The sequence below is a fragment of the Saccostrea echinata genome, unplaced genomic scaffold (genome assembly GCF_033153115.1).
Source record: "Saccostrea echinata isolate AGI-Se365-2 ecotype Australia unplaced genomic scaffold, CSIRO_AGI_Sech_v1 ptg000072l, whole genome shotgun sequence".
Lineage (NCBI taxonomy): Eukaryota > Metazoa > Mollusca > Bivalvia > Ostreida > Ostreidae > Saccostrea > Saccostrea echinata.
Genome location: NW_026889821.1, coordinates 2,733,782 through 2,805,870, shown reverse-complemented (window position 1 = coordinate 2,805,870; position 72,089 = coordinate 2,733,782). Strand labels below are relative to the sequence as shown.

The 72,089-nt window shown below is 32.2% G+C and overlaps 2 protein-coding genes across 2 annotated transcripts; both read left to right on the top strand.

The window, feature by feature from the left end:
* Positions 1–39,998: 39,998 nt before the first annotated feature.
* On the top strand, positions 39,999–57,127 carry LOC133176265 (E3 ubiquitin-protein ligase rnf213-beta-like). Its single transcript, XM_061311414.1, has 5 exons — positions 39,999–40,069; positions 48,020–48,196; positions 51,194–53,984; positions 55,713–55,797; positions 57,084–57,127. The coding sequence occupies exons 1-5, from the start codon at positions 39,999–40,001 to the stop codon at positions 57,125–57,127; spliced, it is 3,168 nt and encodes a 1,055-aa protein (XP_061167398.1).
* A 341-nt stretch (positions 57,128–57,468) lies between these two features.
* Positions 57,469–59,840, top strand: LOC133176264 (uncharacterized). Its single transcript, XM_061311413.1, has 2 exons — positions 57,469–59,315; positions 59,724–59,840. Exons 1-2 carry the CDS (start codon positions 57,555–57,557, stop codon positions 59,838–59,840), a joined length of 1,878 nt encoding a protein of 625 aa, XP_061167397.1. The 5' UTR covers positions 57,469–57,554.
* Positions 59,841–72,089: the final 12,249 nt, after the last annotated feature.

Below are 72,089 nucleotides of genomic sequence, written 5' to 3'. Positions count from 1 at the left end.
CCCCCGGTAGCTTAAAATGTTTCAGATATGACCTTGACAAAAAGTCAAGGATGCATGAGGACGTATCTTTTTTTTATGTTTTACAAGCATTTTGTGGAATTCGGCAGAAAAAAATCAAGGCTTATGACGTAGATTTTTTTCTTTTATTTCACAAACTTGATTTTGGAGGGTCTTGGTAATTAAGAAAAGACATAAACATTTGACATGACGCCATTCTTAAAAGTTTTTTTTTTAATGAAATAATGAACGCATATACTCAAATAAGTAATTGTTCATTGTAGAGAAAGGAATTTCATTTTTTAAATATTTTTTTTATATTACACTGGACATTTGGACATTTATAAATTATAGTTATAATCATAGTTATAAATCAAAGTTATTTTGAATGGGAAGCAGAAACAGCTTATTCTTTTTTATTACTTCCATCTTATTTCCAAAATCGCTAAGTATTGTAAAGCCAGTGTGCTACTATCCTAATATACTATGTTATGTTGGCATATTTCTGCCCCCTACATTCAAGATAAATTTTGTTAACATGCAACATAATTATGTAGAAATGCGACTTATGTCAAAATGCAAAATTATGTAGACATGCGACGTATTTATGTTAACATGTGAGATAATGATGCAGACATGCAACTTATTCATGCCAAGATGCAAGATAATCATGTAGACATGCAACTTATTTATGTCAACATGCAGGATAATAATGTTAACATGCGAGTTAATAATCTCAACATGCGAGATATGTATCTTGACATGAAACTTTTTATCTTGAATGTTGGCGTAAATATCTTGCATGTTAAAATATAACTCGCATGTTGACATAAATAAGACGCATGTTGACATAAATAAGTTGCATGTTGTCATAAATAAGTCGCATGTTGACATAAATTAGTTGCATGTTAACACAATCATCTTGCATGTTAAAATATAACTTGCATGTTGATATAAATAAGTCGCATGTTGACTTAAATAAGTTGCATGTTAACATAATTATCTTGAATTTTGACACAAATAGGTTGCATGTCCATATAATTATGTTGCATGTTAAAATAAATAAGTCGCATGTTCACATAAATATCTTGCATGTTAACATAATTATCTTGGATGTTGTCATAAATAATTCGCAGGTTGCATATTGCTTGTATGGTGTCGTATACTGGTGTTAGTAAGTACGTTTGCCAACATTAAAATTAGATTAAAAAAGATTGGTAACTTGCATGTCAACATAATTATTCTGCATGTTGACATAATTATCTTGCATGTTAACATACTTTTTCGTATGTTAACATAATTTATCTTGCATATAGAGGGCAGAAATATACGGAAGCCTAAAGGTCTCTACACTTGTTGTGTTATATTTTTGTAAATTGTCTTACTTTTTATTGTCTTATCAACATATAATCTGTTATGGTTTCTTATTTTCATTTATATGTTGCATTGTATCTGGGATGTTGCATTGTATCATGGTCCTTTCACATAATTAAAAGCGTCTTTTCTGTATAATAGATTTTATTGCTAAAAGATATATCGACTTAAAAATATTGATTTAAGCATGAAAATTAAAGATGTAGTTAGCTCGACACACAACAATAAAAATACATGTATATGCATAATAGTTAAATTAATATAAATATGCTAGTATTTCTATGGGAAATGTTTGAAATTATTGTTCTCCAACTTATTTCGTGGGCCCGGGAATTCTAATGAACGTCAAATCACTCAGATTTATTGACGGTACATGCACAATGTGTCATGTGTAAAGTGTCAAATATTTGTTGTATAATTATTGAGAAAACGTATTGAAGAAGAACGGGGTGAGGGGGAGGGATATGATCACTTAGATTGTCCCCAGTGAAGCAATAATCAATTTACACATCGTTCTTATTAAGAGGCAGTCCACCAAAAAACCAGGCAGTATTCTATTAATAGGCGGCACATCGAATGTGAGGAAAAATTAATATTTTATTAAAAACAATATCAATGTAGCCCAAAAGGAATAATGTAATTGAAGATTTGTTTGATAATTGCTTATTTAGTAAAATATCCATGTGTTTTGTGTTTTTGAATGCCTCTATATAAACCATTGAATGTAGGTCAGAAACAAAGAACTGTAATTTCTAATACATTTTGAACAGGACTATAATTCACACTTAACTGAATCTAGAAATATTTCAACTTTTTGTTTAAAAAATAAAATCGGTGGGAAAAACACTTTTGATAGTAGTTTTCTGGCAAAATATAAGGACGTTTTTATGAAATTTTGCGATGCAAGAGTTATCTCCCGTGGCATCGGTAAATCTGCTCAACACCTTTTTATCGGAATCCTAGTGAAATATTTAGAATCGATACACTAAAGAAAATAATTAAACAAAAAACTAAATAATTTATTTTCAAAATATAATTCATTTTCGCCTCCAGACGTAATATTTAGATTAAAATTGCTCTATTATTCAGGTTGAATCCACGTTTCCATTGATGTATCAGTGACGTCATATACCTGACTAATATTGCGTCACAATGTAATAGTTACAAGTTTCCAGAGAAGTTTGTAAATTCTTTGCGTAAAAGTGTAAAGAAAAAGATTTTTAAAAAAATGATTTCTCTTTTTCTGTTTAATTACTCTTCAGAGTGCATTATTCTAAATGTTAAATAATATTTTAATATCAAAATGTATTTTATACACGGGCGGCGTCTCAGCTAGATGACGTTTTGATAAGTAATTTTATACATGTCTGAGAACTATTTTTTTTAACTGATTTACTAGGATATGCGTAAAAATAATTAATGAAGTGTTTATCATGAACATTTCTTATAAAATTGGGAATCAATGATGAATGTTTTAGATTTATGCAACACTTAATTCAACGAAGTTGAGATGTTTACTTCATGATATATGTAAAAACTTAAATATATTTATCTATGCAGTCAAATCAAAATAAACAATCCAAAGTACGATTAAAAATGAAAAAAAACCCTGAAAAATAAGTTATAAAAATATATTTATTGAGTTAAACTACTGCTGAACTCCCCACTATAATTTGGCACTAAAACAGAAGATGGTTTAGTGAAACATTTCGTTTTTTTTAATTTTACTTATTTATTTTTTTAATTTGGCGATTGAAACAATCACACACTCACATTTAATATGGAGTTTAAACATGTGACTATGTTGGCCAATTCTAAAATATTTTCACGTTCATGAAACCAATTTTTAAAAATAATGATGTCATGACCCCCCCCCCCGCGCTTTTTGCTTGCGATTTATCGACTCTTGAATAATGATACTATATATGAAAGAACTTATTTTCTTATTTATATAAAATCAAATTTTGTAAAAGAGGCAGGTAAGAAAAAACTTGGATAAAGTCGAGACTGTACACATAAAAATATTTCCTGTATTTAGGCAAGTTTAATTTCGCCACTGATAGAATTTACTCTTTAATTCCTGGGGAAATAAAAAAGAAATTTTACTTGGAATTAAGATAAATAATTAAGATAGAAAGCGGTCTACTCTCATTTGTTGCATAATGCATGTACAAATACTTTTTTAAATACCGAGTATCTATCAAGAATTCAGTCAGATGTTTTACATGTAATCTTCATGTACGTAAAAGACATTAGTAATTTAAATAATATATAAATTTGAATCTATGGTTACACTTATTTAAAACAGTTAACTGACTGAAAAGAAATAAAAGACAAGCATATTTTTCTGATAAATTAAAATGAAGAGCCAAATTTAGGAAATGTTTCTAAATTTACAGTAAAAACCGATCCCGATCCGATCGAAAATAATGCAAAATTAACAAATTTATCAAACTAAAGGCACCTGCCACCTATAAAACATGTTAAAAAAATAAATCAAGTAAGTTTTTACTCATATTACAACAAAAGAGCCAAATTTAACATTACAATTATAGTATTTTTTTCTTTATATAATTCCGGTCGGGATCGGTTTCATTTGGGAGAATTATAAAAAAAAAAAAAAAAAAAGAAGGTAAATTTGACTCCTTTTATTTCTTTCAATATACCTGTTCCCACTGATTTTGTTGAGTGATTCAAAAGTTTGTACTTTGTATTCATATTAACATAAGAAAAAAAATCTGTCCTTGTAATGTATTGGGTTTTATAACGTAATGAAAATTGGATACTGAATTCAAAAAGTTACTTGCTTAACTCAAATTTGGACCATATAATTTTTTCTAAAGAAGTATAAATTGGAGTCTTATTCATTCATAAAATAAAAGATAAGAGTCTATGCTATAAATAATATTCATCGACACATCCAGCTTTTGAGTATCTGTTACATATAAAACAAAATAAAAACGTAGTATTTTTTTTTACCCTTATGTTGACCTTTTTGCACTTAAAATTAAGCATTTACCAAAAATAGGATTAGAGGAGCACTAAATTTTTTTTAATGTTGTCATGTGTAAACACTTGCTTTAATAAGTCTACATACAAAAAATAATTAAAATCCATGACATGCGATGTTCCACCCATTGCCTGGTTTTTCGGTGGACTGCCTCTTACAAAGAAATTAAATATCTATGTATGCAAGTCCAGTAATAATTAAAAAAAATTTCTTATGAATAAAATTCATCAATCTTTCTTTGAAATGAAAATTATGTGCTTACAAAGTATGCAGAATTACAGAATTAAATGTGACTAAAATAAGTTATAATAAGTAGTGCCCCTTTCCAATTGTTTTAATGTTCCATTCATAAATATATATTTCGTACTAGTCCTATTCGGGGATGAAGCGAATGTAACAATATTATAAAAGGAACACTGGCTATGTAGACTATAAATATTTGATTTCTTTTTCATGTTGTGGTAAACATAATATCTGTCATATAGACGTGAACCTCCATAGTCTTGAACACCCCCCTCACCCCCCTCGAACTCAAAAAAATTAAGTAAATCATGATAAATTTTTCAATCTTTAAAAAATTGACAAAACAACCAGTTGAAAATGGCCCTAAATAAATCTGAATAACACTTTAATTTTATAGCAATTACTAAAAGGCGCTTCTATATTTTCATTGTAAACAAAAATGGTCTTTATTAAGGTCTTTCGTCTTCAACGAAAGACCTTCTTATTATTCTGTTGTTTCTTTTCCACTTTTATTATTATTCTTCTTACCGATTTTGTGCAGAAGATTTCTCGAAAACGCCTCGATATATGTTTTTAGGAAACTTTCAGCATTAATGGGAAATTAAATGAACTGGTGTCATTTTTAATCGTTTTGAAAACCTCACTTCCGGTCGCGAGTTACGACAGAATTTCAATTTTTCAAATGAAGTTTTGTCTGGGCGTTTTCTCAGAAATGATTAAATATACATGTAAAGTCATGAAACTTCCAGGGATGGTAGGTCTTGATTTGTAGATGTGCCTGGCGTGTTTCATTTTTTCCGTCGACACTTCCGTTGCCAACCGGAAGTAGTTTGAAATAACGATTTTTTAAAGTTTTTCATTTTCTAATGAATGTAAGTGTTCATAATAACGTTTAAAAAAAGTGCTTCACATCTGACTATTTCCACCGGTAGTATGTTTCGTCCAAACCGGAAGTAATCGAAAATTGAGTATTTTTTCAACGAAACTTTCAGGGATGATTCCTACTCAATGTAGAAATTTAAGTTGTTTTGAGTACTTCCGCATGTTGACATAATTATCTTGCATGTTAACATACTTTTTTGTATGTTAACATAATTTATCTTGCATATAGAGGACAGAAATACACGGAAGCGTATGATACAAAGTCTCTGTTACGGGGTGAATTGGTCCATCAAATACTCATTCTATGCCAACCCTTAGTTTTCCTCTTATTGTTGAACCCAGATTCTTTAAAACCCCTGAAGACACAAACACGAATGACAATTTTTGTAGTTTTAAATTGGAATCAGCATGGAATATACTTTTACATAAGTTTGAAATGTATCAGCACCGAAGGTCTGATTCCAAATGACTATAATTTTTAACAACAAAGCATACATACTGAACAAAGAAAGAGTAAAATAAAAGGATCAACAAAAAGTATAAAGAAATCAAGTATCAAACAATTATTGAGCGAATTATGACATTTTGGCGGCATGTTTATAAAATAGAATTAAAGTAGATCAAAGATTACTTAGTAATTGTCAATAAATATAAACAGAAGTCAGTTAAGGGATTAAGTGTCCATCTCTGACTGTGCCTCTGATGGGATTACGGCTGTGAGGAATTTATAGAATTTGACACATTTGCGGAAATATATGAAAAGTTTTAATAAAAATTTACACAAAGTCCGAAAAGTTAAATCACAGTAATTTATGATAATTCCAAAAAGGTCATATTTTATACCGACACATTTCTATCATTAAAATATCGTCTGTGTTATGTACACGCACATGGTTGGCTCGCTTGTGACATATCCCCTGCTTCCTACAGCATTTTCAAACTTTTCCCTAAGGTTTTCCAGGGTACAACACAAAATGTATCGTTAACTGCTGCTCCGTGACGCTCTACGACGTTGTCTTTTTTTTTCCTTTGTCAAGGATGACTGCCCGTCTTCTGAAATAGATTTCTTTTCAACGAAGCAAGATATTAATTAAGTCATAATTTGGAGTACGAAACGATGTAACAATTCTTAATTTGAACGTCTAGGATTTTTCCTTTTTTGTGCCATTTTACAGAGAATATGATAACAGACATTATTTAGTGTATTGACTGTAAATTATTAAATGTTAACCTACTCTGCGATCCGATTTTCGCATTTTTAAACTCTAAATAAGTTTGAAATAAATCACGATATTTTAAAAATTTTCATACACGTCATTTGAATTTATTGTTGAAACATTTCTGCCAAATTTTGGATATATTATGATGTTAAGGAGGCTCATAACACCCACAGTTTATTTTAGATTTCATTACAGCACCACTTATTTTGAAGATTTCAAATATCCAAAAGGAGGTTATGATAGGATAAATATTTTTTAAAGATTTTTTAATCTTTTTTCTGATTTTGGTTAAATGTTCTATTTCAAGTTTCTGATTGATGGTATTGCAGGAATCTCAGTGTCAAGTGATGGATATCATCTTCAGTTATGTAGGCAATATAATAACACTTCATAATAATCAACATTATTTTAATAAGAAAAAATAATTTTCTCCCAAAAAAGAATTAACGTGATTTTCTTCTTAATTTTTGCATGAATAATTTGGAAAATCAGTTATAAATAGACAAGGAATGTATATTTATGAATAACAAGTGACAAATTGAATGAAAAATGTTTTAAGGAAATGAAAATTCAAATTTAAAAAAATAATTGGAATAAAAAGTCCACTTGCAAGAGTTATCTTTCCTAAATCCCCCTGACTCAAAACACTCAGGAACAGTTGAAGATATCGGACTCAGAATGAACTAAAATTTCTAGAATAAATATACATTTTTTGAAGAAAAAAAGACAAGCACACAAACCAACAAGAGTACAGTACTCTAAAAGCGCAAGTCAATTATAATTAATTTCAATGGGTTTGTAGATTTCAACTCGAATTTCCTCAATACGTACATGTTGTCAGTGGTAGAACTTGCTGCTTTCGCTATGACATTGTACACTACTTGGGTAGCAAAGATTTGACTGTCATTCTCTTTGGTCTCTACTTAAAAATAACCCTTCTTCGTTTGTGATTTATAATGAATCCGTTATCTTGTTCTCATTGTTTACAACACCGCATGTAGTCTATTTTTAGAGCGTTTTAAAGATTTAGATCATCAGCAAAGCGAACCTGTACAATTCGTCCCCAGGAGAAAACGGACGAAACAATGGAGGTTTATTTTTCTGTGTAGTACGTCATCAAAAAGTGGTGTAATGAGCCTCCTTAAGTAAAAAAAAGTTACGATGGTATCCGCGAACTTTCCGAACAACCCTCGTATGTCTTCAATCAACAGTCTAATAAATTCTCGTTCTCTCCCCCCCCCCCCGCCCGTTTTTATTCTAATAGAAGTGAAACAATTGTAAATTCCATCCAAAAATATTATATCTGATATACAAAAACCTGAGTTTTTGAATTGAGTATTTGAATTGTATGCAGTTAAAAAAAACTTTGATAAAATGCCATTTTCTTATTTAAAAGCCAATGTAACTTTAGAATTTTAGTGAATTGTGCTGTCTGTCTTATCTAAGGTTCTTTTCAACAGGGGGTATTAAATTATAACTATAAATTTCAGGCTTTTTATTTAAAATTATTCACCCTTGTACATTGCTTTACGTCAATTAAGAGGTTAAAGAACTGTTTCCTTTGTTTCAATTATGTCCGAAGTAAAGATATCCTTAACTGATTTTTAAGTATAGATCATGGAAACAGATAAACGTTCAGATCTTTGGAAAAATTTAAAGACTTTGTGATCTAAATTCTTTATCAAATTAATTTAACAAAGAAAAAAAAAAACAAAAGAATGTCGTAAACAATTTCTTAACAATATCTTGTAATTGTATAATTCCTTTTGTCATCGATATTGAGTTACAAATAGGTTTAAGAAATGGAACATGTGCTTTTAAAACGTTTTTTCCTATTAAGTTCTATCCTTTCGGCCATTTTAGATGTTCCACCTATCTACTGTTACAAGATGGAAAACTATATATGAGGGTCATTCAAATAAATTGTAAACTATTGTCATAACTTTATCTATTTACTTTCAGTATATAACCAAATTTGAAAGACATATTTTAACAATAAATCGAAGTAATTTGGATCCAAAAAATCAAATAAACCATATGATACATGTATATGCCAAAATTATCTAAAATCAAGACAGAGCACGGTGAAAGGGGGAGTAATTTTTAGTAACTTTCACGACGTTGTTTTTTGCGTTACAAATTTTAAAATGTCCCCCCTCCCCCGGTAGCTTAAAATGTTTCAGATATGACCTTGACAAAAAGTCAAGGATGCATGAGGACGTATCTTTTTTTTTATGTTCTACAAGCATTTTGTGGCATTGGGCAGAAAAAAATCAAGGCTTATGACGTAGATTTTTTTCTTTTATTTCACAAACTGTTATATATACTTAACTTGATTTTGGAGGGTCTTGGTAATTAAGAAAAGACATAAACATTTGACATGACGCCATTCTTAAAAGTTTTTTATTAATGAAATAATGAACGCATATACTCAAATAAGTAATTGTTCATTGTAGAGAAAGGAATTTCATTTTTTAAATATTTTTTTATATTACACTGGACATTTGGACATTTATAAATTATAGTTATAATCATAGTTATAAATCAAAGTTATTTTGAATGGGAAGCAGAAACAGCTTATTCTTTTTTATTACTTCCATCTTATTTCCAAAATCGCTAAGTATTGTAAAGCCAGTGTGCTACTATCCTAATATACTATGTTATGTTGGCATATTTCTGCCCCCTACATTCAAGATAAATTTTGTTAACATGCAACATAATTATGTAGAAATGCGACTTATGTCAAAATGCAACATTTTGTAGACATGCGACGTATTTATGTTAACATGTGAGATAATGATGCAGACATGCAACTTATTCATGCCAAGATGCAAGATAATCATGTAGACATGCAACTTATTTATGTCAACATGCAGGATAATAATGTTAACATGCGAGTTAATAATCTCAACATGCGAGATATGTATCTTGACATGAAACTTTTTATCTTGAATGTTGGCGTAAATATCTTGCATGTTAAAATATAACTCGCATGTTGACATAAATAAGACGCATGTTGACATAAATAAGTTGCATGTTGTCATAAATAAGTCGCATGTTGACATAAATTAGTTGCATGTTAACACAATCATCTTGCATGTTAAAATATAACTTGCATGTTGATATAAATAAGTCGCATGTTGACTTAAATAAGTTGCATGTTAACATAATTATCTTGAATTTTGACACAAATAGGTTGCATGTCCATATAATTATGTTGCATGTTAAAATAAATAAGTCGCATGTTCACATAAATATCTTGCATGTTAACATAATTATCTTGGATGTTGTCATAAATAATTCGCAGGTTGCATATTGCTTGTATGGTGTCGTATACTGGTGTTAGTAAGTACGTTTGCCAACATTAAAATTAGATTAAAAAAGATTGGTAACTTGCATGTCAACATAATTATTCTGCATGTTGACATAATTATCTTGCATGTTAACATACTTTTTCGTATGTTAACATAATTTATCTTGCATATAGAGGGCAGAAATATACGGAAGCCTAAAGGTCTCTACACTTGTTGTGTTATATTTTTGTAAATTGTCTTACTTTTTATTGTCTTATCAACATATAATCTGTTATGGTTTCTTATTTTCATTTATATGTTGCATTGTATCTGGGATGTTGCATTGTATCATGGTCCTTTCACATAATTAAAAGCGTCTTTTCTGTATAATAGATTTTATTGCTAAAAGATATATCGACTTAAAAATATTGATTTAAGCATGAAAATTAAAGATGTAGTTAGCTCGACACACAACAATAAAAATACATGTATATGCATAATAGTTAAATTAATATAAATATGCTAGTATTTCTATGGGAAATGTTTGAAATTATTGTTCTCCAACTTATTTCGTGGGCCCGGGAATTCTAATGAACGTCAAATCACTCAGATTTATTGACGGTACATGCACAATGTGTCATGTGTAAAGTGTCAAATATTTGTTGTATAATTATTGAGAAAACGTATTGAAGAAGAACGGGGTGAGGGGGAGGGATATGATCACTTAGATTGTCCCCAGTGAAGCAATAATCAATTTACACATCGTTCTTATTAAGAGGCAGTCCACCAAAAAACCAGGCAGTATTCTATTAATAGGCGGCACATCGAATGTGAGGAAAAATTAATATTTTATTAAAAACAATATCAATGTAGCCCAAAAGGAATAATGTAATTGAAGATTTGTTTGATAATTGCTTATTTAGTAAAATATCCATGTGTTTTGTGTTTTTGAATGCCTCTATATAAACCATTGAATGTAGGTCAGAAACAAAGAACTGTAATTTCTAATACATTTTTAACAGGACTATAATTCACACTTAACTAAATCTAGAAATATTTCAACTTTTTGTTTAAAAAATAAAATCGGTGGGAAAAACACTTTTGATAGTAGTTTTCTGGCAAAATATAAGGACGTTTTTATGAAATTTTACGATGCAAGAGTTATCTCCCGTGGCATCGGTAAATCTGCTCAACACCTTTTTATCGGAATCCTAGTGAAATATTTAGAATCGATACACTAAAGAAAATAATTAAACAAAAAACTAAATAATTTATTTTCAAAATATAATTCATTTTCGCCTCCAGACGTAATATTTAGATTAAAATTGCTCTATTATTCAGGTTGAATCCACGTTTCCATTGATGTATCAGTGACGTCATATACCTGACTAATATTGCGTCACAATGTAATAGTTACAAGTTTCCAGAGAAGTTTGTAAATTCTTTGCGTAAAAGTGTAAAGAAAAAGATTTTTAAAAAAATGATTTCTCTTTTTCTGTTTAATTACTCTTCAGAGTGCATTATTCTAAATGTTAAATAATATTTTAATATCAAAATGTATTTTATACACGGGCGGCGTCTCAGCTAGATGACGTTTTGATAAGTAATTTTATACATGTCTGAGAACTATTTTTTTTAACTGATTTACTAGGATATGCGTAAAAATAATTAATGAAGTGTTTATCATGAACATTTCTTATAAAATTGGGAATCAATGATGAATGTTTTAGATTTATGCAACACTTAATTCAACGAAGTTGAGATGTTTACTTCATGATATTTGTAAAAACTTAAATATATTTATCTATGCAGTCAAATCAAAATAAACAATCCAAAGTACGATTAAAAATGAAAAAAAACCCTGAAAAATAAGTTATAAAAATATATTTATTGAGTTAAACTACTGCTGAACTCCCCACTATAATTTGGCACTAAAACAGAAGATGGTTTAGTGAAACATTTCGTTTTTTTTAATTTTACTTATTTATTTTTTTAATTTGGCGATTGAAACAATCACACACTCACATTTAATATGGAGTTTAAACATGTGACTATGTTGGCCAATTCTAAAATATTTTCACGTTCATGAAACCAATTTTTAAAAATAATGATGTCATGACCCCCCCCCCCCCCCCCGCGCTTTTTGCTTGCGATTTATCGACTCTTGAATAATGATACTATATATGAAAGAACTTATTTTCTTATTTATATAAAATCAAATTTTGTAAAAGAGGCAGGTAAGAAAAAACTTGGATAAAGTCGAGACTGTACACATAAAAATATTTCCTGTATTTAGGCAAGTTTAATTTCGCCACTGATAGAATTTACTCTTTAATTCCTGGGGAAATAAAAAAGAAATTTTACTTGGAATTAAGATAAATAATTAAGATAGAAAGCGGTCTACTCTCATTTGTTGCATAATGCATGTACAAATACTTTTTTAAATACCGAGTATCTATCAAGAATTCAGTCAGATGTTTTACATGTAATCTTCATGTACGTAAAAGACATTAGTAATTTAAATAATATATAAATTTGAATCTATGGTTACACTTATTTAAAACAGTTAACTGACTGAAAAGAAATAAAAGACAAGCATATTTTTCTGATAAATTAAAATGAAGAGCCAAATTTAGGAAATGTTTCTAAATTTACAGTAAAAACCGATCCCGATCCGATCGAAAATAATGCAAAATTAACAAATTTATCAAACTAAAGGCACCTGCCACCTATAAAACATGTTAAAAAAATAAATCAAGTAAGTTTTTACTCATATTACAACAAAAGAGCCAAATTTAACATTACAATTATAGTATTTTTTTCTTTATATAATTCCGGTCGGGATCGGTTTCATTTGGGAGAATTATAAAAAAAAAAAAAAAAAAAAGAAGGTAAATTTGACTCCTTTTATTTCTTTCAATATACCTGTTCCCACTGATTTTGTTGAGTGATTCAAAAGTTTGTACTTTGTATTCATATTAACATAAGAAAAAAATCTGTCCTTGTAATGTATTGGGTTTTATAACGTAATGAAAATTGGATACTGAATTCAAAAGTTACTTGCTTAACTCAAATTTGGACCATATAATTTTTTCTAAAGAAGTATAAATTGGAGTCTTATTCATTTATAAAATAAAAGATAAGAGTCTATGCTATAAATAATATTCATCGACACATCCAGCTTTTGAGTATCTGTTACATATAAAACAAAATAAAAACGTAGTATTTTTTTTTACCCTTATGTTGACCTTTTTGCACTTAAAATTAAGCATTTACCAAAAATAGGATTAGAGGAGCACTAAATTTTTTTTAATGTTGTCATGTGTAAACACTTGCTTTAATAAGTCTACATACAAAAAATAATTAAAATCCATGACATGCGATGTTCCACCCATTGCCTGGTTTTTCGGTGGACTGCCTCTTACAAAGAAATTAAATATCTATGTATGCAAGTCCAGTAATAATTAAAAAAAATTTCTTATGAATAAAATTCATCAATCTTTCTTTGAAATGAAAATTATGTGCTTACAAAGTATGCAGAATTACAGAATTAAATGTGACTAAAATAAGTTATAATAAGTAGTGCCCCTTTCCAATTGTTTTAATGTTCCATTCATAAATATATATTTCGTACTAGTCCTATTCGGGGATGAAGCGAATGTAACAATATTATAAAAGGAACACTGGCTATGTAGACTATAAATATTTGATTTCTTTTTCATGTTGTGGTAAACATAATATCTGTCATATAGACGTGAACCTCCATAGTCTTGAACACCCCCCTCACCCCCCTCGAACTCAAAAAAATTAAGTAAATCATGATAAATTTTTCAATCTTTAAAAAATTGACAAAACAACCAGTTGAAAATGGCCCTAAATAAATCTGAATAACACTTTAATTTTATAGCAATTACTAAAAGGCGCTTCTATATTTTCATTGTAAACAAAAATGGTCTTTATTAAGGTCTTTCGTCTTCAACGAAAGACCTTCTTATTATTCTGTTGTTTCTTTTCCACTTTTATTATTATTATTCTTACCGATTTTGTGCAGAAGATTTCTCGAAAACGCTTCGATATATGTTTTTAGGAAACTTTCAGCATTAATGGGAAATTAAATGAACTGGTGTCATTTTTAATCGTTTTGAAAACCTCACTTCCGGTCGCGAGTTACGACAGAATTTCAATTTTTCAAATGAAGTTTTGTCTGGGCGTTTTCTCAGAAATGATTAAATATACATGTAAAGTCATGAAACTTCCAGGGATGGTAGGTCTTGATTTGTAGATGTGCCTGGCGTGTTTCATTTTTTCCGTCGACACTTCCGTTGCCAACCGGAAGTAGTTTGAAATAACGATTTTTTAAAGTTTTTCATTTTCTAATGAATGTAAGTGTTCATAATAACGTTTAAAAAAAGTGCTTCACATCTGACTATTTCCACCGGTAGTATGTTTCGTCCAAACCGGAAGTAATCGAAAATTGAGTATTTTTTCAACGAAACTTTCAGGGATGATTCCTACTCAATGTAGAAATTTAAGTTGTTTTGAGTACTTCCGCATGTTGACATAATTATCTTGCATGTTAACATACTTTTTTGTATGTTAACATAATTTATCTTGCATATAGAGGACAGAAATACACGGAAGCGTATGATACAAAGTCTCTGTTACGGGGTGAATTGGTCCATCAAATACTCATTCTATGCCAACCCTTAGTTTTCCTCTTATTGTTGAACCCAGATTCTTTAAAACCCCTGAAGACACAAACACGAATGACAATTTTTGTAGTTTTAAATTGGAATCAGCATGGAATATACTTTTACATAAGTTTGAAATGTATCAGCACCGAAGGTCTGATTCCAAATGACTATAATTTTTAACAACAAAGCATACATACTGAACAAAGAAAGAGTAAAATAAAAGGATCAACAAAAAGTATAAAGAAATCAAGTATCAAACAATTATTGAGCGAATTATGACATTTTGGCGGCATGTTTATAAAATAGAATTAAAGTAGATCAAAGATTACTTAGTAATTGTCAATAAATATAAACAGAAGTCAGTTAAGGGATTAAGTGTCCATCTCTGACTGTGCCTCTGATGGGATTACGGCTGTGAGGAATTTATAGAATTTGACACATTTGCGGAAATATATGAAAAGTTTTAATAAAAATTTACACAAAGTCCGAAAAGTTAAATCACAGTAATTTATGATAATTCCAAAAAGGTCATATTTTATACCGACACATTTCTATCATTAAAATATCGTCTGTGTTATGTACACGCACATGGTTGGCTCGCTTGTGACATATCCCCTGCTTCCTACAGCATTTTCAAACTTTTCCCTAAGGTTTTCCAGGGTACAACACAAAATGTATCGTTAACTGCTGCTCCTTGACGCTCTACGACGTTGTCTTTTTTTTTCCTTTGTCAAGGATGACTGCCCGTCTTCTGAAATAGATTTCTTTTCAACGAAGCAAGATATTAATTAAGTCATAATTTGGAGTACGAAACGATGTAACAATTCTTAATTTGAACGTCTAGGATTTTTCCTTTTTTGTGCCATTTTACAGAGAATATGATAACAGACATTATTTAGTGTATTGACTGTAAATTATTAAATGTTAACCTACTCTGCGATCCGATTTTCGCATTTTTAAACTCTAAATAAGTTTGAAATAAATCACGATATTTTAAAAATTTTCATACACGTCATTTGAATTTATTGTTGAAACATTTCTGCCAAATTTTGGATATATTATGATGTTAAGGAGGCTCATAACACCCACAGTTTATTTTAGATTTCATTACAGCACCACTTATTTTGAAGATTTCAAATATCCAAAAGGAGGTTATGATAGGATAAATATTTTTTAAAGATTTTTTAATCTTTTTTCTGATTTTGGTTAAATGTTCTATTTCAAGTTTCTGATTGATGGTATTGCAGGAATCTCAGTGTCAAGTGATGGATATCATCTTCAGTTATGTAGGCAATATAATAACACTTCATAATAATCAACATTATTTTAATAAGAAAAAATAATTTTCTCCCAAAAAAGAATTAACGTGATTTTCTTCTTAATTTTTGCATGAATAATTTGGAAAATCAGTTATAAATAGACAAGGAATGTATATTTATGAATAACAAGTGACAAATTGAATGAAAAATGTTTTAAGGAAATGAAAATTCAAATTTAAAAAAATAATTGGAATAAAAAGTCCACTTGCAAGAGTTATCTTTCCTAAATCCCCCTGACTCAAAACACTCAGGAACAGTTGAAGATATCGGACTCAGAATGAACTAAAATTTCTAGAATAAATATACATTTTTTGAAGAAAAAAAGACAAGCACACAAACCAACAAGAGTACAGTACTCTAAAAGCGCAAGTCAATTATAATTAATTTCAATGGGTTTGTAGATTTCAACTCGAATTTCCTCAATACGTACATGTTGTCAGTGGTAGAACTTGCTGCTTTCGCTATGACATTGTACACTACTTGGGTAGCAAAGATTTGACTGTCATTCTCTTTGGTCTCTACTTAAAAATAACCCTTCTTCGTTTGTGATTTATAATGAATCCGTTATCTTGTTCTCATTGTTTACAACACCGCATGTAGTCTATTTTTAGAGCGTTTTAAAGATTTAGATCATCAGCAAAGCGAACCTGTACAATTCGTCCCCAGGAGAAAACGGACGAAACAATGGAGGTTTATTTTTCTGTGTAGTACGTCATCAAAAAGTGGTGTAATGAGCCTCCTTAAGTAAAAAAAAGTTACGATGGTATCCGCGAACTTTCCGAACAACCCTCGTATGTCTTCAATCAACAGTCTAATAAATTCTCGTTCTCTCCCCCCCCCCCCCCCCCCCCGCCCGTTTTTATTCTAATAGAAGTGAAACAATTGTAAATTCCATCCAAAAATATTATATCTGATATACAAAAACCTGAGTTTTTGAATTGAGTATTTGAATTGTATGCAGTTAAAAAAAACTTTGATAAAATGCCATTTTCTTATTTAAAAGCCAATGTAACTTTAGAATTTTAGTGAATTGTGCTGTCTGTCTTATCTAAGGTTCTTTTCAACAGGGGGTATTAAATTATAACTATAAATTTCAGGCTTTTTATTTAAAATTATTCACCCTTGTACATTGCTTTACGTCAATTAAGAGGTTAAAGAACTGTTTCCTTTGTTTCAATTATGTCCGAAGTAAAGATATCCTTAACTGATTTTTAAGTATAGATCAACGAAACAGATAAACGTTCAGATCTTTGGAAAAATTTAAAGACTTTGTGATCTAAATTCTTTATCAAATTAATTTAACAAAGAAAAAAAAAAACAAAAGAATGTCGTAAACAATTTCTTAACAATATCTTGTAATTGTATAATTCCTTTTGTCATCGATATTGAGTTACAAATAGGTTTAAGAAATGGAACATGTGCTTTTAAAACGTTTTTTCCTATTAAGTTCTATCCTTTCGGCCATTTTAGATGTTCCACCTATCTACTGTTACAAGATGGAAAACTATATATGAGGGTCATTCAAATAAATTGTAAACTATTGTCATAACTTTATCTATTTACTTTCAGTATATAACCAAATTTGAAAGACATATTTTAACAATAAATCGAAGTAATTTGGATCCAAAAAATCAAATAAACCATATGATACATGTATATGCCAAAATTATCTAAAATCAAGACAGAGCACGGTGAAAGGGGGAGTAATTTTTAGTAACTTTCACGACGTTGTTTTTTGCGTTACAAATTTTAAAATGTCCCCCCTCCCCCGGTAGCTTAAAATGTTTCAGATATGACCTTGACAAAAAGTCAAGGATGCATGAGGACGTATCTTTTTTTTTATGTTCTACAAGCATTTTGTGGCATTGGGCAGAAAAAAATCAAGGCTTATGACGTAGATTTTTTTCTTTTATTTCACAAACTGTTATATATACTTAACTTGATTTTGGAGGGTCTTGGTAATTAAGAAAAGACATAAACATTTGACATGACGCCATTCTTCAAAGTTTTTTATTAATGAAATAATGAACGCATATACTCAAATAAGTAATTGTTCATTGTAGAGAAAGGAATTTCATTTTTTAAATATTTTTTTATATTACACTGGACATTTGGACATTTATAAATTATAGTTATAATCATAGTTATAAATCAAAGTTATTTTGAATGGGAAGCAGAAACAGCTTATTCTTTTTTATTACTTCCATCTTATTTCCAAAATCGCTAAGTATTGTAAAGCCAGTGTGCTACTATCCTAATATACTATGTTATGTTGGCATATTTCTGCCCCCTACATTCAAGATAAATTTTGTTAACATGCAACATAATTATGTAGAAATGCGACTTATGTCAAAATGCAACATTTTGTAGACATGCGACGTATTTATGTTAACATGTGAGATAATGATGCAGACATGCAACTTATTCATGCCAAGATGCAAGATAATCATGTAGACATGCAACTTATTTATGTCAACATGCAGGATAATAATGTTAACATGCGAGTTAATAATCTCAACATGCGAGATATGTATCTTGACATGAAACTTTTTATCTTGAATGTTGGCGTAAATATCTTGCATGTTAAAATATAACTCGCATGTTGACATAAATAAGACGCATGTTGACATAAATAAGTTGCATGTTGTCATAAATAAGTCGCATGTTGACATAAATTAGTTGCATGTTAACATAATCATCTTGCATGTTAAAATATAACTTGCATGTTGATATAAATAAGTCGCATGTTGACTTAAATAAGTTGCATGATAACATAATTATCTTGAATTTTGACACAAATAGGTTGCATGTCCATATAATTATGTTGCATGTTAAAATAAATAAGTCGCATGTTCACATAAATATCTTGCATGTTAACATAATTATCTTGGATGTTGTCATAAATAATTCGCAGGTTGCATATTGCTTGTATGGTGTCGTATACTGGTGTTAGTAAGTACGTTTGCCAACATTAAAATTAGATTAAAAAAGATTGGTAACTTGCATGTCAACATAATTATTCTGCATGTTGACATAATTATCTTGCATGTTAACATACTTTTTCGTATGTTAACATAATTTATCTTGCATATAGAGGGCAGAAATATACGGAAGCCTAAAGGTCTCTACACTTGTTGTGTTATATTTTTGTAAATTGTCTTACTTTTTATTGTCTTATCAACATATAATCTGTTATGGTTTCTTATTTTCATTTATATGTTGCATTGTATCTGGGATGTTGCATTGTATCATGGTACTTTCACATAATTAAAAGCGTCTTTTCTGTATAATAGATTTTATTGCTAAAAGATATATCGACTTAAAAATATTGATTTAAGCATGAAAATTAAAGATGTAGTTAGCTCGACACACAACAATAAAAATACATGTATATGCATAATAGTTAAATTAATATAAATATGCTAGTATTTCTATGGGAAATGTTTGAAATTATTGTTCTCCAACTTATTTCGTGGGCCCGGGAATTCTAATGAACGTCAAATCACTCAGATTTATTGACGGTACATGCACAATGTGTCATGTGTAAAGTGTCAAATATTTGTTGTATAATTATTGAGAAAACGTATTGAAGAAGAACGGGGTGAGGGGGAGGGGTATGATCACTTAGATTGTCCCCAGTGAAGCAATAATCAATTTACACATCGTTCTTATTAAAAAGAAATTAAATATCTATGTATGCAAGTCCAGTAATAATTAAATTTTTTTTTCTTATGAATAAAATTCATCAATCTTTCTTTGAAATGAAAATTATGTGCTTACAAAGTATGCAGAATTACAGAATTAAATATTGATGTGACTAAAATAAGTTATAATAAGTAGTGCCCCTTTCCAATTGTTTTAATGTTCCATTCATAAATATATATTTCGTACTAGTCCTATTCGGGGATGAAGCGAATGTAACAATATTATAAAAGGAACACTGGTATGTAGACTATAAATATTTGATTTCTTTTTCATGTTGTGGTAAATATAAGATCTGTCATATAGACGTGATCCTCCATAGTCTTGAACCCCCCCCCCCGAACTCAAAAAAATTAAGCAGTGAATCATGATAAAATATACACAATATATATATATATATATATATATATATATATATATATATATATATATATATATATATATATATATATATATATATATATATAAAAGATAAAATTTAGCTATCAGTACATCAGATCTACCTTCTTATTACTTAGCATTATAGTAAAATAATTTGTGCTTCATTGAAGCCAATTTGCATACGCTTATAGTCAGAAAGTTAAAAGAGGAAAAGGATGAGAGTCAGCCACATAAAATATTTGAAAAGAAAACAGAGGTTTAATTATCCAATTGCGAGTATTCTTCTTTATTTTCGGGATATATAATATAGCGAAACTATAATATACTTAGGTAGCACAAATGTACTCTTGCCTCCCTCTCCCAATTTCAAAAGAGATGATGGAGACAGTAGCCCCCAATGACTATGCCTTAAATTATGTCAAAACATATAAATACAATTCAAACTATGTATATAAATAAGGAGTTATAACAATTTTATTATTTTTCTGTATTGTTGCCAGCTATCTGATTGGCTCAAACTAGATAATGATCAAGCATAAAAAGTCTTATAAACTGGGTGTTTCTATTTCAAGCTTCTAAAAAAAATTATAAACCTGCTGTTTCTAAAATTGGAAACGTTCTTCTGTGAAGCAACAATAGTGCTGACGTCACAAAAGTCTTCATAAGCTGGATGTTTCTATAAACAGATACTGCAGCTGCTATTCGTTACTGTGACGTCATAATGCGAATGACATAACAATGCCTTAAATAATAAAACAATTGTAGCCTTTTGATTCGGTATCTCTAGATATATAGACCTTAGAGAAAGCATATCGGCCGAGCACTTCGTGCTCGGTCGATATGCTTTCTCTAAGGTCTATATATCTAGGAATTGACCTTATCAAAAGGCTATTATTGTATATATTATTGTATTATCGTAGACAATATAAACGTTATAGCACAACAAGTGTAGAGACCACCATAATATGTCTTTCAAAGATAACATTAAGTAATACCTCGTTTGAACATTTTTGACGACTATGTACATGCATCAAAATAATTATTATGTAATTAAAATTCAAGTTGGTTTTGCTCCAACTTTAGTACCTTAATTTTCAACAAACACAACTTCATATATGTATTAAAACAGTGTTTTTCCTTCCCATTCATGTTCGCCACAATTACCTTAATTTTGTCAAAATATTTCATAAAACTTTAAAAAAAATAATTAGAAAGTTTTTGTTATCGAGATATATTATTTTTAAAGCCCAATTTCGTTATTCTTCATATATGTCACTTTAGAAGTAAGTTCTTTGTAGTCTTTTCCGTTCCCTTCACAGGGTTTATTAATGATTATTACTCTCCAAATAGCATCCTGAGAACGATAAGCACACAACACAATATGTGATTCGGTATCTTCACTACAGACTTTCTGTTCGGGAAAAAGTTCCTTTTTATTTCTATCCCTAATTATAAGCTTGGAGTTCTTAAAATGACACAATTTCTTTGGACATCTTGCACTTAAAGCAACGAATAAATGAGAAACATCATCATCAACCTCATCTAAAACAACTCTAAGATCACGTTTTCCAGTGTGTGTTTCTTTAGACATATCAGCTGGAGGAAGACTGATTCCATGAGGTGCTTCTGAATTATTTGTAAATACATCATATATTTCAGGGTGGTCTTGACCTTTTTTAAAAATAAAGCAGGAAGCATCGAGAAAATCTTCTGAATAGTCATCGTATTTCAAAAAGAAAAAGATATGCCTTCTGCGGGTTATTTTTGGGTAATCCCAACTCAGTTCAAACGATAGGTCATTGTATTCTGATGGCAGTTCACCTAAAAGTCTCAGGAGAAATATTTTTGAAAATGGCTTTACTTTGTAGTCTTTCAATGTGAGTGGTTTTCCTTCTTTAGTTGCATTCTATTAAAATAAAAAAAATAATGTAATCAGTATATTTAATATGAAAATAAGGTTATGATTTAAGACTAAAGAGTTTTTATTTTGAATTAAAAAAAAAGAACTTGCTTACATTTTTAATTCAATATATAAATCCTTTATTTGCACTTCTCTATAAAGAAACTATTTATCTGTTCTGTAGCAATGAACAATCTATATATGGATTTTGAACTGCTCCTTTACAAAGAATACTTTTAGCCATGTTCTATAATCTGTGTATAAATCAAGTACAATTATTGGCTCACTTGAGCCAAGGGCTCAAGTGAGCTTTTGTGAGCTCTCAGTTTAGAGAAAATCATTAGAAATATACAGTGTGGTAAAAATACGGTGAAGTCATCCCCCAAAAATATTCTTAAAAATCCAGGGCCTGAAAAGAATGTGAATAATTTTCAAACCATGGACTGAGTGAGACACAGATGTTGGATAGATTTTTAATGCAACTGCTAAACATATACTTTTACACAGATCAAACGCTTCTTTCTATTATTTGTCGTTTTGCAGAAATGAAGCCGTATAAAGTGTATGAATGAATATATATAACAATGAAGAACAGAAACCAGTGGCTCACTTTGGACGAGATAATTGCTCTTTGAATTTTAAACTGGAGTGTTCAAAGGATACATAGGTCGCTTTATAGCATCATTAAAGATCTAAATAATTATAAATCTAAGAGTGGTCAGGTATTTATTTGCTACTAGTAGACTAGTATAGTGCATACATTTGCCTGCAAAGAAAGAACATCTTTTGACAGAAAAAGTATAAATTGTAACAAATAAAAATATGATTCTCCTACCCTCAAAGATGAATAATTAAATTGAAATTATTAGAAATAATTATTAACCAATAAAATTTCCCCAGATTCGTGACTAAAGAGAGATAAAAATTCAGTCTGTGTTACTTCAGTTGTCAATGAGCAACTTTATTTGAAGTGTGATATATTTGAATATACAGATTCCGATGTATTTTCACAGTATTTAAATCTCAGTTTGTATTGTGTCCCGATAGGACCATTTGCAAAAGTGTAACAGAGTTAGGAACAACGCGCTAGTGCTAGGAGAGAACGCGCTAGCGCAAAGTGAAACCGCACCAGCAAGTTGTTAACAACGTGCCGGCGCGTTGTTTCTAACGCATTGTTGCACTTTTGTAAATGACAACGCGTTAGTGCAAAGTGACAACACGCCGTCATGCTAACACACAACATACCGTCACGCTAACGCAACTTTACACACATGCCGTCACGCTAACACACAACACGCCGTCACGCTAACACAACTTTACATAACACGCCGTCGCGCTAACACACAATAGATTGTGTAAAGTTGTTTTAGCGTGACGGCGTATTGTGTGTTAGCGCGACGGCGTGTTGTGAAGTTGTGTTAATGTGACGGCATGTTGTGTGTTAGTGTGACGGCGTGTTGTGTTAAGTTGCGATAGCGTGACGGCATTTTGTGTGTAAGTGCGACTTGCGTTGTCACTTCGCGCTAGTGCATTGTCACTTCGCGCTAGCGCTTTGTTCCTAAAATGTTTTTTTCTATTTATAAGTGTTTACTCAAACTATTTCCAAAAGGGATTATGTCTTTACTGCTATTGTCAGTCTACAAAGATCCTTTTCGTATATCGATCCCCATGTATTTTTCATAGTAAACAGAAACGCGAAAGAAACGCAACATCATATTTTAGGAGGAAAGTTTTACATAAAGGTTATAATTTTGTATCTAAAAAGTAAGGACATCTTCAATATTGTAAATATCTGTAATTTAACAGTAGAATGATTTTCATACCATTACCGGAAGTTAAGTTTGAGTCCACTTAGCAGGAATCAAAAATTGCATGTTTAAAAAACATTTGGCAATAATATGGGGTTGTAATGATTTGTATATGTTCATCATAAGTAATGCAGCAATGTTCCGAAAAATGAATTCCCCTTCCTTTTCTGTAAGCGATGCCAAGGCTTCCTGAAAAAGACTTTAAGTTGACATTTCCAGTGCTCTGGCTGGAAAATCTCAAAGTAAAGATGGAGAGATGCAGATGCAAATTTGACCCACATCACGCCTAAACAGGCTCTTATGTATCCCTAGCATAAATGACAGTCCTTGGACCGGAAGTCCAAAGGTTACTACACTGCGCTTGGCTAGAGAAAATTCGACATCATCTGAAAAACAGGCACTTAAAAATGGCAAAGAATATTTCTTTCGCTCAGATCTCGAGATTGATGAACCTATTGCATCATAGAATTCAAGCTGCAACTGTTGTGCATGGCAGTCTTGCACGCTGAAATTGAATGGCCTGGGTGGGGGTGTTTTAACATTCATGTGTTACTTTCTCAAGTTAAAAGATTATCATTTTACATTTTTATCAAATCTCTTTATGTTTTTAAATCGAGTTTTACCTTAGTGCATTCATTTTTGAAAATCATTAGTTAAAAAAAATTCAAATATTTGTAGATTACCGCTTGTTGCGTTTCTTTTGCGTTTCAGTATATTTTAAACTTCTCTTTGTGTAGTATCTGTAGGGTTAGCATACAGTTTTAAAAGCCAGGGTCATAAGCTCATAAACATGTGATATAAAGTGAAATTATCAAAACGCTGCCTCTCAACATTCAGCAGACACAAGTTAAATCAATCGTCCGGAATATTTTTGCAAAGATCAAGTGGTCTTGACGCTGGTATTTTACTTACTGTTTTATGGCAACTAATGCACATGCCAAATAGCATAGAATTGTCCCTTAAATGTGAAAAATATTGCCAAAATAAACCATTTTGAAAAGAAGGTCAAAGGTAAAGTTGAAAGGTCACGAGCTCGGTAAGCATGGTATTTTAAAACAAGAGGTCCAAGGGCCTAAACGGTCACCTGAGTATAACACAACAATTTAGAGGGTCCTTAGAGTATAAAATAAACTGATAGATGAAGCTTTGTTGCCCAAATGCAAGAGAAATAGGATGATCAGGATCAACGAAATAATTAGTCTAGTATTCAGTAACAACTCATAAATTAGTTCTAATTCCCCCATTTATCACGATCGCCATGCAGAATATTAACAAACTATTTCTGCTTCTATACTATTCTTAACCCAATATTATAACTCCTCACACTGGCCTCTCTTTGTCTTTGAAGAACATTTAATAAGTTATTTTTGTCTCATTTTTATTTATCTATATTAAGTAAAAGTCTACTTGATCATTAAAACTATGAAATTACTTTTTTTTTTATTATACAATAAAATTTCTTACATAATTTTCTTATTCTACTTACTTTCAAATACTTTCTTTACAGTTATTAATTATCAAAAGTGAAATGGCAAAAGAGAATAACTTCTCTCAGTAGAATAAATAATAGAGTCCTGCTCAGGACCAGAACACTTGACCAAATGGTCCAGATGTTCAAAAATCTGGTATAATATCCTTGCTTATAAAAACTTTTACTCTGTTTGGTTCTGATATACTCAGAAGCAAAGAAGAATTTCACAGAAACAATGCATTTTTTCTATAGATTCAAAATAGCCTACCTAACATCAGAACTACCCATCGTCATGAAATTCACAAATTTGGAAGAGGTACCCTCATCATCATAACTATGCACTTAGTTGGAGATTTTCAAAGAATTAACGCATTTTCACTATGTATATCAAATATCAATAGATCAATAGAGCCCCCCCCCCCCCTTCGAGAAACACCAAAATCCCTGACCCTGGGACCATACAAGTTTAAAAAATTGTAAGAAGCACCCTTGTTCATCATAACTATGCACTTTGTTTATCTGCTCAACACTAAAAGAAGCAGAAAGGATTATTTAATACAATTAATACATTTTCACTATATTATTAATAGAGCATTACCCTCACACCAGAACATCTGACCCAGGGGCCATGAAACTTATGATTCTGGAAGAAACACTCTTCTCATCATAACTTTACACTTAGTTTCTTTGCTTTATAACCAGGGGCAGAAAAGAAAATTTTCAAAGAAATTAAGCTGTTTCACTATTTAATCAATAGAGCCCCCCCCCCCTCTTTTCATCAGAACCCCCGACCCTGGAGGCATCCTTGCTTATCATAACCATGTACTTAGTTTGTTAAAATACTGTAAATCACTTTTTATTCGCGAGAATTACGCGAGACAGTGTGCTCAAGAAAATTTCATTCTCGTGCATATTAGTATTCCTGAAGATTATATAGAGCAATAACTACAATTCGTAAATATTCTGTCTCGCTAATAAATCACAGAAAAAGATTTTCAAAGAATTAATGCATTTTCACGATATAATCAATAAAGCCCCGCCCTAACACCAGAACTCCTGACCCAGGGGCTATGACATTCACAATTTTGAAAGAGGCATCCTTGCTTTCATAACCGTGTTCTTAGTTTGTTTAAATAATGCCCAGGTGCAGAGAAAAGGATTTTCAAAGAATTAATGCATTTTCACTATATAATCAATAGAGCCCCGCCCTGACACCAGAACCCCTGACTCAGGGGCCATGAAATTCACAATTTTGGAAGAGGCAGTCTTGTTCATCATAACTATGTACTTATTTACTTTGTTTAATACCCAGGAGCAGAGAAGAAGAATTTCAAAGAAGTAATGCATTTTAACTTTATGATCTATATAGCCCCACCCTAGCACCAGGACCCCTAAACCTGGGGCCATGAATTTCACAATTTTGGTAGAGGACTCAATGCTTATTACAATCATGCCAACAGGTTGACTGTGTGATGTCAAGGAGTAAAGAAGAAGATTTTTAAAGATTTCATTAATTTTGTTGGTTTTAGCCCCACCCTCAGGCCCAAGGGGGCAGGGATCATGAAATTCACCATTTTTGTTCCCTTCACCCATGGATGCTATATGCCAAAATTGGTTGAAATTGGTTCCGCGGTTTCAGAGAAGAAGTTTAAAATGTTCAAATGTTAACGCACGACGCACAACGCACGACGGACGACGCACGACGACGGACAAAATAAACCAGATAGCAATAGGTCACCTGAGTGACTCAGGTGACCTAAAAAGCCAAAATGCCAAGCAATTTATTTGCTAGCTGCAGAACTGTAGCGTTATGGGTTTTCATTTTAGTCTTTGACCATAATGGTCAAAGACTAAAATGAAAAAAAAAAAAACAAACAAAAAAACAAAAAAAAAAAACATAACGCTACAGTTCTCTAGCTATTTGTTTACAAAATATCAAATCCATACCTCTTACAGTTGTCAAGATATAGGGTCCGACAGACGGGCATACGGGCGGACAGCTGGGCAGACAGACAGACACACGCCGGGTAAAGCGATCCGTATGTGTCCCTCTGCCCTGCAGGCGACACAAGAAATGTTGTGAAATATGGAGATAACGAACAGTATTCAAGCTCAAAGTCCATTAAAACAATACATATCGGGAGTAGAGCAAACCCGGATCTCCAAAAACATCAGAGGTGGGATCAGGTGCCATTGAGGAGTGAGCATCCTCTGCCGACCGGTCACACCCGCTGTGTGCTCCTTGTTATGATAGGGAATAAAGGAAAAATTCGTTGACAATTCAGTATGTAAATAATGGCTTAACAATTAGTATGAAAAACGTCAGTCAGCATATGACATAATGATAGATTGTATTTGCTGACAAGGTATTGTATCGACCATAGAACTTACGAAATGATGACTTTAAACGAGCCTGTTGACATTCTTGTTTCATCAACTTGTTTGTCAATAACGTACCTCGTTTTAGAAATTGTTCATACGTAGAGCATGCCCTTGCGTATCGAATCTACTGATAGATATACACCCTATACGCAGGTGATAAGGGTACATTGCTGCATAAGTAAGGGAAGTTGACGATCGATTGAAAAGTTAAAGTCATAGCGTTTATCATAAAGCTTTGTTGTTAGATTACCATTAACGTATTTTTCTAGGGAAATCCAAATATGAAACAGATGTGTCAGACTCTATGGTATCTTTTATTTCAAGCTCACTGGAATACATGTATATGTCGACATATTAAGAAATAACATCTGTATTGTTAATCGATAATATCTTATTGTCGAGTTGAAGGCCACAGCAAGAGATTTTTTTTTCTCATGTATAAGATATTGAATAAATTCTGCTTCATATGAATACAAAAATAGGTCTGCTAACAACTTGGTACAAAAGCAAATTGGTACCCATCAGAATTCCATCAGATTGATGGAATTAAGACCTGGTCTCCAAAAACCACATAGATATTGTCAATCAGAAACTCGAGCATCTTTTTAGTATCAACTTCAGAGTTGATTTTGCAAATTACCATTGACAAGGTAAGTAAATTTACGAGTTCCATTTTTATTGAAAAAGCAGCTGTCAATGATGTCAAAAAGCCTGGACTTCAATTTATCATGGGGAATGGTTGCATACAGAGTTAAAAATCGTAAGCTTTTATGTTATTGATTTTGGTAAAATTTTGTGATTTGTAAGGAATGTGTTTCTGCTATGCATGAAAAGGTGATCTGAATTAATGTTTGTCGATGTATGAGTTACAAAACTTGCTTAAGTTTTATTTTTATGAACTTTGTCTCAGTTTCATATTTGTTTCAATAGTCGCATATGTAATTGAACTACATCATTGTATTTTAAAACTTTTGATACTGTAATATTTTGCAACAAATCTACAAAAACTTCACCAGAAGAAAATGACGAGACTGTACCCCGACAGATTAAACCTCTAGAAGGACTAAGGGAAATACTCTTGCATTTGGGCATTTGAATTTTAGAATCTTTTTGAAATTTTGAATTGAAAAATGCTGTGGAAATGACCCGATGGTGCGATGATACGAGTACGATTAAGCGATACTCAGTATTGCTACATATATATAGTGTCATCGCCATCGCACATGGCATCATCGCCATTGCAGCATCGTTATTGTGAAAGTAGGTTACATTTACTATTAATACTATTACGGGCGCGGATCGAGGAATTTTTTTCCAGGGGGTGACATCCCAATAAAAAAAAATTCTAACCCAAAAATTTCCTGACGAGCCAAAAAAAAAAAAAAAAAAAAAAAAAAGAAGAAGAAGAAGGTAAAATCCATTTCCAAAACGTGAAAAACAACTATTTCGTGGTTGAGATGATGGGGTCTGCGTTTTATGGGGGGGGGGGGGCAAAGTAATTTTTTATTTGCTTCAATATATACTTTTAATAACTATGACCCCCCTCTAGATCCGCGCATGTAGTATACTCGTATTTCTGTAACGTTTGAAAAAAAAATTGATGCGTAGTGAATTTTCCGTTAATAATGTTTTAATGCAAAAACATATACACCAGAACATTAAAAAATTAAACTAATATAATACTTTACCTCAAGTGTTTTTCCCTCAAACAACAGCTTCTGAAATTTAATGTCGCACTTCATCTTTTCGCTAATTTTGTTTTTTAATTCAAAAATTTCCATATCAGGTTCAAATGGCCAGCTCCTCTCTGATCCATCCAACGTTACAATCGTTATCAAGCCTTCTTCAGCGACAGAGGGTTCCACTTCCTTTGTGTAAGCTGTTGCATATTCTCGAAAAAGAGATTTTAGAATGGAAGTGAACCAAATCAGATTATCCTTGTTGATTTTAGCTTCACAGGACTTGGAAGGGCATGCATTTGAATTCACGACACACTGTAATTAAAGATGCAATGATAGTTTTAGTAAGCTTTTAATGGACTTTTGCGAGAAGCGCCGGCTTTTACAATCGACAGCTTACTTTGACATTTAAACCTGTGTTATGTACGGAGCTACGGAATTGATAATAGATAAGAAAACATTATTAGTGGTTATAGGTAAGGTGTTAGGCGTGCTTACACGATCTACCTGTATACAATCAACACAAGAGGTGATGGGAGGCAGAATAACATAACTTAAGATATGTTATTCGTGAGGGGTAGTATCTCCTTTCAATCTCATTTGCTGAAGGAATTGAATAAGGAAGAAAAAAACATTCAAAAAGGAAAAATTGGCAGGAGTTGGTCAAGGTGGAAAGGGAGGTGGTTGAGGATAGGGTGGTTGCAGTTCCCTTCCTTGACAACGTAATATGTGCTTCGAAACTGCCCATTATTACCTTTTAATTTATTGTTCAGCTAAATATTTATATCACAAAAGAGCTCCCGTAGATTGCCCTAGCGTAAAAGTAATCCGTCGACTGTAAAAGTCAGCGCTTCTCGCAAAAGTCCAATAAAGGGGCAGCAATCGGATAATATTTTGTAACCACTTAGTCTAAATGTTTCAGATCAAGTAATCGGTTAATTGAACAGATTTGGACTTATTTGTAATTTTCTTATGAATTATTCAAGTTATATTCTTGAAAAGCAGTTTGTTGCAAATGATAAAAAAAATCCTTTACTTTATAATCAAAGTAGAAAAAGATATCAATTTGAACGTTTATTTCAGAAATATTTAGTATTATATTAATATCAATTCTAACATATTTTACCGACATTCACAGTGCTTTCCATTAGTTGTAAATCTTATTTTGAATAAATGATTTCATCAGCCATAGATAGATAGGAAACAGAAATTTATTTACACAAAACTAGCTTTGAAATTTACAAATATTTCGGGACACGCAAGTTGAAAGTTGTGGGAACACTGACCACATTAACACGTCAACACTGACCCGGGTCTGCTATATACTAATAAGTCCGCTATCGGTGAATCTAGAGGGGACAATAGGTTTCCTCCTCGTCTGTCCGTCCGTCTGTCTAGCTGTCCGTCCGTCTGTCTAGCTGTCCCTCCGTCAGTCTGTCAGTCTGTCCCACTTGGTTTTCCGCACTTTTTTCTCTAAGTGCTTGCAGATATTGAGCTGATTTTTGGTATATGAGTGTATCTTGATGAGTTACAGACCAATTTAGGATTTCGTTTTCCTTCAATGAATTTTAAGGAAATTACGGCCTTTTTACTTTTTAACGGTTTTCCGCACTTTTTTTAAAACGCTTTGATAAGTAACAGATAAAGCTTGTGTTATGTTCCGCTTCAATGATTTTAGGGAATTACGGCCTTTTGAATTTTAAGGAATTTCCACACCTTTTTTTCTTAATGCTTGCAGATAGATATTGAGCTGATTTTTTGTATGTGAGTCTACCTTGATTAGTTAAAGATCAAGTTTGCATTATGTCCGCTTCAATGATTTTTTTTGACAGAACAGGGGACTAGTATTGCTAATGCAATACTCTCAGAATGCTTGTTAGTCCCCTACCGGTGAAACCAGAGGGGACTATAGGTTTCCTCTGAGTCTGTCCGTCCGTCTGTCTGTCTGTCTGTCCTCTGTCTGTCTGTCAGTCTGTCCCACTTGGCTTTCCGCACTTTTCTTCTAAATGCTTGCAGATATTGAGCTGATTTTTGGTATGTGAGTGTATCTTGATGAGTTACAGATCAAGTTTGCATTTCGTTCCGCTTCAATGATTTTTGACGGAAATACGACCTTCTCAATTTTTCAGGGTTTTCAGCACTTTTTTTCTAAACGCTTGCAGATATTGAGCTGATTTTTGGTATGTGACTTTACCTAGAGGTGTTATAGATCAAGTTTGCATTTCGTCCCGCTTCATTGATTTTTGACGGAATTATGGCATTTTCAATTTTTAACGGGAACCAGATTACACTTGCTGGTAGGGGACTAGTATTGCTAATGCAATACTCTCAGAATGCTTGTTACTCATGTTTATCTCCGATTGGGTGTCCTGATCGATGCATGTAAAAGCAAAATAAAGGAAGAAGTGTAAATATTGTTTGATCTTAGGTTTTTGAACTCTTTTGTTGTAAAACTTTGCCGTCCCGCTCTCTCTTAAAATATTGTCAAGATTTCAATGATGGAGGTGGTATTTGCTGAATATTATTATGTAAAACACTAGTAGAATGAGTAGAAAATTTATTGTTATTTTTAACGCGAAGTAATAGAATTTTTTAACCAGAGTACTTAAACTTTGATATGTTTTGACCGTTTAATATAAGAGGAAAACAATTTTTACTGATTTCATGAAATCTGTTCTTAGATTGGAAGATTTCAAAATCTAACAAAATTTTAGTTTGTTTGGAAAATTACATTTCTTTTTTACATTTTAAACTTTAGTCCATAATTATCAATTTTAGTTCCTTCAACAAAATTGTTTATACCTTTGATTATTTAATAATGTTAACTTAATTCATTATTCTGTAGTAATTTCGAGAAGCAGAGAGGATGATACATTCAAACGCCTATCCGCCAAAAAAATTAGTTTCTGGTAGATTTCAAACTCAAGTTTGCTTTTTTTTTTTTTTTAAAAGCTGTACAATTATTTGAGGAAAAAAGTATGATCTTTTAAATCTCTAACATCTAAATATAAAAGAAATTTAAGCAAATATATTTTAAATACTTTATTTTGTCTCAAACCAGAGAAAAAAAAAGATAATGGTGTTTTTAAGATCTATTTTAATGACAAATTACTACATTTTTGTATATCTTTCTATTATTTTGAAACAAATCCAGAATGTCCAGTGGTTACCTACATAATTAATTTTCATGGCGTTTTTCTTAAAAAGAATCGAGACTGCATAACTATGTTTGTTATCAAACATTTTATTTTGCAGTGAAGCTGCCATTACAGTATATTTACTGATGACCAATTTTAGTTGTATACCGGGCCTTAATTTTAGTTAAGACCCGGTTAAAATAATAAAAAAAATTAAGATTTTCTGCTTTGAAAATTATGAAAATATGTTAATTCAAAATTTATCAAAAGATAATGCCAAAAAGATAATAAATAGACCCAGACACATTATAAATATACATATATATATATCAAAATCTCACCCTTAGGCAGCAGTCTGGGGAATGTCTACAGAATGTTGATGGAGAAATAGGTGGAAATTCTTTGGCCAGCTTCCGAATTTTACAGTTTCTACACTCCATTGAAAGGTTTATATCTAAGTAAACACAAAAATTAAAAATCACGAGCTGTAAAGAAGTTTTTACTCGCAATTAAAAACAATGTGGAGAAGGAGTTGTCATAAAGGTCTGAACCGTGTAGAACTTTATGATAAAAAACTTAACTTTATAGGAACACATACGTCTTGTTTAATAGGGGGTTTTAAAAATGGGGTACAAGAAGTATGGAAACATAATAATGAAATACTTGTTTGTGTGATTTATAAGTTTCTGAATTGTAGTTTTTCTTGTTAAAGACACCAATATCCTTCCATATCAACGAGGACGACGGTTGGATACATCTGCCTGTATATTTGCATATTTTTTTCTTCTAAAATTCTTGGTGTTTGATTGGATGTCGATCAGCATTTTTGTATGATTGGCTTCTCTCAATTGTCTTGTTTTAAAATTCATTAGACCTTCCACTTGACACGTATTTCTCTGGAGGATTTCCTTGTGAAAGGTTTGGCTATTTAGATATTATGTTCAATTTATGTCTGCAATGTGCAATAAAAAAAAGTTTATCATTTCATTCTTATATTATAAGTTGTAAAGTCCAAATTTGAAGGTTACACTGTGAGTGTTTCTACAGCTATGAAATGTAATAAGCGCTTCTGAATATTTCAAAGATTAAAAAAAAAGAAAAGAAATTAAAGCTGGTAATTGATCTGTCACGAAGGGTTCAAGTATTTTAACACTTTAGATATAATCTTTTAAACAAAATGTCCAGTTAAACTTGATGCTGATCATTATTTCAGTTTTCAGTTTTTTCCCCTTAAAAACAAAAAAAAAAAAAAAAAAAAAAAACGTTTAAAATGAATCAAAGATATTCTAAATACATAATTCACATAATTCTCGTAAATATAATTTTACTTTACTGTTTCTAAGTTGTTGAATTACACTGGAAAAATTAAAAATGGTAAGTTCTTAATTTCAATTCATCAACATTTCAATTGACAAAACCGGATTCTGGTGCACTATGAAGTAATAAATGTAAAAAAAAAGTTAACTATAAACTTGATTATTGTATGGATGTCCGATAGAATTAGTCTGTAATTAATATTTTAAAGGGCTTAATTTCAGAATAAATGTGTAAATTACTTGATTATTTCGGGTTGTACATAATCCTGAATTTTATATTCATTATCGGGAAATTAGTTAATTACCTAGGAAAATTTTCTATGGAAATATTTGTTTACATTGTATCAAAGATTATAATCATATCTCTTATTAGGCAGATAATTGTAATTTGTTACACGTATTGAAAACTGAACAGTATACCGTTGCCTTTAGTAAGACGACTGGTTCCTCAGATGGAGCTACTATATTATTTATTTCAAACATTGACAAATATCAAATGAAATTTCTTATTGTATACCTACAAAAGTCTTCATACAATTTTACTTTCAATATAAGTATTCCTACGCTTAACCATTCATGATGCATATTCAAATAAAACAGATTTTATTTATTTTATCGAAGATTCGAATATATTCGAATACTTTCATTGAATATTCGAATCTGAATTATGGACTAAATTGACATCCCTAATATAAAGACAAATATTTCTGGGACCGCCAAATAAGTATTTCAATTAATTATCTGACTGACTCACATAAATAACTGGCGACCGCCATGGCCGACAAATATGTTTCCGGTGTGAACATTATATATTCTTATGAAGCAAAGATTGTTACTTAACCTGATTAGAAGACAGTTTAAGTTTATAAGAATAAACCAAATATATTGTTATTGTCAATGTACGATATTGTCTTTGCTAATTAGGCATAAAACCCCATGCAGATTTGACTACGAACAGCTATTCTAAAGATAATAAACTACAACTACTTCTTACAATTACTCTCTGTCTAGTTAATAATAATTTCAAAGGGAAAAACTCAATGATTTTTCATACAATGTATATTGCTCATAGAATATAATCATTTTCTTAATTAGCATTAAATGATAAGTTCAGGTCTAACTACATGTAATTTGATTACACTAGAAATAAAACCGAGATCATAAATGTTCAATAGTGTAACAGTAAATCAAGCACACGTACAAGGACAACACAAATTTTATTTGGCGGTCAGATTCAATCATGGCAACTAGAAACTTATCTGGCGGCCGCAAGATACTGTAGATTCCTTAATATACGCGAGGAATTAATTATCGCGTAATTTCGCGAGAAGCATCTCTCACGAAATAAAATTACTCGTTTTTATTTTTATTGTGCTGAAATCCATGTAAAATCAGTTGATCTACCATCCATTCGCGAATTATTGTTCTCGCGATTTGACGTTAAAGGGCCATTTCGCGATATTAAGTACCCGCGCAAAATAAAGAATGTACAGTTTTTGTGGCTGTCCTCAGAAACTTATTTGAAATATTTTTCTCACATGTACCTACCGACTTCCGTATTTTAATTACACCTGAAAACAATAAAAACAATATTTCTCTAGTGAATAATTTTATTCATTACTTCATCTAGTTTAATGAATTTTGCTTTCCTCAGCACACTTCAATAAATACAAAAACATATAAGGATTGTTTGTCTTGGAGTTTCCGCTGGCGTAGATCAGGGTTTGGTTTCACATGCACGTGGTCATTCTAGTGAATATATTAAGAATTCATTTTTTTCTATAATGAACTAAAAGTAGATTGAGAACTTCTTAACGTTACAATAAGTTTTGAAATTTTATATCACCTTCTCTAGACCTCCACTCAAGGGAACATATCATCCAGGCTGCTGCCCCTATCCCATTTTTCTTTTCTGAAGGTAAAGTCTTACTGTTACTTAATTAGAAAAAATCCCACTTTTTCTGAAGGTAAAATTTAACTGTTATTTCAATATGAACTAGAGTGTTCCAAGGAACGCATGTGTCGCCTGCTTTGTAGCTTCATTAAAGATGTAAATAAATTTAAGTGTAGTTAGCTATTTATTTACTACTATCATGAATGCAAAAAAAAAAAAAAAAAAAAAAAAAAAAAGCATCCGCACATAGTATAAGACTGCAATAGAGTCTGACAATCAAAGAAAATATGATTCCCAACCCTCATATGAATAATTAAGTTGAAATTATTATAAATAATAATTATCATTTTACACGTGTTAATACATTTGGCAAGATTGAAAACGTGTCTGACATCTTTAATTTCATGTTTTACATCATAAATCTAACGCCCAATCATTTTGCCGGTATATATCGGTACTGGAAAAACGTATCGCAATACGATACTTTTTTTGTTAACAAATCGCAATATATACATAGAGAGAGAGAGAGAGAGAGAGAGAGAGAGAGAGAGAGAGAGCACGCTAGCACACTAGCTTCATTAAAGATGTAAATAAATTTAAGTGTAGTTAAGTACACCCGATAGACCGGACGCAATTCATAGCGCTCCGGATTTCTTTGTTCACAACTGTTTATAAACTCCAAATTAAACATGTAACATTGTACATATTTAGTGTTTGGTAGTTTAGTAGTAGTGCTAGTTGTTTTTGCTTCTCTATTTCCTTTGTTTTTATGACTTCCTAACTTTTTTCTTTGTCCTGAGGAAGGGACAGGTCGTCCCGAAAATTTGACAATTATTATTGTTCGTGTCATTTTTAGTGCTTTATATAAATTTCCATCCGTGGCTTGAGCTATGGCTCTCATATTTCACATATGTATTCCTCAAGACAAGGCCTTTCTTTGGGTTTCTACGTATTTGACCTCTCGACCTTAACCTTGGAGTTTGACTCACTTTTGTAAAAATTTACCAATCTTTTGAACAGTTTGTGCTATGGCTTTCCTACTTCACATGTGTATATATTGTGACAAGGCCTTCCTCTAGATACATTAAATTTGAACCTTTGACCTTGACCTTGAAGTGTGATTAAATTTAAAAAAAAAACCTTGGCCATAACTTTTGAATGGTCGGTGATTGGGATTTCACAGCTATATTTATTGAGGAAAGTCCTTTCTTTGGGTAACAACATTTTTGATCTCTTGAAGTTGACCTTGGAGTTTTACTTCCATTTGAGAAACTTTAACATTCGACAAAACTGCCATACGATATCATCAGGTTTTTTACAAGCACATCTTGTTTATTAGTATTTTTGGGGGGTGGGGGTGGGGGAACTATAATTGCTAAATTGCTGTCTAACATGTGAATAAGTTTGATTACAGAAACTTTATGGAGGGAAAGAAAGTATCGATTAACATTTGCAAATATGTCTCGGTTAAGAAAATAAAAGTAACATTCTGTTGAAAAGATGTTATAATATATATATACATGTGTAGAAATCTTGAATTGATCCACCACTGCATTTGCGTGTATGGAAAAAAGATGGTATTGAATAATATTCGAATGAATTCAGTTATGCCCTCAAAGTGTGGGTACGAAATCCGTCAGTTCAAAATATCTAACAAAACCCTCTAATATTCATAGACCTTATATTAACACGGCCCTTTCATGCATCTTACAGATGGATACAGAAGTAAAAGGGATGGGGTGGTGTATATATATAAAACAACAAATCGAAAAGCTTATTTAGTAGAGGGGGGTTGGGGGTTGGGTGGACTTGGAAATTCCCAATGGCTTTTCTTCAGGTACATGTAAGGCTTTCTTCTTATCAACTAACGAGGTACGAGGGGTACGTGCTTCCTATTGGGGACCAAAGCTCACTCTTGGATACGTTGTTACATACGATCAATTCTAAAAAGAGGTAGACTATTGACAAATAAGCCAATGATTCAAGGATATCAAGAACCTTGTTAAAAGTCAACATTTCGCTAATTCTGTAGTCGATGCAATTACTTGATTTGCAACTTCAGTTTATCGTTTAGTGGAATTTTGACTAACGTCTTTCATACGAATTGTTTGTCTGTTTTCCCGATAATGACAATGAGCACATGGCGGGTGAGACCGGTCGTCAGAGTACTCACTTCTCCATAGCACCTGATTCGACCTCTTTTTCAGAGGACCCTGTTTGTTTACAATTTGTATTGTTTGATTGGAACATGATTACTGTTTGTTATATACACATTTTATTTAACATAAATTTGATAATTTTGAAAATCCTAGGGAGTGGGGAGAAGTGCCTTCTATTTTGAACCAAAATGCAGGCTACCACCTTCTTAACAAATGAATTACAACATGTATCTGTTTACTTTAAGATTAACATTGATCTTAAGATTAAAATATATTTGAAAGTTTCAAGACACAGCCATGGTGCAATCTTAAAATAGTTTTCGGTTTTAAGACAGATTTTAGTCATAAAAATAACTGTGTGAAACCGTTTTAAAGTACACATGTAGCCTTTGGTATGATTAATGTTTCCTGATTATGTAATAACATTAATTTAGTATAATATACATGTACCAACAAATACAATGAAAAACAGAAAATACCATTGCCTTATGTTTCTTTTCTTTTATTTATTTATTTATTTTTTTTGTTTAAGATGTCATCACAACTTGTTTTCTTCTACCCGAAAGACAAAACATCACCAAGAGAAGTAACAATTAGAGATAACACTAGTACTTTCCAGTTTGGAGCAAAGGAAACACTTATATATGATAACTCACGTGGTTATTGGAAATGTGAAATTCATGGAGAAAAAGATTACGATTTTTTTATACTTAGTGTCGGTGTAAAATTTCAGAATGAAGAAGAGAAAAGGGTAAAAATACCATTTTCTCTCATATTCAAATGTCCAACAAGACATTATGTAGGTTTTTTTAGGGAAAGTGATTATAGTGACATAGACGCCCACTTTTTCATTGAATCATTAAATGTGATACTTACTGAATATATAGATTCGAGGAATGATATTAGCCTTGAGGACAGGATGACAGTTGTTGAGAGCATAGTAAGATTTTCGGAAGATTCCGAGGGTGAAAGAAAAATAACTAAATCTCAGGTATGTCCAATGATGCTAGAAAATCTAGTGAAACAACTAAACTTTAATGACGACAAACCAGTTGAAGGATTTCTCTTCCTTTATTGTATATGCAAATCAACCATTCAGAAATATAACTTGACACCAAAATATAGCAAATGTATATTACAATGTATAAAAAAAACCAAAAAAGAAAAAAATGGAGAGCAAAATTCACAAATCGTCTTAGATGGACTTCAAAAGCTTTCATCTTTCAAATCTTGTCTCGAAATACTTCAATATGTTTATCCCAATATAATAACAGAACGAGATCTTTTGTCGACATATAATCGAATGAAGAAACACACTACCCACCTTCCTTGTGTGCCTGTGGATTTAGAAGATTTAGGCAATTTAAAAGAATTTTTTGAAAATCTGGCAAAGGAATGCTCGAATGATACAGAAGGAAAAACAACATTTTTCCAGGAACTGATCAATGACTTCTCATCGGAAATGCAACAGCATGCTATCAATTTATCGCCAATGACGCTAAGGAAAGAATTAAATGAGATTTTGCATATGACATGCGTTTCAGTATTTTCAAAATTTAGTCGTGAACATGATAAGTCTGTGATAATCTGGAAAACTTTGAATTTAGAAAATAAAACGAAATGGTCCCTAGAGCTTTGTCAAACATTAAAACGAAGTGTGGCTTCGTCAAAACAACCTTTTAGGTCTAGAGAAATGATGAAATGCATTCTAAGTCTTTGTACTGAGTATGAACTTCTTTTAAAATATGACTCTCAAATATATTTTCTAAAACTTCTTGCTAGATACACTGAGTCGGATTTTATCACAGTTTTTAAATTTCTCAAAGAAAACCAAAAATTGTTATTAAATAAGGCAGAATGTGATAAGATTATAAATGTTTGGTTGGAAAAGTGCCTTAATACAGCTGAGAGTGGTGTGCCAAATCCTAGTGAACTTTTTTCCATGTATAGTGAAATCGGTGAAGCGTTTGCTTTAATTGGGATAAAGGATGACTTCGTTGTCGGTGAAAGAGCCAAAGAACGTATGGAATCTCTTGGAATACCAACGTTATTGAATGAAACAGCAAAGTTTGATGCATTAATGCCCGTTCAAGGAAAAGGTCTGTACTTTTCCCATCTTCTTCAATTCGTTAGAAAGATGGCTCTTGAGGAGCGACTGAGGATTTCTGAAAATGCCTTGAAATACTGGCTTTCAACAGATGAAGAAAGGTAAATTTTTAACTTTGATATTTTACGGTAAAAGACTCATATATGTGCAAAATTCATAAGAAATACAAAACAATATCATATGTTTAATTATGCGGCGATAAGGGTTGAAATCACAATATTATTTTGATGATTATTTTATAATATAGGTAGAAAACAGTAGATTGAGAAACATTGCTTACTTATATTTGTATTTGTGTCTACCGTCTTGAAGTTTTCTTTTTTGTTCAATCAAACAAGTGAATTTTTCTTTAATTACATTATACGGAGTGGCGCAGTGGTTAGAGCGTCTGCTCTAGAGTCGCGAAGTAAGGAGTTGATCCTTACGTCGCGGGTTCGAATCCCACTGTAGGACGTGGAGATCGGTCCTTCGGATGAGACCATTTAAACCGAGGTCTAGTACTGTCGCAGTAGGTGCTGGCACGAAAAAGATCCCTCAGTGCTCAATGGCCGTAAGTGCCGAGTATAGGACAAAATTTGCAGCTCTCCACCGGCAAGTGGTTGCGTCTCCATATGAGTGAAAAATTCTCGAGAGGGACGTTAAACAACATACATACAAACAAACAAAAACATTATATGGATAATATGATTTTTATTTAAAGACTTGATTTTTATTTATAAAAAGGAATAGTTACAATCGAACTCAACTCTAGGAGTTAAAATTTATATTGAGTAAAATATGCCGGTTTTGGAAGATTGAAATCAATTATGGTCAGTTATTAGACCGGTACTTTTTTTTCTAGAGACGACACGCTAACTCTTGCTTGGTATTTAAATGGCACCCCTCCATTTATTAAGTGCTCGGTTCCACGAAACAGGTGCATGTGAGACAAATAAGCATTTACATTTTTTTGTTTCTCTTACTTATTCTAATATAAACTGTCAAAAAAATTAGTATGAAAATAAACATGCATATCGCTTTTCTGGTTCGTAGATTATTTTACTAAGACATTGCTTCATAGATGGTTAAGCAGTTTTGTTTATCGAAGAACAATTCTATGTATAGAAATCACGTCTTCATCAGTTCTTCATTGTCGGTCTAATAGCCAGACCACTAGCTTACACCAGGACCACACTTCCGACATCAAATCTTCATGTGTTATCTCTCTCTCGAGATGAAACAAACACTAGCACATTCATTTCTTAAATCACGTCACTGTACATGTATGCAAAGCAGATCCATTTGACATAATTTCACAGTGTCCGTACACATATCTGGAGATTTACATACATGTACCATATCTTTGTTTTTCATTTAAAAATAGTTTAAGTACGACGTTTACTCAGGGTGTCAGTTGCCTGAAACAAAATGTTATAAAGTACAAGATTTTAATCAAAAATTGTTCTAAATGCACAAAATAATATTGTAATAACTCAATATATCTAGATAAAAATTCGGATTTTTTCCTATTTGAAGAAAATATGTCAGAACAAAAGTAAATTAATGGTGATGCAGAGAACATTTGGACTAAATTCTATTTTTTTTTTTTAAATTTTACAATTTTTTTTCTTGCAATACTGTACATAAAGTTGCATGATTGTATGATTTTTGTGATTTTTAACACCAATTTGCAAGTGTGTTAAATATCAGGTATTATTTCAAATAATTGAATGGCATGCAATGAAGAATTTCAAAAATATGAACAAATATTATTCCAGACAACATATCTCAATCTCAAGAATTTCATCATAGACCTCATATTATTTTAATTCCTGCAGAATAAGGACGAAAGAAGTAAACGGAGGCTGAAGAAAGTTGAGAGTTCTTATCATTCAGATTTTTGTAATATTAGCTAGATAGATGCGCAGTAAATCAATTCGAATTAAACTAATTTGCATTGAATTCTCCGAGTGAATGCAGTTAAAATTTGATTTTGCAGTAACTTACGTTTAATCCGAATTAAGCTCTCCGTGTGTATAGGGCATTCACGCGACACTTAATGCGAAGTACACTTATGCGAATATTAAGATTTTATTTCTACATTAAGGCTATTATGGCGTCACCTGCAAATTACCTCACATTATGCAGAGCAAATTATACATTTGTCAGTTATACTGTCTAGACATTTTTAGTCAAAATTTCCTTTGTTTTTCACTCAAAATAGCATAAGTACCTATATCTGACCTCCGACATGTGGCATGTGGCTTAATTTTGCTATAACGCATCAAAATTTAACTCGAATTAGCTTCGCTTAACGTCCACACAACATTTATCCGAAGTTATTTTTTTCTGTTTTCTAATTACCTGATGCGTGTTGATTTTCCACGTATACGCCATTACGTTTCTTAAATTGCGATCGCAACTTACCCTATTTAAAATTAAAAAAATATTTTCGAAACAAAGTAACCTGACATTCATCTGTTGTTTTTTAAGTAAGCTTGATTTTGTTTATCTACTATATGACTTCAAGGATCTACAAGAATCTACCAAAAATTGGGAGGGGGGAGGGAATCTGGTTTTAGGGAGGGAGTACATGTACATCTTCAAGATCCTCCCCCGCACCCCTCTTTCCAAAAAATGAGAAGTTTAAACATGTTCTTTGTGTCTACTTTTGTGTAGATTTTTTTTTTATTATATCATGCTGAGTAGTTCCCAGAAGCCATTATATAACTGGCTATTACATGTTTTCAATCGATCGATGAAATGCCCCGCCTACTCCGAATATTAATGAGACACAATTAAAACCCAGCTCGGACAAGCGCAACATTCGGAATTAACACCCACTAGTGGGAATTTTTAATTACCTTTAATAAAACTAAAGAGCCGTTTTCAATGTAAATTTTTGCAAGTAATGTACCACATAGATAACAAAATATGGGTTAGGATAATGAAGATTTGAGTTAATTAAATGATGTTAGAAGGGTCCGAAAAAGGGGCCATGGCTATATGCTTAAGTGGTAACATTCTTTTCAAGTTAATACTCCACATCTTCATTTTTTTATGTAAAATTTTGGAAACAGATTTGAAGTTCATATTTTCTAAAATTTTTAATATATCATGACTTAAATGTTGATAGAGCATTTCACGCCGAAATATAAATATGACGTGTTTAGACACTTCTTTTATATGGAGATTATTTAAACTACGAATTTCGGGACGCGTTTAATTAACACATATCCTGGCACTTTGTCCTTAATACCGGTACTTGAGAAAAGTAGAAATTTGCTTGTGGACTAAATTATCAATTAAAAATATTAAACCTATAAACAATAAAATTCGAGTAGATATTTGAGAAAACAGACCCAACACCAGTACTAGTATTGTCAGTCTGTGCTCAGTGATGTGTGCAGAGTAAACAATTTGAACACACTCAGCCGGTAAAACGTTTGTTTGTTTGTTTGTTTGTTTAACGTCCCTTTCAAGAATTTTTCACTTATATTGAGACGCCACCACTTGCCGGTGGAGGGCTGCAAATTTGGACCTATACTCTGCACTCAAGACCATTGAGCAATGAGGGATCTTTTTTGCGTCAGCACCTACCGAAAAAGTGGACCTCGGTTTGTACGGTGATATCCGAAGAACCGGTCTCCACGTCCCACAGCCGGTAAAGAGGAAAGTTACATTAACAATAACAGAGCTCGTTCCCCGCTTACAATTATGTACAAACACTGATGTTTGACGCGATCATGATGTCATGAAGAATGTCTTTGTAATTGAAATTCAAAGAATATTCATTTGAGTTCAATTCATGAAACTGAAGACATTATTTTTAAAAATAAAGGTAGATATTTTAAATGTAATTAATGCAACTGTGTCTAGGCCCTTTTAATATCCCCGAGCACCCAAACTCCTTCACCATTAGCGGATAACACCTCGAAATTATTTTTTGATTTGTTTCTTGTTTGCTACTCTTAGAAATGACCTTTAACATTGTTTTAGTGTTAGTAACAAAATAGACAAGTAAATGGGCTTATATAGCACCTTGAAATAGAACACGTATCACGTCCGTGTACATTATGTCCACTGAACCCTAACTCCGTCACCAGGGCTTCTACAATTAGTCAACCTATTAAAGGCAGAAATTTTAAGCACCGCCTTCAAAAATATCTGGTCTGTGTACCCCTGTCAATCAAGTGCATAAAGGTACATCATTGGATGCTAGTACTTGATTGGCATTTACTTACTAGTCCCTGTGTGTACCCTGTAGACCTTGTTTGGCACTCGTGGTGACCTTCAAATTAACTTTTGATCCTATGATATTTACCACACATGGTATAAACAATAGAGAAGTTGTATTACTATGGAATTTTTAGCTTGATAATATATATTCATACACACCTTTAGTATTTGAAATAATTATGATATTCTTTATGATAAAATATATTAAAATTTGGTATAACATTTTTTTTCAAAGCTCAACAAATAATTTGAATAATAATATTTTTTAATGGGTGGGGATGCTTTGACACACATTCAATAACAAATTAATAAGAAAAAATATTGAGATTAAACTTTATTTATAAATTTTTATTTCTAATCTAAAATCATCTCATAATCCCAACACAGGTAAAGTTTGACTTCTTGGGTACTCTACTGTGTATTAAATCACTTCCTGTGTATAGGGATAAGGAGACAAATGACCACAGGTAGACTGCTAGCCCTCAAGGCATTCACACCTGTACAAAATAAGCCCCTCCCTCACCTTGGAATTTACCACCCGGTAAAAAATCTCTGCCTTTAAAGCCATTTTTCTCCCCAGTTCAGCTTTTGGTCGCTTTTTCTTGAATTTGTATACATGGAAAATAGTTTTAAATATTTTAAATAGTATTGTTTTTTAAGAATAGTATTCATTCAGCACAAAAAATAACATTAATATAATGTATTTTATATACGTTTTGTTTGCTCAAATGGTGTCGTGTAAACGTTATCCCCAACGCGAAGTGCATTAGGGCAAATGTAGAAAAAAATAAAGTAATTTTAGCCGTATTCAACATTTGACATAGATCTTCATAAAAATAGCTGACATGTGAAAATGAACATAATGGTCATGTTGACGTACATATCGGGGATATCGATGGAATAGCGCATGAAGGAAAAATTGCTTACAGATTTTATAAAAAATACGATAGATACAATAAATTAAGTGTAATTGTTATTTGTTTTTCACGGATTCTTGAACTTGACTGTTGTAATATCTCGGCATTCGATTTTAGAATTTCAGCATGCAAAAAGGACTACATAATCGCATTTTTTTTACAAAAAGCGCGGAGTTTCCAAAAAAATGAGTTACGGTAGTGACGGAGTAAGGGTGTTTGTGTAGACATTTGAAATTTACTTTTCCCTATAATATGGTACATTTTTATAAATTGTGTGAAATGGCCTTACTCAATGTTAAGATATGCAGACTTAATAAGTTACATATTTTGACACGATATTGAAATATTTCAATGTAATATAACATTTTCCTATATATGTAGCATTCATAGAGTCTGCCCAGTTGTGGTCGGTCGACCAAATCGTCTGTTTGACTTTAACATTAAAACAATGAATGATTCGTACTAATGATCCCTACGGATTACACGTCAAATACGCCCATATTCTTTAGAACATACTTTGATGTGGGAGTGGGATTTTTCACTCTAGAACGATTCTTCTACGGGAAAACATAAAATTCTAGAGTGGCTAAGGGAATAGTAAGTAAACACTATAAAGAAAATCTTGCAGGGGGAAGTAAGGCTCTAAATCGAGTCTTCCCCCTTGAGTTGACTTCCTCTCTATTGATACTTGGGGGGGGGGGGGGTATGACTCTGAAGGGGAAGTATGGCTCTCGACTTTGACATCTCCTAGGGGGAGGCTTACTTTAGAGCAAGAATTCCGGGGGATGCCTCACTATGGGGGAAGTTTCGCTCTGCAGCCGGTACCATATAGTAGGGTTAACTATATAGTAATCTTCTGAAACTAGCTGGGAAAGGTTAACAATATAGTATTTATTCTGCTTAGTAAGCCTTCTCTCTGACCCATGATCAGTTTAAATTTTACTCGCTGGCTTTATAGCATCCAATCTTGCAAACCTCTTTAAAATACTAATAGCGTTTTAAGTGGGATATCAATAATTATATTTTGGTAATCTGTGAGTTTTTAATCATATTTAAAAAAACATATAATGTGTAAATGTGCGTAAAATAAAACCTGTCTCGTTTTTAGAAATTATTTAAAACAAACAAACTAAAAATAAAAGAAAAAATAAACAAAAGTTGTACCGTAGTACTAAATGGCAATAAATCTTCTGATTACTTCTCTTTCTTACTAAATACATAACTTAGAGAGCAAATTGGAAGGAGGGGAAACAAATAATTAACCAGATTAAGGGGAACGTTTGCTATGTATAAAAATGGCCTGGATGATGTCATTTTCTATTTCTATGCATGAGTGAATCTATACTAAATAGAGAATGACCCCCGGGAGAATAGGTGTCTTCCCACTTAGCCAACATTTTGAAAAAAATACAGGTAAGACACGGGTAAATGTGTGTTGGCTAAGTGGGAATGGGGTGCAGATTGAGAATAAAAGAAATAAAATACAGGTAGGCTATAGTCTGTTTTAAGCTATATGTACATGTATAAGCCGAATAAAATTATTTATTTAATTTGTAGCATGTACATAAGAACGTCATGATGAATGTAATAATTTTGTGCTGAATAGTTTCAGTGCAAGTACAAAAATATTTTTTCTTAAAAATATAATAATAATTGATATATTAAATACAGTGTGATTTAATTAATTATTTTTAATAATTAACGGTTTTATTCTTCTTTATTGCTGTGTTGTATCACAATTTGTTTGTTTGGTTTTTTTTTTATTAATATTCTTTGTCACATTTGTAAAATCTTTGGCGAGAAATGTTTTCAAATATATTTATTATAAAATAAATATTCAAAAATCGATCATTGAATATATTTAAATTATTAATCATTATATCCTTCTTTTTTTAAATATATTATAGCTCAACTTGAAATGTTAAAGTTTAAATGAAAAACACATAATATACTGCAACATAGAATTAAATATTCAAACTGTATATGAATTAAAGAAAAAAATGTACAAACATCAATTCTTTAGTAAATTTATATTTAAAAAAAAAAAAAAAACATTTTCCATGGTAGAGTAAAAATAAAACAAAATGACAGGAATCCCCCCCCCCCCCCCGAAAAAAAAGTTTCATTTTTATAATAAAAAATAATACATAGGCCCTAATAGAATCATATATAATTAAAAAAGACTGGGTTGTGAATATCTAGTATGAAATTTTCTAAGTTGATTTTTTTAAATCAGATAATGAATCAGTTTGTATCAAAAGATTCTGTTACTGTGTTCATTACCACAGTCGAATATTACATACTCAGATAAATATTTTTAATCACAACTGATAAATATATTTTAGAATATTCAAAATTGTTTCTACAATGTAATTTACACTTTTTTGGGGGTATCATTTGAAATACTTTATTTCTTAATTAATTTTCAATATTTCCTTTAATCAATATTCAATTTTTAATTTTAAAAAATGCAGATTTATATTTATTTTTTACTACATTTATATAAATTAATTCTTTTTTCTAGAACTTCATTTTTTTTAAAATTTAAATTCTATTTTTATGTTTTGACTGAAGTTTTCATTTGAATTTATTTTTACACTTTTTTTTTCAAAGGTAGTAATTCTCAGGTAAAGCACATATACCTGAAAACAGACTATAGCCTGTTGATCACTCAGGTTAAAAATCAAAATGTTGGCTATGTGGGAATAGGATTTTTCAAAATGTTGGATAAGTGGGAATAAAGCGGAGAATATTTACTACTGGTATAGTGAACTTGGAGGGGAAATTTACTATGTAGCATTTTTACATCATCTGTTGCTGTGATACCATCCAAAGCACTTCCAGGTATGCGATAAAATCCGATTGAAAGAAAATGATTTGAACTTCTTAATTTGAAATTTTGTTTTCAATTTTCAGAGGATTTCGTACCCAAATGATTCTTGCATTCTTGGACACGACAAATTTTACGAATGAAGATGATCTTGATTCTGTGTCTGAACTTCTTGATTGGTTTGAGTTTTGGGAAAAGATCTTATCTATAGAGGAACTGGATACCACTGTTAAAAAACATAAGAGTTATGAATATGTTAAAAGGTGGTTATCCTCCTTCGAAAAAAGACTAGAATCATGCGATTTTCCAATGGCGTTTTTGACAGAAATTTCGAAACCACAAAAATGTTTAAAGTTGGCGCATTTGTCCAGCATCACGTCCGATGTACTTGCAAAGAGTGTTATCGAACGAAAAATATCATGTGCAAATAAAAGAGCAAAAAGTTTTATGAAAAATATGTCAATCCTGAAAGAAGTCAGTCGTTCATTATGTTGTAATATGAAGGGATGGGCAATTTCGGAAATACTTGAGAAGTGGTTAACAGAAGTAGAAAAGGTAGAGCACGCTGTTTTATCTCGCACTAGAAATGTACAAGATGCAGAGGACGCATTGTTTGAATTTTCTAGAGATGGAAAATGTAGAATAATTGAATGCTGTAAAGAAATATTAGAAATAGCCGATTCTCAAATGTTTTGGAATCTTATAAAATCGAGATCAGTAATGAAAAAGACAGTAGAGGATTTAAAAAACCAAACGCTTGAAAAAGAATATTCACCTAAGCAGATTCTTTCAATTTTGTTACGCACTCTAGTAGAGATTGGTAAAAAAAATTACATAGAGAGATGGCAATCTCTTTTTACTGAAGGTATGAACGATATCACGTTGGATGACATGAATATTAGCTTCGATGGTACAGATTTTGAGCACGAATTTAATATTGCATACAGACTTAAAATCATTCCTGATAACAACCAAGAGAAATTCCAGTCCTGTCTTAATTGGCAAGGTACTGATACTACACAATATTTCAAAGACGTATGCCTTGTAGGAAAACTTTGCAGATGTCTTCAAATTGAGATCATTCCATCAAAAGAATATAACATGTTAAAAAAATATGTGTCAAGTGTCCCTCAACAGAGAAATATACCTCTGAAGACATTCTTTGAAGAAATCCTTGTTCTGAAAAAAATGTTTAGCAATTTCGATGACAAAGTACGAAAATTTATTAAAAATCTAATAGATGCTGAAAATTTGCTTCAGTTTTTGAAACAAGTAGCTCTCGAGGATCTAAGAAATTTGATAGATGCTGTCGAAGATTATACAGAACAACAAATCTCAATTAAGACTATGTCCAATCTTATAGAATTACAACAATTTTTATATCCATTGATTCGGAGAGACGAGAAAGACTCCATCGAATCTTTAATTCAAAAGTTATCACAAGATGGACATGACGTAAATGTAGAAAACATTTATGAATGCATGAGAGATTGCAGTCAAAACTTGAGTGCACTGGAAACACTTTATAGGAACATAGCAAATAGATTACAAAGTACGAGCACAAAAGTTATGGGTATCAACACAAGTGGAACGTTTTCATTTTGCTCCGATACCCATGACAAGGTTCATGTTTCAGTATTTTATGTAGATACACAGAGAAAGACAGTAAATATATCCAAGTCAGAGTTAAAAGATCTCCGAAGTAGAGCTTTGTTGATCACGGGAAAGGAATCCCCGATCCACAAAACAGAGACTTGGATGCTCAAAACAAAACCGGAGGATTTTGAAATATTTATTACGTACGTTGATCAGGCCTTTCAGATCGCAACTTTGTACGAAACCCTTCTGGAAATAGGTCATTTCAAATATGTAGACTTGTGCAAAGTGTGTAAAAAATCGACATTGCTTGAAGGCGAACTTTCGCATCTGCAAAAAGAATTATATGATTGGAATAAAGAGGTGAAATTATACCGAGAGAAGTTTGAAGAGATGCAATATTTAACTCTTGGTCATATTCGCCAACTCCATCATTACTTGAAGGGTAATTTACCTGAGGAATCAGTTGACGCGATAAGCTTTTTTATAAAGCAAGAAGTTCCTATAAAAAAGTTAAAAAGAAAGACTTCATATGACCCAAAACGACCAGGTGATGTTTTGAAAGAAATAAAAGAAATTTTTAACATGACAGAAATTTCATCAGTGTCAACAAAGATAAGGTACGAAAACTTTGAAATGTGCACATCAAGTAAAGGTGCGTTAATCAGGTTGTTGTTTGCGTCATTTGTTGATCAGTCTCCATGTGTGAATACAGTCCTGATGTGTGATGATTGTACTGAATACGACGAAATACGCCTCCTTTTATCACGTTGCAAAAGGTTTAGCAGAAAAGTACATGCTTTGGTTAATGTTGAGTTATTGCGAGAAGACATTCAACATAGGTTAAATAAAAAGTTGCAAAAAATGACTTCAGAAGGAACATTGAATAATTTGCGTATCATCCTTGGCACACAAAAAAATAAATTTTTACTACACTTTAAGCGCCACCATAAGAATAATACACCAGTATCTGTTCCACGTATGCAGGAACATTTGGCAAAAACTATGAAGCACGTCTTTACTGTTACCTCTGATCGCTCAGGGATGGGAAAAACTGAGATAATCAAAGAAAAATGTCACGAGTTAGATATGTATTATAAGTATTTGTCCTTAAATGGACTTGTGAATAGAAACTACTTTGCATTCAAGTTGGCGGAGCTAAATGTTTGCGAGAAGGACTTTTTGCACCTTGATATTGGTACGGTAGAAAATCCAGAACAACTGGATAGTTTGCTTTTTCAGGTAGTGTACTTAAAGTACATTTCGTCTCGAAAATATTCAATATTTATTCCAACAAACCACATTTACATTGAAATCCAAAATACAGTTGGTGAAAATTTACTGAAGTTGATGCCCTTTACGATGACTTTACAAACCATCTACGTAAAATGGGATGGGGTAGATAGATTTCTCTCTTCATCTGAAATCAACAGTCCCGTCCAAGTTGTGTGTCACTATTTACAGTCCTTAGACAAATCAGAATTACACAAAAAAGATTTGTATTTCACGGGATCGAATCCATTAGAACCATTGTCCCAGACTGAGTGTTGGAATATATTAAGAAAATATATCCCTCATCATTGTGATTCTTACACATCGATGACAACATTTATAAAAATTCTGTCAGAACAATTAAAAAAGCTTTCATGTTGCATGTTTTACAGAACTGAAAATTTATATGATATTCGAAGAAAAGATCCTGAGCCAATGCTGTCAATGAAAACAACAATAGTGAAAACGTTTTTGAAAATGGCAACAAAAATTTCAAAGCGATCACTTAGCAAGACGACAACTACTGATACCAAAACAGGAAGATTATGTAAGCAATATGGCGAACCAATGAAATGGGAGGACATTAACCCTATCATTGTTATCTTTAACGCAAGAGAACCCCAAACAATATCAGTCTTGTGCAAAAGTACAGCAGACCTAGAGGAAAATGAAAAAAAATTTCTTGAGGAACAGTTGTTCTTGAGTGGTGGAGATTTACAAGATCTTGATTCTTTAAGCCAGACGCAGATGTTTAATCTTCTAACTAATGTTGTGTCTGAAAGTACTATCGATTGTAACCAGATGCATATAAATGAAGACTATGTCATTACGACAGATAATCTCCTGAAAATGGTTATCATTAATGTAAAAGTAGAATCATTTGTACCAATTATATTAATGGGGGATACTGGCTGCGGGAAAACAACCCTTCTTCAAAATCTTGCGAAGATTAAAGGTGTCGTTTTTCATTCTGTGAATATTCATGCAGGGCTTGATGAAATATTCATTGAAAAAAAAATAAAAGAAATAAATGATGTGGCTTTTCAAAATCCTGGTAAGGAGTTCTGGCTTTTTCTAGATGAAGTAAACACCAATCGGAACATAGGAATCTTTAGCGATATTATAGTTCATGGACATTTCAATGGTATCTTTCTCGCCCCAAATGTGACAGTTGTAGCGGCATGTAACCCATATAAGGTACAAGACCAGGAAGCCACATGTGGACTTCAAAGTGAAGAGGTATCACCTATTTACAATGTGTATCCTCTACCTGAAGCTATGTTGGATTTTGTTTGGGATTTTGGGAATATAACACTTGAAGATGAAGAGAAATATATCAAATTAATGATCAATGATGTCTTTTCAAAGATGAGGTGTAGCAAATATCCACTAAAAACCATTGCTGCAAAAAGTTTGTCAGAATCCCAACAATTCGTCCGAAAATGCATTTCATCGTTTAATGTTAGCTTACGTGAAATAGAGAGGAGTAAGCGACTTTTTTCATGGTTTAAGGACGAATATTTACCCAAAATGGAAGACAAGAAAGAAATTAACGATGATCAGTGTTTGATGTACTGGTTCATGACTTTAGATTTGACTTATTCTTCTCGCTTTTCATCACACAGTGAACGAACAGCTTATTGGAAAACCATCACTAGTTGTGTACGTAAAGATGAGTTGAAAAGCCTAGACTTGGATAACATTGAAAACGATATTTTCCAGGAAAAAGAATTGGTTCTAAGTAACATGGAAATGTCAAGTGCAATAGCTGTTAATAGAACATTAACGGAAAATATATTTGCTCTCTTCGTTTGCGTCTTATCTCGAATACCTGTATGTCTGATTGGGAAACCTGGTTGCAGCAAATCATTGTCAATTCAGCTTTTAAGGAACAACATGCGAGGGAATGAATCAGCATCTGCATTTTTCAAAAAGTTTCCTCAACTTTACTTTGTTTCATATCAGGGTTCTGAATCCTCAACTCCTGAAGGAATTGAAAAAGTATTTGATACCGCAAAACATTACCAAAACGTTAACAGTAACAGAAATGTACAAGTTGTAATTCTTTTTGATGAATTAGGACTGGCTGCGAAATCTCGATTTCAACCCTTAAACGCTTTGCATAGCATTCTTGAAGAAGGTGTAGATACTACAGATAAGTTAACCGTATCTGTAATAGGATTATCTAATTGGGCTATGGATCCTGCAAAAATGAACCGTGTCCTTCATGTCTCTTGTCTTGATCTGACCACAGAGGAAATGTTACAAACAGCGATTGCTATCTATCAAAACGTGCTCGAAAAAAGTGAACTTAACGAAAATGAGAAACAAATCCTGAAAAAAATTGCTACTAAATATGTTGAGTATATAGAACAACCAGATCTGGAAGATTTTCACTGCAGAAGAGACTTTTACAGTTTAATCAAATATATAAGCACAAGGAAAAGAGGACAACCAGATTCCGATATATGGACTCTAATTTCCGACGGTATAAAACGTAACTTTGGTGGATTACAGTGTAAGTCCAGTTTACAGACAGCAGAAGAATTAATCATCCCAAGAAAAGAAATGGTGGGGAAAAAAAATGTGATAGATTTAATTGAAGAAAATCTCTTGGACAAACATAGCAGACATCTAATGTTGATATCAAGAAGCGATGCAGTAATAGAGAAACTCATTCTAATGTTGAAAAAAAAGAAGAGAAAATACACGTGTATTTTTGGAAGTCAATTTGAGGATGACCAGTATGATGATTACAGTTACAGAATACTAAGTAAAATTATTCTTTGCATGGAGCAAGGACACGTCCTTGTTCTGAAAGACTTAGAGATGGTGTATGGAAGTTTATTTGACATGCTAAATCAAAATTATTCATCAATAGGTGAAAGAAAACATTGTAGAATTGCACTTGGTCCGTATAGTAACCCACTTTGCTATGTCCATGAAGCCTTTAAATGTGTTGTGGTGGTAAACAAAGAAATAATTATTCGACAAAATGCTCCGTTGCTTAGCAGATTTGAAAAACAGGCCTTTTCATTTCAGGACAGCCATTGCCCTAAACATGATGAATTGGTGCGCGAATTAAATCAAATGCTTACTGAAATGACAATGATACATCTTTCCGATGAAAGTGTTCTCCATCTACCATTAAAAAAACTTATTCCTATTCACAACAATGATATGGTATATTCATTAGTACAGCATATATATGACAAAAATAGCAATAAAACTCCGGATGCTGCCCAGTGCATGATAGCACTCCTTCCGTTATTTCAACAAGAAGCCATGATTTTACAAAAGAAATCGTCACTTTGGAAAAGTAACCAAGAATTTGCATCATCGCTTCTCGACCGATTCCAAAGGCAACCTACACATGCTGGATTAGTAAGCTTTATCAAAGAAAAGATTAAACAGAGAGAAGTTGTAGAATGCAGTTTACATTCTCCTTTTCTTTTATCATGTTTATCGTCATCCGATTTTGACAAGAGTGCTGGTTATGCAAACGAAGACTACATAGCGTCAGATTTTTTGTCCGACGATTCAGGTGACGAAATGGAAGATTCTTCGAACGATTTTGTAATGATAACAATATTTACAAACACAGACATATTTTATGACATTTCAAAAGAAATAAAACATGCAGTAGTTTTAAAACTGGGGGTAGTGAAATCTGAAAGACAGCTTGATGCCGTGATCAGTGAATTTTGGTACGGAAATGACGAACGGCTGGTTTTGCAATGCGTTGAAAATGAAGATTTCAAACATGTTTTTCTGGCAAAATCTCGAATCGAACACTTTAGGTCAGAATATTTACATGCCACGCTATGTGAGACACGAAAGAAAAAAGTAGTTTGCGTAATCGTTCATTTAACAAGAGGTTCAGAGAATATATCTATATTTTCAACCTTTAACTTTCAATCAGAGTGGGAAATGGCAACAATGGACACCCTGACGACTCCGTTTACAAACATAAGAAACGTTTTTAGTAATTCTGTTTCCAAAATATTAAAGTGTTTATCGCAACCGATAGAAAAAACAATCGAAGAAGAAATGTTATGGGCATTTTCCCGCTTGTCCTATCATTCCATGAGTGCACGAAGAATTCATGATGTTACATGTTTAACCAAAAAAATAATGAAACTTACACATGTCCGAGATGCTATTGTTAAGAAGATAAAGAAATGGTTCAAGAAAAGTGGCCATACAACAGAATGGGCTATAGATGTTGCATGCGATACACATTGTTTAGAAACAATGGGCTCATTCGAAAAGGCTCTATTAAATGATCTGCGGAAGAGAATCCAAAATCCCCTCGTGCAAATTATACACTTGCTAGAAGAAAAAATGGTGACATCTGTTCTATACGATTATGACGAACATACTAGTGATCAAGGTTTACTTCCTATGTGGATAAAAATTTTCCTTTCGGACTCATTCATCAAAATATCAGAGACGAAGGAAAACGTCGGACTGCAGGGTTTACATGTAACTACACCATTTATTCACCTGTACTTTCCATTTGCAAAATGCATTTATGAAGTTCTAGAAGATCAGAGGGATAATTTTTTTAGAGAATTAAATAGAAGAAAGACAAAACACGGATTAGAGGATGATGATAATTTTAGCAATTTACCAGTGCAAGAAAGGAAAAATTTCATTAGGTGGTCTGAAAGCAAAATTAAACATCATGTACAAGACTTTTTACCTTTTATCACAGAATCCCTTCTAAGAATATATACAAACGATTTTGTCGTTTGCTATATTTCAAAAACGATGGAAGAAACAGTTTCAGAATACACTAAAGATTTATTCATCAGGACTATTGAACATAGTTTAGAATATATAGACGACGAAAGTAAAAGCGATGAGGATTTGAAAAGTAAGTTTCTGAACAAAATTGTATGTCTTCAGTTTAAAATGTGGCTAAAGGAAAGTGACATCAAAGGGGTTGTAAATATCCTCAGTGCATTTGAAGAATATGAAGGCGAGGACGGAGGTATACATGATATATTTCCAAATATACGTAAAATGATGAAAGAAAAAAATGAATATGACCAGAAATGTGCAACAGATCCGGATGACAATTTTTTTCGTTGTTTCTTAGAAGTCATATGTCCAAAATTGTTTCCGAGAGAAGAGGATATGCTGGAGAGTACATCATTAAAGAAATGGCAAATCCGTGTAAATACGCTTTTATGTCTTGGATCGAACTTTACAACAATTTCCGATTCACAAATCAAACTACGTTTTCTTCATGACCTAGCTTGTTTGGTATTTATACCCGGAATGGGAGATATTCAGTTGATGAGTGAAATAGTAGTTCTGGTTAAAGAGAAACGTCTCGATAGTTCAGATGTATGTTGCAAAATAATAACAGGTGAATTTTTGCCAGATTTGATTTCTGTGAGAGTCTCGGTATTATCGAGGTATATTCAAAGATGTTTTGCTCTGGACGAAGATAATTTAATCCCAATATCAGAAGTATTACATTTTCTTTATGATAGACAAAATGATTATATTTCTGAAGAAAAACCGACTCTTAAAACTATTATCAATCTTGCACTTTTACAAACGATAAATGAAATGAATGAAAACAGTGAAGCAACGTTTCCTCCAGAGACTTGCCTAGATGCTGTAGATTTATTTGAAAGTCTTCTTAGAGAAAAAAGAATCACGGACCTCGAACTTTTCATTGCCGATGTTCTTGAAAATCAACATTTCTCCGTGATATTGAACAAAGAATTACTTATGAGAAACGCTCAAGACAGTAGTAATCTACATAAAAGTTTATCACAAGCAAGACAAGCTTTGTTAACAGAGAATCACAGGTTTCCTAGAATGGCGAAATTGTACGGAGAATGCTTTTGCCGGTCTTACATACAAACGGTTGTTCAAAGTTTAGGCACTTTATGGTCAAAACGTGATATTTTTCTCAGACAAATTAAATTGATTTTGATTGATTCAAATCGACACGCACGTTTAAGGACTGGACCATTGGAGGTATTTTTCAAAAGATGTTTGCGCAATGGATCACATTCAGTTTCACTGTTTAAAAGATCTAGAGATTTACAAAATCCCAAGATATCTGTTTTGGAAAAGATATCAGATGCAAACAAATTGCAATATTGTTTGGATATATCATTAATTCAATTACTCTCCGAAGATAAATATAAAAGAATGAAAAATTTCCTCTATGGTCGCAAAGTAAACAGATGGGAAAATGCTAATGATAAAATAGTTGGAGCTGTGCTGTATCTATGCACCAATGTTTATATTCCCCAGTTTTATGGAAAGCCCGATACAACTATGGTATCCGCAGTATATGACTGTATCAGTCAAATTGATAAACAATCTGAAATAGAAGTTGTAGTATTAAAAAATTTTGCATTGAAATCAGATTTTCATGTAAAAGAACTCGTACTTTCAGAAAGCAGTGAACATTTCACATTTGTGATTGCCTCATTTGTATCACAACTCCTTATTGTATCAGTTTTCATGTATCCAAGCGATAATATCTTTTTGCGTTCTATAAAAAGCTCTGACGTTTTTTCTCAGAAGATTTTATCAAAATATTTGTGTAGTGTATATGAATACTCGAGTAAAAAACTAAATTATTTGGAAAATCATGGAATAAACAAAGATTTTTTTTTTGATATTCCTGAAGAAAACTGTTTGATAGCTAAATATTCGCGATTATTAGTATTTGGACTTTATCTAGCATGTAGAGCACTTGGAAATGACGAAAGAAATGAAATGGCTGATCGTTTTGGAAAAAAGAACAAAGAATTGGATACATTCTTAGTGGAAGAAATAGAATTACAATGGTCTTCTCTAGCAGATTGCTTAAATGTAACAGAAAACGAATTGTTAAAACTTCAAACATGCATATTAAAAAGGTTTTCAGATCTGAAGAGGATTGACTTAGGAGAAAAGAACTCGGAATGCATTAAAATTATTTCCGACGTTTTTGCAAATCGATATACCCTCATTGACGAGCAAATAAGAACACACACAGCGGAGTTAAGGAAAAGTGAATCATTTGAACACCTGGAAGTCTATCTAGATGAGACCGAATGTGATATGAATACTACAATACTTCGGCGGACTTTAAGTCCCCCGTCAGTAGAATGTTTATTAGGGGAAATAACCATAAAGAGATACGAAGAAAAATATCCCTTTCTCTACCACCTTCTTTCTCGACTACACATTTTGCGACTTTTACAACTACTTCAACCAATTTTGAAATGGCAAAAGGCAATTGGGGTGTTTGGAAAGTATATTTTACGAAAATGTGAATGTAGGACCTTGACAGTGTCAGGATTTATAGACGAAAAATGTTCTAAATCTGATTTCCGTAAAGTAAAATATATCTTTCAGGATTTTATGGAAAATTGGAATGAAATATTTTCTGGAAATAATGTAGACATCCTTCACACAGTGGAACCAAATATAAAACCATTATTAGCAAAACCTGATGAAAAAATCGGCATGTTTATGATCATTGACCAGTCTTCGCAATTATTACTTGTGCTTAAAGCGTTAATAAAAATACAAAACAATTTCCTAGAGGACGTTATCAGTATAGCACGTACATCTAAGTGTTTACCCCTTTCATTTCTTGAAAACCCGAAAACATCCCAATTCCATCATATATCACTTTTTGAACTCCAAGATCGTGATATTTTGCCCCATTCGTTTCCAAAGGACGCTCTGTTATTTTGTCAAAGAAGTGTAAAAGATCCGTCTGTCCGTGTAATATATGATTTTCCGAAAATAGAATCAGAGGTTTCTGTTGAGTATTTGACAAACGCAAAGTTTATCTCCTTTAAGGAGCAAAGCTTGTTGATTCAGTTTAAAGACGATATATCTCAAAACACTATCCTCTTGCTTAAAGCACTATATCAAATGTTCAACCAAACAGGTACTGATAAACAGAGACTCGATAAAATTAGAAAAATGCTTTCAGAAAATGAATTGGACAAAAATAGTAAACTTTTGACCGTTCTAGGCATTGTGGCGGCAATGGAGCCCCATGAAGAAATTAAAAAAAAAAATTGTGTTCCAATGATTGATTATTTTAAAGAATATGAATTCGAATTCGCTCTCACGAATTTTGAGCACGCCATTCCCGCAGATGCGCAATTGGGAGATCTAGTTTTCATCTACGAAACTTTGGAAGAATTTAATGGAGAGAGAGTAATTATATCTTTGGAAGAAGCATATCGAACAAAGTTATCAAACAAAGTAATCCAGGAGTTGAATTTAGTAGATCAGGCAAGAACAAGTTGGGAAAAAATATTAGTTGGCATAAAACTATTTGCTCATAGATTTATATGGAACAATGCATCTTCGTTAAGCACAGAAACAAGATTACAAGACTATATGATAGACGATAGCTTTTGGTCGGTTCGCATTTCAAATGATGAAAAAATTGGACTAACAATGAGAATGCCAGAAAATATTCGGGTTCGCCATATATGCCATTTGTTCAGCATTCTGCAGTCTGAACTAAAGGTGAGAAAAATATATCTCTTTGCAATGTCATATATTATATCGAGGATTTTATCCTTTTTAAATCAACTGATTCAGAAATTGACATCTCATCTGCCTATTTTGACATCAACATTATTTTATTTGACAAAAAAATTTCAAAGTAGGTCAGTACACACTGTGATAAGTCATTCAAAATTTATAAAAAGGATCAAATTTACAGCCAAAGAAATAAAAAGAAAGAAAAAAATAAATGGGAGGGATGTATCCTTTAATACAAGAGTGGCTAAATCATATTTTCTAAAAATAAAATCTAAAAGAAATATTCTTTAAAAAAAAAAAAGAAACATGTCTAAATCACAGATTTGAATCTTCTGCAAATTTTATGTTTTAATGCTAAAATGCTACTATAAATTGCTTTTTATTTTCAAGAATGAAACCACGATTACAAAAGAAATTGTTGAAGAGAGACATAAACTGAGCATTGCGGCAAAAGCAAAGTCAAGGCAACTCAAAAGCAGAAAACGCCTAACAGTTGGAAAATCATAATCTCCACTGAAAATGTTTTCTTTTTATTCGAAAGTTTTCTTAATTTGTACTCGTATGTATTAAAACCTTAGCAAATTTGCAAAATACCTTAATGTTGAGTAATACAGGAGATTGTTAACAAAATTAATTCAAAGTGAAAAAAAAATATATTTATATCACAGGTATTTTGCATGTACTCAAAGAATTTTTAGTCTGAGTTTGATTTTTCCAAACAATGCATTTGTACTAGCAAATATTTTTTTTTTCAATATATTGAAATAACGTTGACGTTGTTAAACTCTTTTATATTATGTAACATTTTTAAATGTTTTCCTATTATGTCACAAATGTTTTGTTTTAATATACACTGAAGAATGCTGAATCGCGGTTAAGGTCAGAAGACACGTTCCTCGAAAATGTACAATTTCCCCACGAATTTGTCATTGAAGTTTTGCTAGTTAAACGTGTTTCCTCACCAAAATTGGGGTTCCTTACCAGGCTTTGGGCAGGATACCAGAGTGGGATATTCCTTATATAATCCTTATGGGTAATCTTTTGAATTGCCAATGTCACAATTTTTAGTGTACTTATCTTTTTAAAAACATATTGAATTCAATTTAGAAATCAAAAGAGAATGGATAATTTTTTATGTAATACCAAGAGAAACGAAACATATGTTTGAGGAACGTGTCGTCTGACCTTAACCCCCGGAAAACGTTATAACATATCTCCATAATCCTCATTTGCTACTCATTATAGATCCAGCTCGAGATTTAATGACATTGGTTGCTAAGCAAACATAAACAAGGTAGCGTAATTCATAACGTCATGGATTATTTGAATAAATTTTAACAATTTAGATTTTTTTAAAATCTAAAAATGCTATATAAGGGTGAATTAAAAAATCATGACCGGCAAAATTTATTTTTTGGTAAAAGTCAACTCACCAGGACAAATTATTCAATTTTAACATCATATAGTATAAACATTTTCCAAAATGACAATAGAATTGACAAGTGCATAAAAAAAAAAAAGCTGCAGAATTTTTATTAATGGAACTTCTTGTGTCAAGAAGAAAATATCACTACATTATAAAAGACTTCTTGTCATAAAATTAAAAAAGAAGAAGTGTGTGGGTTTTTTTTTATCTTTCAGGCTTGTATCAGGGATGTAAATTATTAACCTTCAAACCTTGATTGAGGTTTTTCTCTTGTATTTATGAAAAAAATTGCTTTTTGATTGTTATTGGACATTAATTGTCCTAATTACGCTATCTTGAAAGAAATAAGACGCAATGGTTTCTCCAAAATTGTCTTTTGGTCAATTTAGTCAAATATTCCACCTACCCCCCCCCCCCCCAAAAAAAAAATAAAGAAGTTAGAAAATTTCCTTATAAGAACTGGATTTAAAAGTGATCCTATTTGGCCTTATTTGTTGCACTCCTGACATCTGGTATGTTTTTCTTAAATTAAACATTGTTTCAAAAATTTTACACTCTACATCTCATTAAAATTTGGCATATGCTGTACACTTTATTTATGATCATGTGTGCGTTACTACATGTAGTTTAAGAGCTATTCTCTGTAACCACTTAAACTTCTTTGCCACATATGGTCATCGATTTTGATGAAGCTTTGCCCATTATTACAACTTGACACCAGAAACATATACCAAATAAAATTTGATTGCTATGTGTCTTGGTTGCAATGGTAACAACTGGAAAAGTTTAAAAAATCGAGATTTTCAGCTACTTGGAATCTTTATTTAGCCTTAATAAAGACTAAAAAAACATATGAAGTATTCTCACAAAAACATGGCACCTTGTTGCCACTTATGCTTTAAAGAAACTATTTAGAATAAATCTCTAAGTAAGTGGTAACCATGGATACATTTGGAATTCATTTTAAATGCAGAAAAGTGATCAATATTCACCAAAGATAGGTGTAACATGATCAAACTTGATCAACAACTCAAGAAAACAATAATAATATTTGACCTTAAGCAATTAGGTATTGGCAATATTTTTCTAAAAGCAGCTTTTATGGATGCCATGGTATCACAATGTAGTCAAACAAAATTTGTTGCTAAGTTTTGGTTTATGCTATTATCCTAGGGAAAAAAATTGAAATTTAAGACTTGCAAATGTACATCGTTAGGAACTTGTAACGCAGATAACAGGAAAAATTGAGATTAATTACTTCTTTGCAGTGTAACCATGTGAACAATATACCAGTGGTTTAAAGTGATATTTTTTTGTTGCGTTAGGAATTAAGTTTCTTTTAATTAAGAAACATTTTATTAGAATCACCTTGAATAGTACTTATCTGATAGAACTAGAGTTGAAAATATATCATATATTGGTAAAGTTTGATGAAGAATATAAAACTGTGGCTATGGTTACCAAGAAGGTAAAATGTTCGATTTTGTTCACTTTATAGCAATATTAAACTCCATGTGGTAGCTTCCTGTATCCAGTTATTGTGTGGTAGTCAAAATTGAAAGTAAGGTTAATTGTTCATAAATATATAGAAATGTGCTTTATAAAAAGGTAGGATCATATTAAAGGATACAGAGAGTAAATTTTAAATCCCTTTGCTGTATAAAACCATGACAACGATTGCCAACCAATAAGAAGTATCACATTTCTCGTCCTTGATATGTGTTACAAGGATCTTTATTTATTAATTGGTTAGATTTCAATTTATAATTGCTTTTATTTTTGAGTGTATGGCACAATAAAAATGAATGAATCAAATTATTTCTTTTGAATACTTTGTTTCCATGGTAACGTGTATAACAGTTGATTTCCCAAATACGTTTATCATGCATTTAAGATATCAGGCCTTCAGCTTTTGTAAACAGTCATTGCTTCTTGTTTGTACTGCTGCAAACGTTAACTATGGGACTCTGAACATGGGACTATGATGATATTTCATTATCTGTGTTTTTTTCTGTTTTTTCCTTACATAAGCATTGAACAGAATTACAATATGACCGCTATGCAAATTAGCAAAATGTTCACCATTTCTCTACATGGTATTACTATTCGTTGTTGAATTTTTTTTCTCAATTACGGAAAGTTTTTCATATATTCTTGACTTCAAAATAAGCTTATATGCGTATGTAATATATATATTTTTTCAAAATATATGTTTAGTGATGTTTTCTGTGAATGGACTTAAAATGTACAAAAATGGGTGTTATCTGTTGATACACATAATAAATTCATATGCAATTAGTATCAAGCAACATCGAGTTATGATGAATATTTTCAATATTTATAGTCAAATACTTCATGTTTAAAAAGCATAAATCTTTGATTTGAACAAACTTGAATCTACTTCACCTGAGGATATATTGGTCTAAGTGGGCCATAATGAAAGTCGTATACATGTGTTTAAAAGAAAAATTGTTTGATTTTTTTTTCTTATTGACAAGAGTGCCAAAATTAGTCAGATGAATATGTCAGCATCTTCGCGTACTGCAGAATTAGATTTGTTCAAATCACGGCCATTAAGGTTAAAATAGGGCCGAAATAGGACGTCAGCGATGGATTCTGAATATGTAAAGAAAACAAGAGTCTTTTCATGAAGAACCTTACAAGTGTTGCAATTAGTCAGGTACCTTCATTGTACTGTACACGGAAATCTTTTTATCAACCACAGCAGGGTCACAATTAAACTGGCATCTTCATTTTAATCATGGTCCCGGGGTCTAGAAGAGAATCGCAATTGAGAGTCAACAATTGATATGAAAATATATATTAGTTTTGAAGAAATATTTAAAATGTCTTTTTCGGGAATAGCCGTCAGTAAAATTTAATGTTAGTCATTTTCAAATGCAAAAATCTACAGGTAAAAAAAAATAAAGTTCGTTCTAAAAAGCTAGAGATTCGGAGGGAGTGACAACATTTAAAACTGGAATAAAAGACAAAACATGAAATTAAAAGATTCCTCATGTAGTGTGGATTAAGATATTATTACCCTAAGGGATATGATAGACCTGCAATAGAAATCAAAGGTGATAAAGGAATAGAAGGTTAAAGGAATATATTTAAGAACATTAAGTATACCATTAGTCATCTTGTTGTGTGAGCATTTTCATGAAGTATGAGCTGTGATTCATGGACTAGGGCTTGCCAAAGTAGAGAATCGAAGTTACAAATAGTCATGTGTAGGATAATTAAACTTAAAATAACTGAACCTTCATAGGTCATATTGACATCCAACCATCTCCATGTGATGTAGAATAATCGTTGTAGTCAACAGGGGCTAGAGTAAGGCCACAATAAAAGGTCAAAGTTTGATAAATGAAATAATAGAAAAAATTATATAATTATGATAAGCTTCTTTAAAAGCTGGGTCATAAGTATGACGACGTGGCTGAAAATTGGTAACGTAAAAGGAGAAACTGTTAACTATATTATTTTTCAAAATACTAGGAGCAGGCACCTTCTTTTATAATTTAAGAAAACAAGGCACTTAGAGATCTAATGGCATGCAACTAATTAAATTTCCAACAGGGGAATCTACATCGTTTTTAAAACTGGGAAGAGAAGTGTCTTCCCATATAGCCAAAATTTTTATAAAATTTTTCATGCTAACAAAGACGACTACAATTCTTTAAAAAAAAAAATCAGCTATAATTATGTAAGTATATTAAATTTGTAATTTTATAATATGTTATTTAACTACGTTTGTGATTGCTAAATATAAAAATAATGCACTATAAAGTTTATGGGATGTATGTTCCATAACTGAGCCCATCTACAGGTATCCTTCTGTCTTCAATAATTCAGAATTGAGAAAAGAATTAGATGGATTACAGTATGCACAGGCTCTAGCTGACAAAGCAGGTAACAATAATGTTTTTCTTTGTAAGGCTCATTAATATAAATGTATTTTATCGATATCCAACTTATAGTTCCCTTCTAAGTTCTTCATAATCTTTTTGATATTCATAATTTTTGATATTCCCAACAATCAAATTAGATTTGAATTATCATACATATATACTGGATTCCTAAATTACATTTAAATCCTTACAAACAAAGAACAATAGCGGGTTGTAGTAAATGTTCTTCCAAGCCTCTTTCTCACCAAAATATTAAACAGTACTGAAGGAAAACTTCAGGGTTACTGTGCAACAAATATACTCGAAAAAGTTGTGATAATCAGATGTGGATACTTAAAAACCTCCAAGAAACTTTTCAAAATTGAAATCACGAATTTTACCAACATTAAAAGCATCCGACTTTTCAACACTTTATTCAACCATAACAAACATACATGTATATAAATCAAGGACCAGGCTTTTTAAAACCATACCAACTACTTTTTCAAGAAAAATAGATCTCATAGATTAATATATACATTTGTGGTATCTCTCTATTATATAAACATACAGAGAGCAAATATCTTCATACCTGTAAGAAGTTTTTCGAAGGTCATAGGTCATTACGTGACCTAATCACACAGCGCAGTAATATCTACATAAAAAGGCTTACTCTACTTAGCAATATAGCATGTTTTTCATGCATAAAAATGTACAAAATACCCAAGTGAAATAATTATAATTTTATGTACAATGTAAACGAGTAATTAATACAGTTCTTGATCGATTTTACATAGAGAATAGAAAACTACATGTTATAAATTTCATGTCTGAGCTGCATAGTCTCAACGTTTACTCTTGTTTTTCTTGTAGACCTCTGAATGCTATATTTTTTTTTATTAAACTTTACTCACAATAAATTTGAAAATCTGTTGGAAAATATCAATGTAATGCAATCACGCCACAAACAGCTGACAAACACTGCATTTCGGAAGTTCGGTAGGCACAACTCCATCATCGAGATCGTTGTCTTAGCAATGTAAGCTGTCGCCTGTGTCCCCGTGTCAACGTCATAATAAATATGCCTTATTGAAATCGTAGATTTTATGTTTCTGATCAAATTTTAAACTTGATTCCAAGTCAACTGGTCCGGACAAGTGTCTCCATCCTTCCCTTTCCTCCAACTTTTTATTATCAAACATCGGACGTGTTTCTTGTGTTTTTTTTAAACATCGAATATGGGTTTTTACGAATACAAAAATTCCCGGACACCAATATGCTCACCATAATTGATCACAAGCAGCCTTTCACAGAATATTCCCATCAAAACAGAATCCTTTGCCAGATGAATTTGAAGCGTAACCACTTTTCAAGCCGATTTACACCTTGCGTAATTTGTCAAAATCTATTATCTATTTGACGAACAGTTAGTGCAATATTTATATTCGATTATATTCGATTGTCCGTCTCAAATGTATATATAAGTAATAAATAACAAGTTTAAAAACTTCACTGGGAAATGAAGTAGGTCGGTACGTGATCAAATCTTCTGAGAAGGCCTTCGGCCTTCACAGGATTTGATCACGTGACCGACCCAGAGAAGTTTTTAAACTTGTTATATATTTCTTAAATATTTGGTAAGGCATTTTGACTATGTATCATTTTAAAAAATATTATTTTAAAAAATAAAATTAAGGTAAATATGGAATGTGCAAATATTCAAGTAGATAAATGATTCTTTAAAAAGACTTATGTACATATTTTACGAGATTGGTCAAGTGGTTTTGATGTCTAGGCAGTTTTGTTACTTTGGCACAGATTTCTTTGATAGTTATTTTGATAGTTTACGAGAATGAACCCTGGAAAAAAGCATTTTTTTTAAATAGATAACTTTTAATAGATACAATCTTATTTTCAAAATGTGCAAGATGAAAAAATTTTATAATTAAATATTCAAGATAAATAAAAACCATGCGAAGAAAAGGAACCAAAATTTTGATGTCTAGTCTGATTTTTTACGCATTCATTTTTAATTTTATAATATAACGTTAAAAATAACTTTTTGCGCATTTGACTTTTCAAGGAAATGAATTAAATCCTGTCATCGGCAGAAAGAATTAAAATTGATAAAGATAAGAAAAAAAAAACGGAAGAGGAGAGAACAGAAACTTAGGAGTTATAAAAGACATCAATACAGAAAGAGCACAAAATCTACCAAAACATATAGTAAGACTGCAAGTATTAAACAGAGAGCATACAATGAGAAAAACAACAACAACATTAAATAGCACGAGAAAAAGAAATAAAGCGAAAGAGAAGAGAATACATCTGTCTTCGAAAATGTGAAAGCAATCATCTCCCGTAAAACAAAAAAGAAATAAAGATGCAACCGCAAGTTTGAAAATATTGACATCTACTGTAAATGGTCAAAATTTGTCAAATAAAAAAAGAAGCCGTTAAAAATCGGGCAGACAAGCTAGGCGTTAAAACCAAAACAATACTTAAAGGTCAAAGGACAAGAACGCAAGTTTTACACTCTGAAAGTTCGTCGTTTCTTTATACCGCTCGAAAAACAAGGTCTGATTCCTTAACTGAGGAAACAAAAAAAAAAATTGTCTTTAACTTCTGGCTACAGGAAAGTAGTAGTAGACCGACGAATAATAAAAACGACATTAAAGTTCGACTTGATCCAAGACTATTATTCGTCACACCCGTGCCATAAATCAGAGATTACTCAGGCTGAAGTTTTCCAAGACTTCCAACACAAATATCCGGAAATTAAGATAGGATAAATAGCATTTGAAAAATGCAAACCCTACTTCGTACGTACAGCATGTTACAAAGATAAATTAACTTGTGGTTGTCGCCAACATGTTGAAATGCGCTCTTTATTTAAAAGCTGTATGCAGTTTCGCAAAAAAGTATTAGCCGGACAAGTTACATGTAATAGTCAAGTTAAAGTATACACATCATTGTCCGAATTAGTAGATGATATTTTACTTTATGCTAATACACATCAGAATAAAATGTGTTTAAATCGCGAATGCGATGGATGTGGTGTTGAAAAATTATTTTTTTCCCATATCTAGAGGACTTAGGTGATAGTGATACTCAGATATCGTGGGAAAGACACGAGTGCAAAGATGTGAAAAACAAGAGGCCCATGGACCATATCGCTCACCTGAGCACTGTGGCTAGTCAGTTCAGTATTGAAAAGCTTTAATGCAAAAATGGTTCCGACCTACTGTATAACCCTAAAAAGGGACGGGGGTATGATTTGAAAAAAATTGAATCTACACTAACTAAAGATGCTTACATATTTCTTTTCTGTGACATTTTTTTCCCTACAAGTTTGAACTTACATTATGGTCCCACCCTATCCCCCAGGGGTCATGGTTTGAACAGATCTGAATCTACACTATCTGAGGATGCTTCCATATAATTATGACCAATCATAGTTTTGCTGTTCTTGAGAAGATTAAAAAAAATTTCCTATGTATTCCTATGCATAACTTTAATCATCAACCCCAGGAGGTCATGATTATTTTAAACATTAATCTACACTACCTTAGGATACTTCCGAATAGTCAATAACCAATCATTGCTTTACTGTTCTTGAGAAGATTTTTTCTATCTATCAATATTGATCGTCCATTGTGGCCTTACCCTACTCTCGGGGGTCATGATTTGAACAAACTTGAATCTACTCCACCTGAGGATTTTTCCATATAGATATGACTAATCATGGCTTTGCTGTTCTTGAGAAAATTAAAAAAAAAATCCTATATACTTCTATGTAAAACTTTGATCGTGCATTGTGGCTCAACCCTACCCCAAGGGATCATGATTTGAACAAACTTGAATCTACACCACCTGAGGATGCTTCCACATAAATATGACAGACCATGGCTTTGCTGTTCTTGGAAAGAAGATTTTTAAATTTTTGTCTTATATACTCCTATGTAAAACCTTGATCGTGCTTTGTTGCCCAACCCTACCCCAGGGGGTCATGATTTGAACAAACTTGAATTTACACCAACTGAGGATGCTTCCACATAGATATGACCAATCATGGCTTTGCTGTTCTTGAGAAGAAGATTTTTAAAGATTTTTCCTATAAATTCCTATGTAAAACTTTTATCATCCATTGTGGCTCCACCCTACCCTCGGGGGTCATAATTTGAAGAATTTAGAATTTACACTATCTGAAGATGATTCTACATGAGTTTCATCTTTCCTGGCCCAGTGGTTCTTGGGAACATTTTTAAAAGATGCCATTTATTTTTCACTAATTTGTCACTATCTCCCCTTGGAAGAGGGCGTAGCCCTTCATTTGAAGATATTTGAATTCCCTTTACCCAAGGATACTCTTTGCCAGGTTTGGTTGAAATTGGCCCAGTAGTTCTGGAGAAGAAGATGACGTTGTGAAAAGTTTACAACGACGACGACGACAACGACGACAGACAACGGACACATTTCGATTAGAAAAGTTCACTTGAGCCTTCGGCTCAGGTGAGCTAAAATGGAGATAAGACTAGAGCAGAGCTCGTTGCAAAGCAACGAGTAGGTCTTCCGTCGGAGCTCCGGACAGGACGAAGTGACCTTGAGTCAAGGTCATGCAACATTCTAAGGTTATAAGCAATCTTGTAAGGGGTATCAACTTGTAATGTTTCAACAGTAGAAAGACAGTAAAGGATTGTCCCCTGTCAGTGACCTTGAACTTGTCCAAATGACCTTGCATCAGCCTTGACTCACTCTGTAGCTTGTTAAAAGCAAACCACATAATATGTTACGACTTAAAAAGTTCACACGTATTCTTTCAGACTATTCATCCAAAGCATCACATTCTAAGCGACCTTGAACTTAAGGCCATTACACACTCTGCATGATACATTAATCATCTTTCTGTGAAATGCAGATATATTCAATGTTCTCTGTTACAAAATTATATACCTGTTATGAATTTTACACTTTTTATATCAGTGACCTTGAACTTCCCTAAATGACCTTCGTCAAGGTCATGACACACACTCAGGTCATAAACAACCTTCGTGCAAAGTATGAGCTTCAGTGATTCTCAATTACAAAGTTCTACCAGGACAAGAATTTTGCACTTTTTTGTCAGTGACCCTGAACTTGCCAGAAAGACCTTGGATCAAGGTCAAGACACACTCTCGGATCATAAGCAATCTCTGTATCAAGTAAAAGCTTCCAGTAATTTATAACAAAGTTATAGCATGGAAAAGAAATTATTTTTTATCAGCCAGTGACCTTCAACTTGCCCAAAAACCTTGGGTCAAGGTCAGGACAAACCCTCGGTCTCAAGCGATCTGTTTTAAGAAAGAGCTTCGTGTGTTTTCCCCTTGCTTTTTCATAACCCAGGCAGGAATTTTGCAACTTCGGCCAGTTTAGATCTATGTCATCTCAAACCGGTGGATCATAAGCAATCTGAGCTTCCAAAATTATTGCAAAGACAGTAATTTCACACTTTTCTGCCAGTGACCTTGAACTGACAGAAATGACCTTGGGTGAAGGTCGTGGCAAACCCTTTTGTCATAAGCAATCCCTGTATTATATATGAGCTTCCAGTAATTCTCTATTACAAATAAATGGCTCGGACAAAACTTTGATACTCTTTCTAGTGATCTTGAACTTGTCGGAATGACGTTGGGTCAAGACCAATACACACCCTCGGATCATTAGCAATCTTTGTACCAAGTATGAGCTATTAGTTCTTCATAACAATGTTATATTCTGGGCAAACTTGCAGGGACAGACGGACAGCTAGACAGACGGACAGTCTGATTTCGACCCCCCCCCCCCAACACACACCCACACAAACACCAACACCCACCCACCCATCCACCCACCCACCCACCCACACACACACACCCTCACACACACACAAACACACACCACACACACACACACACCCATTCACACACACACACACACACACCCTCTCTCACACCCTTACACACACACACACACTTAGTTTGCGGGGATATAAATTCCTATATATGTTAAATTTTGAACACTCATTCAGGTCCAAACCTTCTCCCTAGAATCAAGAATAAAAAAAAATGAATGTATACTATGTCGGAAGTTTTCTCATTCTCGTCCAGGGGTTCTTGAGAATACTATTTTCAAATGACCCCATCTAATTTTTACTACATATATTTCTTATATATCTTCTGTAAGAAGAGGATGTGGCCCTTCATTTGAACAAAACTTTACCAAAGAATAGTCTGTGCTTATTTTCCTTGATATGGCCCCGTGATTCTTGATAGATAAAAATGAGAAAAATTTACAAGTAGGTTTACAACGACAACGACGATAATGCTTACACAAAGAAAGCCAACACAGATGACAATGAAGAATTATGAATAGAAAAGCTCACTTGAGCCTTTGTTTTGAGAGATGAGATACTGATAAAAAAATAAAAATTATTATGTCATAGTCATTTTTTACGGTCGACGGGCCTGCATTTCAAAGAGAGAGAGAGAGAGAGAGAGAGAGAGAAAGAGAGAGAGATTTATGAATAACCGTGACATCAGTTCAGAAAACCAGGTTCCTAGGAATGTACATGTATATAAAATACGTAGTGCCTTTCTCTCGGAATTCAACATTCGCTTCTGTAAAGCTCCACCCTCACGTGTATTTACCTGGTAAACCAACCGACTGAGAAGGAAAGCATTCTATTTTAATATTTCGGTGAGGGGGTATACGTATAGTGATGAGAGGAAATTTCATCAACTATCCGTTTATGAAGTATGAAAGATTGCTTCTGAATATTTGTATACGATCGCTCGACTTTCATGTTAATTTATACGTTAGTTTATGTAAGCAAAGAACCAAACTAACATTTGTTAGATAGATAAATTAAATAATCGATTATTTAGCTGTGTATAATGTTTTTTTTCCTATTACACAGGCTGTTTCATTAAGGTTTTGCCAAAGGTCAAGACGTCCAGAAAATTATTTTTACAATAGCTCCAAAACTATGTGAGGTATAAAGTTAAAACTTTTACAGTTTATAAATATATCATTGATTAACAGATAGAAAGTATAACTTGAAAACAATTATTAAAAAAAATATTTTCTTGAGAAAAAAAAAATGCAAAAAATTAGCATATTTAAAAAAAAAATGCATCTGCTTAATTCTGTACTTTTAGTGAAAACCATCATTGCAGAAAAAATATATGTTTATCAATGAAGGGCAAGTTGGACGTGAATGGTCTCTGAAAGGCTGTTATTAAAAGCATGACATGTATTAAGACAAGACCCCTATAAAATCCGCCATTTGCAATGTACTTTCGGTTTCAAATCTTTACATTTGGACAAAATAAACAGGGAAAACAACTTTCCAGAGGCTATCGAAGTCCAACTTGCCCTTCATCGATAAACATATATTATTTGTGCAATGATGGTTTTCAC

Coding starts and splice junctions, on each gene's coding strand:
- LOC133176265 (XM_061311414.1), top strand. CDS start 39,999: ATGGCTCTTGAGGAGCGACTGAGGATTTCTGAAAATGCCTTGAAATAC. Junction 48,197..51,193: donor AGTTATGAATATGTTAAAAG/GTGGTTATCCTC, acceptor CATGTTTTACAG/AACTGAAAATTTATATGATA. Junction 55,798..57,083: donor ATATGAAGGCGAGGACGGAG/GTATACATGATA, acceptor TATATTCCCCAG/TTTTATGGAAAGCCCGATAC.
- LOC133176264 (XM_061311413.1), top strand. CDS start 57,555: ATGGCTGATCGTTTTGGAAAAAAGAACAAAGAATTGGATACATTCTTA. Junction 59,316..59,723: donor TTCTGCAGTCTGAACTAAAG/GTGAGAAAAATA, acceptor TTTATTTTCAAG/AATGAAACCACGATTACAAA.